The sequence below is a fragment of the Scyliorhinus canicula genome, chromosome 21, assembly GCF_902713615.1.
Source record: "Scyliorhinus canicula chromosome 21, sScyCan1.1, whole genome shotgun sequence".
NCBI lineage: Eukaryota > Metazoa > Chordata > Chondrichthyes > Carcharhiniformes > Scyliorhinidae > Scyliorhinus > Scyliorhinus canicula.
In genome coordinates this window covers 9,322,425-9,394,513 of record NC_052166.1, presented here as the reverse complement: position 1 = coordinate 9,394,513, position 72,089 = coordinate 9,322,425, and positions in this window count along the sequence as shown.

Sequence of the window (72,089 nt, the reverse complement as noted above, 5' to 3'; positions counted from 1 at the left end):
AATTGAACTGGCACAAAATTATTTGGGATAGCCGCCATGTTAGGGGCTTAGATGGTGAGGAGTTCATAACGTTTATACAGGAGAACATTTGTCTCAATATGTAGAGGATCTAACGAGTGATGGTACAGTACTAGACCTCATTCTGTAGAAAGACGCCCCAAAGGTGGTTGATGTATTGGTGGGGGTGTTGAGGGGGGGGGGGGCATTTTAATGAAAGCAGCCACCACATGGTTCAATTTAATTTTGTTATGGACAAAGAAGTAAAAGTTTTGCGATTGGGGCAGAGTAGATTTTAAATAAATCAGGCAGAATCTGGGCAAGGCAGACTATGAGGAGGTACTTGTGGGAAAACGTACAGAAGAGCAGTGAGGGATGGCCAAAGGGGAAATTGGGAGAATACAGGCCCAATATGTTCCCTCTCGGGTAATAAGAAGGTATAACAAATCAAGAGGGCACCACGGTAGCATTGTGGATAGCACAATTGCTTCACAGATCCAGGGTCCCAGGTTCGATTCCGGCTTGGATCACTGTCTGTGCGGAGTCTGCACATCCTCTCCGTGTGTGCCTGGGTTTCTTCCGGGTGCTCCGGTTTCCTCCCACAGTCCAAAGATGTGCAGGTTAGGTGGATTGGCCATGCTAAATTGCCCTTAGTGTTGCGTGGGGTTGCTGGGTTATTGGGATAGGGTGCAGGTGTGGACCTTGGGTAGGATGCTCTTTCCAAGAGCCGGTGCAGACTCGATTGGCCGAATGGCCTCCTTCTGCACTGTAAATTCTATGCCTATGTCTAAGAGAACCATGGCTAACCATATATATTGAGTACACGATAAGAAGGAAAAGAAAGGCTTTTACCAAGTATAAGGTGATCGGGTCTGCAGAGGCATTACTGGAGTACAGAATGTTCAGAGTGGAGTTTCAGAAATCAATTAGGAGAGGAAAGAGGGGAAATGACAAATATCTAGCTCGTAAGAGTAGCGAAAATCCCAAGACATTCTATAAGTGTATCAATGGGAAGAGGTAACCTGGGAAAGGGTAAGACCCATTAAGGACAAAGGTGGAAATCTGTAGGTGGAGCCAAAGGACATTAGCAGGGTGTTGAATGAATATGTTACATCTGTATTCGCCCTAGAACATGTAGAGGTAGTTATGGAACTCGGGGTTAGAGATAAGAAGGGTATTTAGTCAATGGGCATAGGGGCTGACAATGCATTCTATGTGTTGGCGAGCTCAAATGTTGGGAAACCTCCAGGTCTAGATGGATTGTGTGCCAGGCTGCTTTGATGGCGATTGAGGAGATTGTCAGGGCTCTGACTGAAATTCCTAATTCCTCTCTTGCCACGGTGGCGGGGCCATAGGCCTGGACAACAGCTAACACTGTTTAAGAAATGATGTAAATTAAATCTAGTAATCCACAGACGAGTGAGGCTCACGCCAGCGATTGGAATCAACTACATAAAATTCTGATGGAGACAATCTATCTCCACCTGGACAGGCAAGGTTTTACCATTGATAATCAGCATTGTTTTGTGAGACGGTGGTCATGTGATTGAATTTTGTTTCATAAATTTACTGCACCCAATAAATGTTTACAATTAGGGGTAATTCAACATGGCCAATCCACCTACCCTGCACATTGTAAGTTGTTGGAGCGAACACCACGCAACATGGGGAGAATGTGCAAACGCCATACAGACAGAGGCCCAGGGCCTGGATCGAACCTGGGACGTCGGTGACGTGATTCAGCAGTGCAAATCACTGCACCACCGTGCTGCCCTGATTGAATTTTTTGAGCATGTAACCAATTATGTAGTTAAGAGCCTGCAGTTGATGTAGATTACATTGATTTCAACAAAGTCATTGACAAGGTCCCACATAAGAGATTTATTAAGAAGGCCAATGCACATGGGATACAGGGTGATTTGATAACTTGGACGCTTTAGTGGCTTTGCTGCAGGAGCCAGTGTGTGATGGTAGACGGCTGCTTTCGTGACTGGAAGGCATTGACCAGTGGCGTACCACAGTGCTCCATGCTTGGGACCCTATTATTTGTCATTTATAAAAGTTGCACAGATGACTCGGTGGGGGTAGGCTGTCTTAGCTGGGTGAGTAACAGTCAGGTTGAGTATCTTGAGTAACAGGGATGGGATGGGATGGTCAAAGTGGCGGATAAGTGCAGATTGAATTTTTCCCTGAAAAGTGTGAGTGCTGTCATGGGAATGTCATTGGAAGATAACCTTTGTCTTCTCAAGTGACTGCAGTGATGTCATTGCGCTAGTGGAGCTGGGCTCTGGCTTTGCTTTTTGGAAGCTGTTTTGCAGCTGAGATTTTGGTTTCGTTTTCAGATGGAGAGTTGCATTCAAGCCAAGGAGGTGTATTTTGGTGTCTCTCTCTGCATGCTAAAGAATGTCTACAGTTGATTTCGAAGTAGTACCTGTTTCTGTAAGGCATGCAAACCTACTGTCTTTGTTAAAAAGGGTCTTTGACTTATGGATGTTGTTTGGAAATTTACGAAGGGTTACCTACAGAGTACTGTGGAGGTTTGGATTGTTTTTTACTAGAGCAGAGAAGACTGAGGGGTGATTTCATTGAGGTAGACAAGGTTATTAGAAGCATGGGCAGCGTGTATATGGAGCAGCTTTTCCCCATTGTTCAAGGATGAGTTACGAGGGATTATTATTTAGATGATAACATATTAAAGCATGCTGCTGTGCAGAGAGACCTGGGTGTGCTAGTGCATGAGTCACAGAAAGTTGGTTTACAGGTATAACAGGTGATTAAGAACGCTAATGGAATTTTGTCCTTCATTGCTAGGGGCATGGAGTTTAAGACTAGGGAGGTTATGCTGCAATTGTATAAGGTGTTAGTGAGGCCATAACAGGAGTGTTGTGTTCAGTTTTGGTCTCCTTACTTGTGAAAGGACGTACTGGCACTGGAGGATGTGCAGAGGATATTCACTAGGTTAATCCCAGAGCTGAAGGGGTTGGATTAAGAGGAGAGGTTGAGTCGACTGGGGGTGTACTCGTTGGAATTTAGAAGGATGAGGGGGGATCTTATGGAAACATATAAAATTATGAAGGGAATAGATTGGATAGATGCGAGCAGGTTGTTTCCACTGGCAGGTGAAAGCAGAACCTGGGGGCACAGCCTCAAAATAAGGGGAAGTAGATTTAGGACTGAGTGTAGGAGGAACTTCTTCATCCAAAGGGTTGTGAATCTATGGAATTCCTTCCCCAGTGAAGCAGTTGAAACTCCTTCATTAAATGTTTTTAAGGTAGATAGTTTTTTGAAGAATAAATGGATTATTAAGGGATATGGTGTTCGGGCCGGAATGTGGAGCTGAGTCCGCAAAAGATCAGCCATGATCTCATTGAATGGTGGAGCAGGCTCGCGGGGCAATTTAGCAAGGTCTTGCCACCTGCTGTGCACATTTTTGGACTGTGGGAGGAAACCGGAGCACCCGGAGGGACCCCAGACAGACACGGGGAGAAAGTGCGAACTCCACACAGATAGTTACGCGAAGTCGGAATTGAACCTGGGGCTCTGGAGGCAGCAATACTAACCTCTGTGCCATCGTTACGCCCAGTAGGTTCCAGGCTACAACGCTTTAGGCATATGTCCTGCTACATTTCAACAGAGTTGGCTGTTACTTAACTCTGGTGAAAACACAGCAGATAACGAAGCAAATAAAACTTGGGAAACAAAAGAGTGTTATAGTTCGAAGGGAGACGAAGCTTTCATGGAAACTATCAAGTGAGATCGGTCAGTTCATCAGCCGTAAGCGGGAAAACAGCCAGAGATTAATTTCGTCCAAAATAGGCAACATCCACCCAACCTCCGATGTGAATTGTGGCAGAAATAAAGCCAGCAAGGAATAATTTCCTTGGAGTTGGAGATTGGGACCAGCAGCGTGTGTGTGTGTGGGGGGGGGGGGGGGGGGGGGTGAGTGGGTGCGTTTTGCTTCTGTCCCTGTTTTACTAGCTTCCAACTTCCTGCATCGGTTCCCATCACCCTGCCACATTAGTTTGAACCCTCCCCAACAGCTCTAGAAGACATCCCCCCCTCGGACATCGGTTCCAGTCCTGCCCAGGTGCAGACCTTCCGGTTTGTACTGGTCCCACCTCCTCTCGAACCGGTCACAATGCCCCAGGAATTTGAATCCCTCCCTCTTGCACCATCTCTCGAGCCACGCATTCATCCTAGCGATCCTGACATTCCTACTCTGACTAGCTCGTGGCACTGGTAGCAATCCTGAGATTACTACCTTTGTGGTCCTACTTTTTCGTTTAACTCCTAACCCTGAATTCCGCTTGTGGGACCTCATCCCGTTTTTTACCTATATCGTTGGTGCCTATGTGCACCACGACAGCTGGCTGTTCACCCTCCCCCCCCCCAGAATGTCCTGCAGCCGCTCCGAGCCATCCTTGACCCTTGCACCAGGGAGGCAACATACCATCCTGGAGTGTCGATTGCATCCACAGAACCGCCTGTCTATTCCCCATACGATCGAGTCCCCTATCACTATAGCTCTGCCATTTTTCTTCCTGCCCTGCTGTGCAGCAGAGCCAGCCACGGTGCCATAAACCTTGCCGCTGCCTTCCCCTGGTGAGCCATTTCCCTCAACAGTATCCAAAGCGTTATACCTGTTTTGCTGGGAGATGGCCGCAGGGGACACCTGCCCTGCCTTCCTACTCTTGCTCTTTCTTTTGGTCACCTTTTTTCTATCTCCCTCATTAATTTTCACCTGCGGTGTGACCAACTCACTAAACGTGCTATCCACGACCTCCTCAGCATCGTGGATGCTCCAAAGTGAGTCCATCCGTAGCTCCAGAGCCGTCAAGCGGTCTAACAGGAGCTGCAACTGAACACACTTCTTGCACGTGAAAGAGTCTGGTGCAGTGGGCATGTCCCTGAGCTCCGACATCACACACGAGGAGCATGACATGGGTCTGGGATCTCCTGCCATGTCTTAAACCTTGACAAAGCTTGTTAAATCCTTCTCACAATTAATTTCAGTCAAAGCGACTAATGCTCTCTTCACGAAAATTAAATGTACTTTTTAAGGTGATCGACATCGATCATATGTATTATATCACTATGTTCGGAAATAAAATACCTAAGGCTTTTACAGAGCTCAGGAAATAAAAGGCAGAGTGTTACACCCTCAAGAAATTACGTTAAACCGATTTTCAATTTACACCAAGAGACTCACCACCCCCCCCCCCCCCCCCCACGTACACATTTATAACGATAATGGTTGTTCTTCCGTTACGCTGTGATGAAAATGATCCAGTGAAGTGATACAGAATCAAGGAGAAAGTGCTTGGATAAGTGCAAACGTTCGTCAGTCACAGGAATAAATGCGTGAATGTGTCGGTAATTGAATGAACTGATAACGGGATGAAGTGGTAATGATAATGCGGTACCAGGGTGGGAGTGAATAATTATAAGGTTCACATGGCAATGGTTGTGGGATATGTGAAGTCTTTAAATGCCTACTATTCATTTTTCGTCTGACGTGAGCGTGACAGAAAGTGAGGAAGGTACAAAGCTCGGTGGGAAGATAAGCTGTGAGGAGGATACAGCGATCCTTCAATTCGATTTGGACAAGTTGAGTGAGTGGGCAAATGCATTACAGAAGCAGTATTATGTGGATAAATATGAGGCTATCCACATTTGTGGCAAACACGAGAAAACAAATCAATAACCCTTGGTTTATTAACCCGACCTTAGACTCGACCTTGGTATCTTCGAACTGAATCTATGCATGCAGGTACAGCATTAAAAAGACAATTGGAATGTTGACCTTAGTAGAGAGAGGATTCAAGTACCAGAGCAGTAACGTCTTGTTGTAATTATATTGCACTTAGCCGAGGCCGCAGCTGGAACATTTAGGGCGGTTCTGGTCTCGAACCTGAGGAAGGATGTTTTCTCTATAGAGGCACTGCAGAGAAGTGTTATCAGATTTTTTTCACTGGATGGAAGGACATAATTATGAGGAGAGATTGACTTGGAGAGGATTTTCTTGGATGGAGTTCAGAAAAATAGTGGGAGATGTCACAGAAACGTGTAAATTTCTAACAGCACATCATGGTGGATGAAAGAAGGATGTCCGATATGGGAGAGATTGAGGTGGTGTCCCGAAACAAAGGTAACATTCTTCCAAAATGGTAGAGAATTTAGGGCTGTGATCAGGATAATTTTCTTTACCCAGCGAGTGGCTGGGTCGCGTAATTCACCAACCACAGAAAGTAGTAAAAGGCACAACACAATAGTTTCAAATAGCAGTTCGAAATAGCACCTGGGGCGAATCGGATCAAAAGCTGTAGGGGTACACAACATAATGCTATCGAGTTGAATGATCAGCTATGAACATAAGGAATGGCACCGGAGCACCCGCAGGAAACTCACGCAGACATGGGGAGAACGTGCAGACTCCGCACAGACAGTGACTCAGCTGGAAATCGAACCTGGGACCTTGGCCCTGTGAACCCACGGTGCTAGCCACTTGTGCTACCATGCTGCCAAATAGTGTGTCAATTTGTTTGGGCGTTACTTTACAGAAGAAATGTAGCATATTGTTGTCTTATTCCTTGTGTCCATTGGAAGCTGTGGAACATTTTTTAAAAATCTTTGTGGTTCCGGTAAGGTGTCCAATGTGTTAAAACATGACAATCATACGTGTCAGAAAGTTTGAACTTCTTAGCCTGCAGGAAGTTAAGTTCTAAACAGTAACCTATATCGAGACTTAAACTTCTGCAGCACATCAAGTTCTTGCTGCCAAATAGATGGACTTCAGTTGACTTTCTTTGATAAGATCCATGGGCGGGATTCTATATTTATCCACCCCGAAATGGCAAAACTCGATTGGGTGGAGAATCGGTTCTGATGCCAAAATAGCCGCAGGTGCTGGTTTCACCCCAAATCACAATTCTCTGTCACCTTGACAGCAGCGCCAATGCCTTCCACAACGTATGTACAGTAAACACTCTTTCCATGTCACTAGTTGGACTGACTCGGTACTCTCACGGGCCTCCGCGAGTCTCCTCCTTCAATAGACTGAGTTCCCGACGACGCATTCCCCGTGCGTTTTTAAGAATCATGAAAGCAGCACGCTAGCTGGTGAGGCAGAGAAAGGGAGTGCGAAATTGTCCAAAATCGCCATAGTATGCTGACAGGTGTGGTGTTCGCCGGGGTGCTTTTGCCAAGGCTGGGCGGGGTAGTGGGGGATGGCCAGTAGATTGTGAGGTCGGGGTGGACGGTCATGGAACACCATTTCCGGCTGAAGTAAAAAGCTCATCACTCTATGGTAGCAGACCTGGATAGCACTGCGGCTGCACAGCGCCAGGTCTTAGGTTTGATTCCCCACAGGGTCACTGTCTGTGCAGAATCTGTCCTTTCTCCCCGTGTCTACGTGGGTTTCCTCCGGGTGCTGCCGTTTCCTCACACAGTCCAAATGCATGCAGTTTCGGTGGATTGGCCATACTAAATTGCCCTTTGTGTACAAAAAGGTTGGGAAGGGTTATTGGGTTACGGGGATAGGGTGGAAGTCAGGGCTTAAGTGGGTTGGTGCAGACCTGATGGGCCGACTGGCCTTCTTCTGGGCTGTATGTTCTATTTTCCATGTTCATAAATTAGAATTCCACCTAGACGAAAATACGACATTTTGAATGGTGAACAGGAATTTTCACTCCCTGACTCCTGTGCAGACTTACATGGCTGATATTCGGTCATTCTATAATTTCATGTTTTCCACCGGTATAACCCATATCTTCAAAGAAGTTTTCATCTGATTACCACTTAATAGCATCGATCCTGGATCCCATGTGAAATGAAATGAAATGAAAATTGCTTATTGTCACGAGTAGGCTTCAAATGAAGTTACTGTGAAAAGCCACTAGTCGCCACATTCCGGCGCCTGTTCGGGGAGGCTGTTACGGGAATCGAACCGTGCTGCTGGCCTGCTTGGTCTGCTGCCAAAGCCAGCGATTTAGCCCTGTGCTAAACAGCCCTTAGTAGGTGAAGTAGATTTCGTAATAACTACTATTTTAGATTAAAACCAAGTTATTTTACTGTTATATTTGTTCTTTTAATTGATGCAATCACTGTCTTTAGAGAAACGTAAAATTATCTTACTTTTGGATTCTGCTGGTTAGCTGTTAGACCTTCAGGCCTACATTGACAAGCTTTTTCCTTTATCTTTCGATTTTCTCCTGATGGATTCGCTGTTCAGCTCGGTGTCTGTGTTATATCCTTCCCATGACGACGTCTGCTATTAGAGCTGGCTCTGCTAGCTATTACCGATTCAGGGATCATATTTCCCTTACCACAGTTCTGAAGTTTATATGATATTATCGTAAAGTAACTTTGTTTTTCTCTTGATTGTTCAAGGTACCTTTACTCTTAACAACTTCTAACACGACTATATATTCATGTTGAGCATGAGTGCAGCTCATCGAACTCTGATAGCATTTTGTTCCTTTGTAATGTTCAAAAGTTCTTTGATCCGAGAGCAGTTCTGGTTCCTGTCACTTTTAAAGTTGCTTTATTCTCAAATAGTGCCCTTAGCGTGTCAGAACTCTGACTCTGATTTGGGGTTAACCTGTGTTCTCGTGGTCACGTTGTCTCCAGTTTCCCATATTCAACCGGTGTCAGTAGAATTTCACACCTGAATTTCACACATAAAACATTTGTCACGCAATTCAACTGAAGATCTGGCAATTCGTTTTTGGCTGCTTACTAAAATAATTAACTTCAAAGATGGTGCGAAACGTTGCTTTTTATGTCACTAAAAGTTCAATCTGCTTTGAGTGGAAAAATATGCATCAGTTTTACAGTTTCAACAGTCACAAGCTGTTTTCTTAACGCCTGCTTGATAAAGGCTACCTGCATTAAACAACCTTCTTTTGCAGCTGCTGTTAACTCTTTGTGGGATTGTTCCCTACATTTTCTCATGTACCCTCAGGTCAGGATTGCTAGACATCCATGTTTCAATGACATATTTTCTCATCTTTACTTTACACGGCATGGCAGCCATGCAGCAGCAAATGCCGCTGACAGTCCATTGTGAATCATGGCCACGGGTCATATAATTGTCCTCCCCTCCCCCCACACGGGTCTCCTCTGGCCCCAGCCGAGCCATCAGTTGTATGGATGCGCTGGTTTAAGTGTCGGCTGGGTTACGTTTCTTTGGGGATTATAATGTATATGTGCAGTTGCAGCTTGTTTGCCTGCCGAATATAAATCACGGTCCTAGCGAATCGCGCATGACTTTTCATTGGAATTAATTGTGTTCCACATGAAGCCGGTGCTAACCCCCTACAGTAATGGAAGATGTCAAGATGAGGCACCACATTTTATATCAGATAAGTCCACGAATTGGACATTGGCGTCAACACAGGCGGCGGAATCCTGTGGTATCCGACATTAAAATTACATTAGCCGATGGGCCGGAGAATCTATGTTGGCACTGAAATCTGGTAGGGCATCCCTTTTGTGATGCTCTGTCCCGTCCAAAATGGCATACTGTACGAGTATGCCGCACGTCATCGGGACGGCCTCATATTGTTATGTGAGGCCCTCCCCCAGATGCTGCCCTCCCGATGGGCCGACATGCCAACCGCATCAATCACATGTGGTTTTTTTTCGCGAACTTGGCGTGCCGGCTGCAGACTGAGTCCAGCGCCGGCATCGTCGGGTAAAGTTTGGGAGCAGATCACGGCCAGGGGACGCTTTGGCATGGCTGGTGCACTGGGGGTGGCGTGCCTGGTCAAAGGGGTGCGCTCTTTAACAATCCGGCTCTGCGCACGGCAATGCCATGTTACCCGGCGAGGCTGCTGCAGGCCGTCGCCTTGCGCATGCTCGGCGTCAGACTCGGCAATTTTCCATTGGTATTTGCAGCTGGAGCCGAAGGTTCGACGCTGCGTTCCTGCTGGATCCCCACCCCTCGGAGGATGGCCGCTTTGCGCCATGTCATCAGTTATAAAATACCACCGTTCCCATGCTGGCGTCAGCATTTAGTGTCAGAAATAGAAAACCCTGACCCATACGTTTGACGCTGGAATTGGGAAACACCATTGGGTGGAGAATATGTTTTATCGCTGACATTTTGGCGGGCTGCGGTTTCATGCCAAATCGCAATTCTCCAGTGCCTCCATAGCAGTGGCAATACGTTCCGTTCCAAATGTACAGTAATCAATGTTGTCCTATTATTAGTTGGCCGGACCCAGTATTCTCTGGGGCCACTGCCATTCTCTGCCTCCACCAGGCTGAATTCCGAATGGCGAGGTTCACTTCTCTTCAAAATCGTGCAACCCGCACAGTGGTTGCTCAGTAAGTGAGATGGGGTAAGGAAAGTGTCCAACATCGCCCTGATTTTCAGACAGCCAGCGGGCGTCTGCTAAGTTCCGAGAGAGGATGGAATGGCTAAGAGGTGGAATCTGACATGTGGGTGGACGGCAAGAACACCATTGCCGCATCCTGCAAGCCAGCCATACAGTTGCGAATGCTGGCCCACTGTGGACTCAGGGCCAGAGGCAGTGCGGATGTCCCCGAGCACCCCTCGACCACCCCCCACCCCCACCCCGCCCCGCCCCGGTGTCGTCTGGCCTCAACCGAACCGTCAGCAGCGTGGGCGTGTTTCCCCACAACCAGTGTAATCTTGTTGGCTGGGATGAGTGCATGTGGTGAGTGAAGCTCATCTATTCGGCTGCAGCCTGTCAGCCTATTTCGTGAATCCGGACAGTCCTGCGCCGTTTCTCATTATCATCGATTGTGTTCTGCGTTCCGGTAGTGAGCACTATCATGGAGGAGGAATTGTTATTCATCTTTACTGTTTGTGTTATATGCGTCAGGACGGCAAAAATTCAGTTGCCGACTAAGGAGCCAAGTCGTAGGTTTTGGAACGTTGATATGAGTTTGGCAAGGAAAAGGGTTTTGAAAGTGGAGCTACAGTCAATAAATAGGAGTGTGAAGTAGAAGGTCTTGTTCTCGAAATGTTCCAGGGATCATTGTCGAGCTAGAAAGATGGTGCCTGCTGCTGGCCAGTTGCAGGAGTATTTGAATTGCAATGGATCTAGGCCCTTTGGCATACGGAGTTGACGTGCTTCATGACCAACGTCTCAAAGCACTTCATTGCGATCGATGTCAATGCCATCGGACGATTGTTATTGATTCACTTTGCCTGACCATTCTTTGGTATGTATGATGTTGGTCTTGTTGAAGCAGATGGGGATCTCGGAACGGTGAAGGAAGAGGTTGAAGATGTCTGCAAACGCATCTGCAATCTAAATTTAGAGGAAATTGAATATTTCCAGTTCCAATATGCAGTAGATGTGCAAAGCTCTCAACTTGTTCAAGTCGATCGTTAAAATGTCATGTTCGCAACAAACTATTTTTGTTCTAATTTACACTAAAGTTGCGATTTACTCTGATTTACTTGATACTCTTGTCTTATTTCTTCTTACATAGAACATAGAACATAATGCAGAACAGTACAGATACTTCGGCCCAGGATGTTGTGCCGACCATTTATCCTAATTTAAGATCAAACTAATCTCCACCCCTTCAATTTCCCAGTCCATGTGCCTGTCCGGGAGTCGCTTACATGTCCCAAATGACTCTGACTTCAACACTTCTGCTGACAGTGCATTCCACGCACCCACCACTCTCTGTCTGAAGAGCCTACCCTTCACATCTCCCCTTACCTTCCTCCAATCACCTTAAAAGTATTTGTTTTTACACATTTAGATTACCCAATTATTTCTTCCAATTAAGGGGCAATTTAGTGTGGCCAATCCAACTACTCTGCACATTTTTAGGTGGTTGGAGAGAAACTCAAGCAAACACGGGGAGAATGTGCAAATGCCACACGGTCAGACCCAGAGCCAGGATCGAATGTGGGAGCTCAGCGCCGTGAGGCAGCTGTGCTAACCAATAGGCCACCGTGCTGCCCACCTTAAAATTATTTCCCCTCGTGACAGCCATTTCCGCCCTGAGGAAAAGTAACTAGCTGTCCTCTCTATCCGTGCCTCTCATCACCTTGCAGAATTAGATGAAGTCACCTCACTTCCTTCTTCACTACAGTGATAATCACCCTAGCTCCCTCAACCTTTCTTCATAAGACATGCCCTAGAGCCCAGGCAGCATCGTGGCCAAGCTCGCCTGCACACCGTCCAAAGCATTTACATCGTTCCTGTATTGAGTCGACCAAAACCGGACACACTATTCCAACAGTGATCTAACCAGGGTTTAATGAAGCTCCAGAAAAACTTTGTGGCTCTTAAACTCACTCCCCCGTTAATGAATTCCAACACACCATCCGCCTTCTTAACAACCCTATCATCCTGGGTGTCAACTTTGAGGGATCTATGTACATGGACACCAAGATCCCTCTGCTCCTCTTAATTTCCAAGAATACTGACTTTATCGCTGTATTCAACATTCAAATTCGACCTTTCCAAAATTAATCACTTCACATTTATCTAGGTTGAACTCCATCTGTTATTTCTCAGCGCAGCTGTTACCTATTGTAACCTACAATAGCTCTCGTCGCAATCCACATCTCCTCCAAACTTTATGTCAGCGGCAAACTTGCTAACGCACCCTTCCACTTCCTCATCCAAGACATTTATAAAAAAAACACAAAGAGCAGAGGTTCCAGATCCCTGCTGGACACCATTGGTCACCAATCTCCAGGAGGAATACTTTCCATCCACTCGCTGTCTTCGTGCGGCCTGCCAATTCTGTATCCAGACAACCAAATTGGTAATTCCCAGGGATTTCCCTATTCCCATTCTTGAACAGGGGGGCAACTTTCGCCTCCCAAGACTCATTTGGAGTACTCCAATGGAGAATGAGGACATAGCTATCATCGCCAACCGCGCAGGAATCTCCTCCCTCGATTCCCGTAGAAACCTTGGGCATATCCAATCAGGCCCAAAGGCTTTATATACCCTGATGACTTTCAAATATGAAGCACATCCTCCTTCCTAATATCAACCTGTTCAAATCTATTAACCTGGTGCACGCTGTTCTCCTGAGCAACAAGGTCCCTCTCTCCCCTGAATACCGAAGCAACATATTAATTTAGGGCGTCGCCTATCTCCGCAGACTCTAGGTACAAGTTCCCTCCACTATTCTTGATCGGCTTACTCTCACTCTGATCAAGCTCTTATTTGTCACATAAGTGTACAACGCCTTGCTGTTTTCCCAAATCCTCCCCGCCGTGGATTATTCATGCCCCTTTCCATCTCAAGGCCATTTTTGAGTTCCGTCCTGGTTACCTTGTAACCCTTTAGAGCTGTGCCAGATCCTTGCTTCCTCGATCTTACGTCAGCTAACTTCTTCCTTTTCACTAGAAGCTCCACTTCTCTTGTCGTCCATGCTCCTTCACCTTACCAATCCCTCGTTTCAGTGGGACAAAACCACCCAGCACCCACAGCAGGTGCTCCTTAAACAACCCCCATGGTACTGTTGTCCATTTCCCGAAGAACAACTGTTCCAACTTTATGCTCTTCAGCTCCTGTCTAATAGCAGTATAACCTCCCCGCCCCCAATTAAATACGTTCCCATACTGTATGTTCCTATCCCCCTCCGTGACTATCGTGAAGGTCAAGGAGTAGTGGTCATTGTCACGTAAATGCTCTCCCACTGAGACATCGGACACCTGGCGTGGTTCGTTGCCAAACACCAAACCCAATATGGCTCCTCCCTATTCTACTATCTGTATATTGAGTCAGGAATATTTCCTGCAAACACCTGAGAAAACCTGCTCCATCCAAACCATTTGCAGTAGGGAGCGTGCAATCACGTTACGTTAGACGGAAAATGATTTGAGCTGACTGAAATTGCATCATGTTCTAAATTAATTTTAAATAATTATGATGTACACGTAAAAGCCCCTGTTGTTTTTGATTGAATGCATTTATTTGCAGTGGGAAATAACGTGTTGCATGTATTAACATAGTGATTTTCAAAGTGGGAGTCGAAGGATGGTGTACAATGGTCGTCAAAATGTCACCTAAAATGATCCACAAAGATAGCCCGACCATTTCTTCCATTTTCTCTTTGGGTTCATTTTCACTGCATTACAGTGTATGACAACACAAGGCTGATGTAAAGGCTGGTGCCCTGCACTTTCTTACCTCTCTGGGCTACAGTGTAGATGGGCAGTTAATAGTCAGTGTTGTGTAAAATGTTCTTTGGATGGCATTTCCTGCCGCTCTGTTCAGCAAGAGGATCTGTATTATCTTGTGAGTTCAGTGTGTCACTAACAATACCCGCGCACTTTTTATTATCATTCTCCAAGTTAACATGGGCATTCAAACAAAGTTAATTGATGAGGGAAGGGCTGTAGATGTCATATACATGGACATCAGTAAAGCATTTGATAAAGTTTCCCATGGAAGACAGGGGGTAATTTGAAAATGGTTCTATATTTTGCAGCATAATTATTTAAAATGTTTGAGACTATTCGACCGCCACAGCTGGATAGCCAGAATATCCAGCTCGTGTTGTTGGTGCAGACGGATCGATTTGGTTCTCTCTTATATCCTCTTGGATTACCTTCTGAAGAAATAGCAACCGATACCTGTTCTATTGCCATTTAGCCACCTCCATTTTGTGATGGGTAATGTTTAAAATAATTAAGGTACTTCTACAACGTGTATGTGATTAAATATTGACTGTTACAAAATTATAGGGTAATTAATTATCGTTGTTTATATTATTGTTTTTCCTAATGGCTATTTTACATAGCGCCATTGAAAGACTGAGACCTGTCCCACAGTGACGATGCACTTGAGTATTTGTCACTTTATTACCCCGACGGAGGTTACATTTTAATCTCGATTCCTCAGATGAATCAATTTCTGTTACATTATGGAAGGCCCTGATATTTGATACCCTGCAGGTATCCTGCAGGTAACATAACCCACCTTTGCAATTCGTCACAAACATGTGAAGCCCTTGGTGGGTGACAAAGCTTAAATAATGCATCTGCATCTATACAGGATCTTAGTGAAGCCTCATTTGAAATATTATGTAAATATCTGGTCGCCAACCAATTAGCAGGAGATGGATGCTTTGGGGGAGTCAGAATCCGTTTGCTACGATGTTGCCTGGTAGTTAGGGCATTGCCTATAAGGACAGGTTAGCAAAATTCTAACTGGAACGACGGAGGTTGAGAGGACACCTGAGAGAGGCCCACAAGATTATGAGGCGCATGGACATAGTCATATGTCGTTTCCTCGGGTGGGAAAGCCAAGTTCTAAGGGACATAGGGGAACATTTTAGAATTGATGTGCGAGGTAGGTTGTTAACACAGAGGGCAGTACATATATGGAACACGATGCTTGGGGACATGGTGGGATCAGGTACGATCGGGGCATTTAAGGGGCATCTGGAAAAATATATGAATAGGCTGAGAATGGAAGGATACAGACTCCGTGCTGTATTTTTCTTTGTTCTTCGTTCTTTAAAAGTTGTTTATGGTGCTGATTGACCGGCAGGCTTTGCAAAATGACCCAACAGCGCCGACAATTTTAAATACATAATTAATTGCCTTGGAAAGGACTTGGGAGAGGATCCTGAAATGAAAGTTCTTGATGGTGCATCTGTACCCTGCAGGAATGCCGACAGCACTGACACTCTGATGAATCAACAGGTTTCGCGGAATGTGGAGGAAACAGTTTGAATAATACTTGATAAGGTTTTGACTGCAGAGTTCTCTCTATCTCTCTGCCTCTGACTCGCCATATTCTGTCAAGTGAGAAGCAGAGTAAGAGAGAAGTGTCAGACACTAAATCTTGAACACATTTTTCAAATGTGGGGGGTTTCTAAGAAAGTTCTGGTTGTTCTCGAGTGTGGAGTGTCATTCGGGTGAGATGGGATGTCTATGCGATCCTGTTATGTACTGCAACTATAAACATTCATGTAGTGACTTTCAAATAGAACAGTAGAACATAGAACAGTACAGCACAGAACAGGCCCTTCGGCCCTCAATGTTGTGCCGAACAATGATCACCCTACTCAAACCCACGTATCCACCCTATACCCGTAAACCAACAACCCCCCCCCCCCCCCAACCTTTACTTTTTAGGACACTACGGGCTATGCTAAATTTAGCATAGCCAATCCACCTAACCCGCACATCTTTGGACTGTGGGAGGAAACCGGAGCACCCGGAGGAAACCCACGCACACACAGGGAGGACGTAAATGTTCCATAAATGTTCCTCATATCTTGGGATCTATTTTTTAAATGTCACACTGTGTAAAGGAATATTATAATCTTTGAATATCTGCAGTACTGAAGCCCTAATGAGGAATTGAGCGAGTTCAATTCCATATGTTGATCGTTGGGGGAGTGGTAGGGCCATGAAATTCAACTCGACCAGCTTCTTGAATTCTTAATCAAGATTTATCATGTGATCACTTCCACTGCTCCATCCACATCTTTCCAGTTTTATACAGAAAGTTTTTTTTTTCAGAGTTTGGCACGGTCGGGCGGGCGCAGTTTACCTACCTCACAACACTTTGCCTTTGGTGTCCTGCTGTGTATAGTTTGCTTGATGCATTTCCCGCACCGCAACCGTGCCCCCAAATTAGTGAAATGTCCCATGATGGCATCGCCGTTAGCACTGCTGCCTTACACCGTCAGCAACCCGGTACTATTCGGCCTTGGTTGTCTGTCTCTGTTTTTTATTAACGTTCTACCGTGTCTCCGTGTCTTTCTTCCTTATTTTCTAGTTTCCTCCCGCAGGCTAAGTTTCGGCAGATTATGAGCAGTTACAGAGATAGGACAAGTGACTGGATGTCTGAATGTTGTTCTTTCTTTGATTTGATTTGATTTATTATTGTTTATTATTTATTTATTTATTATTTATTATTGTCACATGTATTAGCAAACAGTGAAAAGTATTGTTTCTTGCATACCGCACAGAGGGAAGGAAGGAAATACTGCAGAATGTAATGTTACACATATCAACGTGTCGGGAAACGATCAACTTAATACGAGGTAGGTCGTTTCAAAAGTCTGATGGCAGTAGGGACAAAGCTGTTCTTGAGTCGGTTGGTACGTGACCTCAAAATTTGGTATCGTTTTCCTGACGGAAAAAGGTGGAAGAGAGTATCTCCTGGGTGCGTGGGGTTCTTAACATTCCTGGATGCCTTTCTGAGGCAGCTGGGATTATGGATAGAGTCAGTGGACGGGCGTTTGGTTTGCATGATGGACTGGCCGACATTCGTGACATTTTGTAGTTTTCTGCGGTCTTGGGCAGATCAGGCTCCATACCAAGCTGTGATACAATCAAAATAAATGCTTTTTATTGTGCATATTAATAGAGAAATACAGCACAGAACAGGGCCTTCGGCCCACGATGTTATGCCGAACTTTTGTCCGAGGTTAATCATAGATTATGATAGAATTTTGGACACTAAGGGAAATTCATCATGGCCAATCCACCCAACCTGTACATCTTTGGACTGTGGGAGGAAACCGGAGCACCCGGAGAAAACCCACGCACATAGGGGAGGATGTGCAAGACTCCACACAGACAGTGAACAAAGTCTGGATTTCATAATCTGGAATCGAACCTGGGACCCAGGTGCTGTGAAGGTATTGTGCTACCACAATGCTACCGTGCTGCCCTTAAGAACAAATTTATCTACACTCCATTATTCTACCCTAATCCATGTACCTATCCAATAGCTGTTTGAAGGTCCCGAACGTTCCCGACTCAACTACTTCCAGAGGCAGTGCATTCCATGCCCTGACTACTCTCTGGGTAAAGGAACTACCTCTGACATCCCCCCTATATCTTCCACCATTTACCATAAATGTATGTCCCCTTGTAATGGTTTGTTGCAGTCGGGGAAAAAGTCTCTGACTGTCGACACTATCTATTCCCCTGATCATCTTTTAGGCGTCTATCACGTCGCCCTTCATCATTCTCCGTTCTAATGAGACAAAGCCTAGTACCCTCGACCTTTCCTCGTAAGACCTACTCTCCATTCCAGGCAACATCCTGGTAAATCTCTTTTGCACCTTTTCCAAAGCTTCCACATCGTTCCTAAAATGAGGTGACCAGAACTGCACACAGTACTCCAAATGTGGCCTTACCAATGTTCACCTCACGGCTCTTAAATTCAATCCCTCTGCTAATGAACACTAGCACACCATAGGCCTTCTTCACAGCTCTATCCACATGAGTGGCAACATTGAAAGATCTATGAACATAGACCCCAATATCTCTCTGCTCCTCTACATTGCCAAGAACCCTACTGTTAACCCTGTATTCCGCATTCTTATTTGTCCTTCCAAAATGGACAACATCACACTTGTGAGGGTAAGACTCAATTTGCCACTTCTCAGCCGAGCTCTGTATCCTATCTATGTCGCCTTGCAGACGGCAACAGCCCTCCTCACTATCCACAACTCCACCAACCTTCGTATCATATGTCAATAGACTGACCCACACTGCAACTCCCTCATCCAAGCCATTAATGAAAATCACAAACAGCAGAGGACCCATAACCTATCCCTGCGGTATGGCACTGGTAACTGGGCTCCAGGCTGAATATTTGCCATCCACCACAACTTTCTGACGTCAATCGGTTAGTCAGTTCGTTATCCAACTGGCCAAATTTCCCAATATCCCATGCCTCCTTTCTTTCTGCATACGCCTACCATGGGGAACCTTATCAAATGTCGTACTAAAATCCATGTGCACTACATCCACTGCTTTACCTTCATCCACATGCTTGGTCACCTCCTGAAAGAAGTCAATAAGACTCGAAAGACAAGACGTACCCCACACAAATCAGCACGACTATCCCTAATCAAGCAGTGTTCCAGAAGTTGGTGAGGGTCGTAGCTGACATGCCAGGTTTCCTGAGTCTTCTGAGAAAGTCGAGTCGTTGGTAGGCATTATTAATTATAGTGTCGGCATGGGGAGACTAGGACAGGCTGTTGGCGATCTGTACACATAAAAACTTTAACACGACCCTTTCTAATTCGTTCCCATTGATGTAGACAGGGGCATGTTCTCCACTTCGCTTTCCGAAGTCGATGACAATCTCCTTTATTTTGTTGACATTGAGGGAGAGAATACTGTCGTCGCACAGAGTTCACCAGATTCTCCATCTCATTTCTGTACTCTGTCTCGTCATTGTTTGAAATCCGACCGACTACGGTGGTGCCGTCAGCAAATCTGAAAATCGGGTTGGAGGGGAATTTGGTCATCCAGTCACAGGCGTCTCAGGAGGGGGCTGAGAACTCATCCTTGTGGGACACCGGTGTTGAGAATGATCGTGGAGGAAGGGCTGTTGCCGATCTTTACTGATTGTGCCTGTGCGTTAGAAAGTTAAGGATCCAGTCGCAGAAGGAGAAGCCGAGGACAAGGCCACGGAGTTTAGAAATGAGTTTCGTAGGAATGGTGGTGTTCAAGGCTGAGCTGCAGTCGATAAATAAGAGTCTGACATAGATGTCTTGTTATCTAGGTGTTCTAGGGTAGAGCGCAGAGCCATGGAGATGGTGTCTGCTGTGGACCTGCTGCAGCGGTAGGCGAACTGTAGTGGATCAAGGTAATCCAGGAGGCCCGAGTTCATTCATGCCATGACGAATCTTTCGAAGCACTTCATGATGATGGATGTCAGAGCGACTGGACGACAGCCATTAATGCACGCTTTTTGACTTTTTTTAGTACGGAGATGATGGTCGTCTTCTTGAAGCAGATAGGGACCTCAGATTGTAGTACAAAGAGGTTGAAGATGTCTGTGAATACCCCATCAGCTGATCCGCACAAGACCTGAGTGCTCGTCCGGGTACCCCAACCAGGCCAGTTTCTTTCCGTGGGTTGACCTTCGAGAACGCAGCTCTGAAGTCTGCAGTGGTGCTCTCAGATACATGTTCATCTGCGGCTTTTGGCGTGGAGGGCATGCTCTCGCTGCCCTCTTGCTCAAAGCGGGCATAGCGTTGTGCTCATGAGGGAGGGGTGCGTTGGAGCCGACGATTTTACATGCCTCAATCTTGTAGCCCGTTATGTCTTCAGAAGGACACACAGACTCGGTGGGCCGAAGGGCGTCGTCCTGCAGAGATTGAAGTATTCTGTGGTTTGAAACCTAAACCCTGCCCATTGCGAAGCATGATCATTGATTAACAGATAATGCGGCCCGCAGCTCGCCATTATTTGGAAAAGTCAGACAGAAACTTATCAGAGAACGCATTTCAATGCAAATTCTTCTGAAAGTAAAGAATCAGAGTTGAGGTCTTGACAGATTATCGAGATTAAAGGGGAGGGTAGCAGAAATATGGCACTGAGCAGTTACAGAGATTGCGAAATAGAGTGAGAAAGGGGAGAGGAGCAGATGGATGGTGGCGGGCAGGGGAAGAGGGATGAGGCACTGAGCGAGCGGGGTGGGCAGAGGGCAGAGATACAGATAGTGTAAAAGGGCAAAGCAGTCGGAAAAAAAACGGAGTGAGGCAAACTGAGAAAGGGGAAATTAGCAGCGAGCTTGAGAGAAATAGAGATGTAGAGAAAAATTGGGAATCTGGGAGAGGAGCATGGGGTTAGAAAGCCAACGAGATAGGTAAATGTGACTAACAGAAGTGGGAACATATTTGTTACAACTGAATATGTGAACAGCCCCAATCCTACGGTGTGCAGGGGGCGAGGTGAGGTGGCAGCTTGGGCAGTGAATGGGGAGGGGGAATTTGGAGGACAATGATCAGTGTTGGTGTAGTTTTTACATTAAGTCAGAAAACAGCAAGAGGTGAGATTTGAAACACAATGGGAGAGAGACAGCTGTTGGCATCGATGGCTGTTTGCAGCCCTTGTTCAGTGACCAGCCTCTGGGGTAATGTCTCCTCACCAAACACCCAAACCACCCCCCACCGCAAGCCGACACCCCCACTCCACTGATGCTTCGAATGTTTGACAAATATTAATACTGGAAGAATCACGATGCATTTGCACAGGAGAATGTTTAGATCCAGGGGAATTAGTTATTTTAATATTAATGCTTAAAGAGGGTAACCGTTTCCAAATCCAACAAGACGATGCGATTAGGCATGAATTGGGGAGGATAAGATGCAAACAGGAACCGTCAGAGATAGGCACAATTGAGATGTGGAGCGTCTTCAAGGAGAAAATACTGCGCTTGATTGATTTGTATGTCCCTGTCAGACAGGGAGGAAATGGCCAAGTGAGGGAACCATGGTTTACAGAAGAGGTTGAATGTATTGGCAAGAGGAAGAAGGGGGCTAATGTAAGGATGAGAAAACAAGGTTCAGTTCGCACACTTGAGGGATACAAGCTAGCTGGGAAGGAGCTCAAGAAAGCGCTCCGGAGAGCTACGAGGGGGCATGAGAAGTCGTTGGCAGGTAGAATCAAGGAAAACCCCAAGGCATTTTACACTTATGTTTAAACTAATGTGGCGGAGGGACGGAAACCAGATTAGGAAGTTAGAGGTCAGTAAGGAAGCAGCAACTAAAGCCATAAGGTACTGGATAATAAACTCAGTGTAACTAAGGGGAAGAGTAGACAGGGAAGAGATGATGATCGCAAAGGGACAGGTGGTCTGACGTGCATTTGTTTTAATGCGATAAGTGTAGCAGGTAAAGCAGATGAACTTAGGGCTTGGATTTGTACCTCGGAATGTGATGTTATTGGTATTACTGAGACGTGGTTGAGGGATGGGCAAGACTGGCAACTAAATATTCCAGGGTATAGATGCTGCAGGAGAAAAAGAGAGGGAGGTACAAGTGGTGAAGGAGTTGTATTACTTGTCAGAGATGATATCACAGCTGTGATTGAGGACACGATGGAGGATTCGAGCACTCAGGCAATATGGATAGAGCTAAGAAATAGGAAGGGTGCAGTAACATTTTTGGTCCTTTACTATAGGCCTCCCAAAAGCGAGCGTGAAGTAGAGGGACTAATATGTAGACAGATTATAGAACAATGTGGGAGCAATAGGGTGGCTGTGATGGGAGATTTTAACTTCCCCAACATTGAATGGGACTCATGTAGTGTTGGAGGCGTTGATGGAGCAGAATTTGTAAAGAGCATCCAGGAGAGTTTTTTAGAGCAGGATGTAAATAGTCCAACTCGGGAAGGGGCCATACTGGACCTGGTATTGGGGAATGATCCCGGCCAGGTGGTTGACGTTTCAGTCGGCGAGTACTTTGGGAATGGCGATCACAATTCCATAAGTTTTAGAATACACATGGAAAAAGACGAGAGTGGTCCGAAAGGAAAAGTGCTAAATTGGGGAAAGGCCAACTATAACAAAATTTGGCAGGAGCTCGGGAATGTGAATTGGGAGCAGTTGTTTAAGGGTAAATCCACATTTGAAATGTGGGAGTCTTTTAAGGACAGGTTGATTGGTGTGCAGGACAGAGTTGTTCCTCTGAAAATGAGAAATAGAAATGGCAAGATTAGGGAACCATGGATGACGGGTGGAATAGTGAGATTAGCTCAGATGAAAAAGGAAGCAGACGTAAGATCGAGGCGACTCAAAACTGATGAAGCTTTGGAGGAATATCGGGAAAGTAGGACAAATCTCAAACGCGCAATAAAGAGGGCTAAAAGAAGTCATGAAATATATTTGGTTAACAGGGTTAAGGAAAATCCCAAAGCCTTTTATTCGTACATAATGAGAAAGAGGGTAACTAGAGAAACCATTGGCCCACTCAAAGACAAAAGAGGGCATTTATGCGTGGAGTCAGAGGAAATAAGTGAGATTCTTAACGAGTACTTTGCATCGGTGTTCACCAAGGAGACGGACATGATGAACGTTGAGGCGAGGGATGGATGTTTAAATGCTCTAGGTCTGCAGAGGGCAGAAGAGCAGAGCTTCTGATTGGCTGTTCTGGGGAGATTTGCATACGTGCAGTGCGGTCAGCGTAAGTTGAAGGTGAACCTGCGCAAGTGACACGAGGAGTTCGAGTGACGGCAAGCATCCAGTAGAATTACCTTTTGTTTAACTCGAGATGCTTGTGTGGGCTCCCTTTTATAACCCGTAAACAGCATTTGTAGTTATGTCATGTTATGGTCACTATTGCCAAGTTGACACTTATTTTTGGTGGTCTTGATTAATCCCTCCTCGCTACACAATTCCAAATCCACAATTGCCTGCAGACTGTTTTTTTTTCCAATATGCATTGCTCCAAGCCACACTCACTAACACATTCAATTACATTCCCCTTGGGCGACTCATGCCAGTTTGATTAACCCAGTCAAAGTGCATATTTAGATTTCCCGTGAGTAGTGTTATGCCTTTATTACTGACATAGAAAATACAGCACCGAATAGGCCCTTCGGCCCACTATGCTGTACCGACATTTTGTTTCGGATTCAGAACAAATCAATCTACACCTCAGCATTCTGCCGTAATGCATATACCTATCCAATAGCCGTTTGAAGGTCCATAATGGTTCCGACTCAACTACTTCCACTGGCAGTGCATTCCATGCCCCACTACTCTCTGGGTAAAGAACGTACCTCTGACACCCCCTATATCTTCCATCATTCACCTTAAATGTATGTACCCTTGTAATGGTTTGTTCCACCTGGGGAAAATTCTCTGACTCTCTACTCTACCTATTCCTCTGATCATCTTCTAAACCTCTGTCTTGCCGTCCCTCATCCTTCTCCGTTCTAATGAGAAAAGACTGAGCGCCCTCAAACTTTCCTCGTAAGACCTACTCTCCATTCCAGACAACACCTCCTTTGCACCTTTTCCAAAACTTCCACGTCTTTTCTAAAATAAGGCGACCAGAATGGCACACAGTACTCCAAATGTGGCCTTATCAAGGTTTTGTACAGCTGCATCACCACCTCACGGCTCTTAAATTCAATTCCTCTGCTAATGAACGGGAGCAGACCATAGGCCTTCTGCACAGCTCTATCCACTTGAGTGGAAAATTTCAAAGATCTATGAACGTAGACACACGATATCTCTGTTCCTTCACATTGCCAAGAACCCTACCGTTATCCATGTATTCCACATTCATATTTGTCCTTCCGAAATGGACAACCTCACACTTTTCAGGGTGAAACTGCATCTGCCACTCCTCAGCCCGGCTCTGCATCCTATCTATGCCTCATTGCAGCCGACAACAGTCCTCCTCACTATCCACAACTCCACCAATCTTCGTATCGTCTTCACATTTACTGAACCACCCTTGAACTCCCTCATCGAAGTCATTAATGAAAATCACAAACAGCAAAGGACACAGATTTGATCACTACGGTACGCCACTGGTAACTGGGCTCCAGGCTGAATATTTGCCATCTACCACCACCCTTTGACTTCTATCGGTTAGCCACTTCGTTATCCAACAGGCCAAATTCCCCAATGTCCCATGCCTCCTTACTTTCTGCATAGGTCTACCATGGGAACCTTATCAAATGTCTTACTAAAATCCATGTACACTGCATCCACTACTGTACCTTCATCCACGTGATTGGTCACCTCATCAAAGAGTTCAATAAGTCTTGTGAAATAAGGCCACCCCCTCACAAATCCGTTCTAACTGACCCTGATCAAGCAGTGTCTTTCCAGATGCTAAAAAATCCTATCCCTCAGTACCCTTTCCATTACTTTGCCGACCACCGAAGTAAGGCTAACTGGCCTGGAATTCCCAGAGTTATCCTATGTCACAGCCCTCTGGCCATTTCTAGGACTGGTTGGCTTCTGTAGAAACCACATCGACGGTTTGCCACTGAGGCAGTGCTCCTATCCGAACTTCTCAAGAAGCAAGCAGCTTGTCTGTGCCGTGGATGCATTCAAAAGAGCCCTCAGCACAGCCTCCGCGTTCCAGGTCCCAGATCCACTCTCCCCGTATGCAATTGAAGTTGCTACACCGACCGAACCCTTTCGGCCGTGCTCCACCAAGAACGCCATGATTGATTATGCCCCGTGGAATATGCCGCACGAGTATTAGATCCAGTCGAGCTAGGATTTTCTGCCTGCGAAAGGCAGTACAATACTTTTACTACATTACAGGACTCAACCCCATCACTGTTTTAACTGAGCACACCCCAGCACAACTCCTACTTGATGGTAGACTTAAGGACGGCACAGTCGGCAAGATGTGTGCTGTCCGTTGGACCCTTGTTCTACAAGGACGGGTCATTATTGTGAAGAGGACAAAATCCCATACTTTCCTCGCTGATAATTTACACTATGCAGGTGCCCCACATGAACGTGTAAGAATAAACACTAGACACAATAGAGGACTCTGTAGCCAGGCTCATGGCACCGTGGCTGGCTCTGCTGCACAGAAGGGCGGGGAAAAGACTGGCAGGGCTATAGTCATAGGGGATTCAATTATAAGAGGACTAGACAGGCGTTTCTGTGGTCGAAAACGAGACTCCCGAATGGTATGATGCCTCCCGGATGCTCGGGTCAGGGATGTCTCCGTTCGGCTGCAGGACATACTGAAGGGGGAGGGTGAACAGCCAGTTGTCGTGGTGCATATAGGCACCAACGATATAGGTAACAAAAGGGATGAGGTCCTACAATCTGAATTGACGGAGTTAGGCGATAAGTTAAAATGTAGGACCTCAGAGGTAGTAATCTCAGGATTGCTACCAGTGTCACGGGACAGTCAGAGTAGAAATTCAAAAATTGTCAGAATGAATACCTGAGAGATGGTGCAGGAGGGAGGGGTTCAGATTTTTGGGACATTGAAACCGGTTCTGGGGCGGTGGGACCATTACAAAGCGGATGGTCTACACCTGGGCAGGACTGGAACCAATGTCCTAGGGGGTGCTTTTGCTAACACTGTTGGGGATGTTTTATACTAATGTGGCAGGGGGATGGGAACCAGACTAGGAAGTTAGAGGTCAGTAAAGAAGCAGCAACTAACGCCAGTATGGTACGAGATAATAAACTCAATGTGACTAGGGGGAAGAGTTGATAGCGAAGAGTTGATGAACGCAAAGGGACAGGTTGTCTCAGGTGCATTTGTTTTAATGCGAGAAGTGTAGCAGGTAAGGCAGATGAACTTAGGGCTTGGATCAGTACCTGGGAATATGATGTTATTGGTATTACTGAGACTTGGTTGAGGGAAGGGCAGGACTGGCAACTGAATATCCATGGGTATAGATGCTTCAGGAGGGATACGGAGGGAGGTAGAAGGAGGGAGGAGTTGCATTACTCTTAAGAGATGATATCACAACTGTGATTAAGGAGGGCACGATGGAGGATGCGAGCACTGAGGCAATATGGGTGGAGCTAAGAAATAGGTAGGGTGCAGCAACATTGTTGGGATTTTACTACAGGCCTCCCAAAAGCGAGCATGAAGTAGAGGTACAAATATGCAGAAAGATTATTGAGAAATGTTGGAGCAATAGGGTGGTTGTGATGGGAGATTTTAACTTCCCCAACATTGAATGGGATTCGTGTAGTATTGGAGGTGTAAATGGAACAGTGTTTATTATGAGGATCCAGGAGAGTTTTTTGAGCATTATGTAAATTGTCCAACTCGGGAGGGGGCCATACTGGACCTGGTATTGGGGAATGATCCCGGCCAGATGGTTGATGTTTCAGTCGGTGATTAGTTTGGGAATAGCGATCACAATTCCGTAAGTTTTTGAGTACTCATGGAAAAGGACAACAGTGGTCCGAAAGGAAGAGTGCTAAATTGGAGAAAGGCAGAGTATAACAAAATTCGGCAGGAGCTAGGGAATGTGGATTGGGAGCAGCTGTTTTAGGGAAAATCCACATTTGAAATGTGGGACATGTCCCTGTGAAAATAAGAGATAGCAATTACAAGATTAGGAAAGCATGGATGACGGGTGAAATTGTGAGACTAGCTAAGATGAAAAAGGAGGCAACGCAAAACGCATGAAGCTTTGGAGGAATATCGGGAAAGTAGGATGAATCTCAAGCGCACAATAAAGGGGTCATGAAATGTCTTTGGCTATCAGGGTTAAGGAAAATCCCAAAGCATTTTATTCGTATGTAAGGAGCAAGAGGATAACTAGAGAAAGGATTGGCCCACTCAAAGACAAAAGAGGGAATTTATGCGTGGACTCAGAGGAAATGGGTGAGATGCGTAATGAGTACTTTGCATCGGTATTCACAAAGGAGAGGGACAAGACGGATGTTGAGACGAGGGATGGATGATTAAATACTCTAGGTCAAGTTGCCATACGGAAGGGGGAAATTTTGGACGATTGGAAGATCGCTGTTGTAACCTCCTTGTTCAAGAAAGGATCAAGACAAAAGATGGAAAATTATAGGCCAATTAGCCTAACCTCGGTTGTTGGTAAAATTCTAGAATCGATCGTTAAGGATGAGATTTCTAAATTCTGGGAAGAGCAGAGTCGGATGAGAACAAGTCAACATGGATTTAGTAAGGGGAGGTCGTGCCTGACGAACCTGTTAGAATTCTTTGAGGAGGTGACAAGTAGGTTAGACCAGGGAAACCCAGTGGATGTGGTCTATCTGGATTTCCAAAAGGCATTTGATAATATGCCACACAGGAGGCTGCTGAGTAAGGTGAGGCCCCATGGTGTTCGAGGTGAGCTACTGGCATGGTTTGAGGATTGGCTGTCTGACAGAAGGCTGAGAGTTGGGATAAAAGGTTCTTTTTCGGAATGGCAGCCGGTGACCAGCGGTGTCCCACAGGGTTCAGTGTTGGGGCCGCAGCTGTTCACCGTATATATTAATGATCTGGATGGAGGGACTGGGGGCATTCTAGCGAAGTCTGCCGATGATGCGAAGTTAGGTGGTTAGGCAGGTAGTGCTGAGGAAGTGGGGAGGCTGCAGAAGGATCTAGACAGTTTGGGAGAGTGGTGCAGGAAATGGCTGATGCAATTCAACGTGAGAAAATGTGAGGTCTTGCACTTTGGAAAAAAGAATCCAAGCATAGGCTACTTTCTTAACGGTGAGAACATTAATAATGCCAAAGTACAAAGGGATCTGGGAGTGCAAGTCGAGGATTCCCTAAATGTAAACATGCAGGTTGAATCCGTGATTAAGAAAGCGAATGCAATGTTGTCATTTATCTCAAGAGGGTTGGAATATAAACGCAGCGATGTGCTACTGAGCCTTTATAAGGCTCTGGTTAGGCCCCATTTGGAGTACTGTGTCCAGTTTTGGGCCCCACATCTCAGGAAGGACATACTGGCACTGGAGCGTGTCCAGCGGAGATTCACACGGATGATCCCTGGAATGGTGGGTCTAACATATGAGGGATGGCTGAGATCCTGGGATTCTATTAATTGGAGTTTAGAAGGTTAAGGGGAGATTTAATAGAAACCTACAAGATAATACATGGCTTAGAATGTGTGGACGCAAAGAAACTGTTTCCGTTAGGCGAGGAGACGAGGACCCGTGGGCACAGCCTTAGAATTAGAGGGGGTAAATTCAGAACAGAAATGAAGAGACATTTCTTCAGCCAGAGAGTGGTGGGCCTGTGGAATGAATTGCCGCGGAGTGCAGTGGAGGCCGGGACGCTAAATGGCTTCAAGGCAGAGATAGATAAATTCTTGATGTCGCGAGGAATTAAGGGCTATGGGGAGAATACTGGTAGGTGGAGTTGAAATGCCCATCAGCCATGATTCAATGGGGGAGAGGACTCGATGGGCCGAATGACCTTACTTCCACTCCTATGTCTTATGGTCTTATGGTCTTATGGAGCTTGACGTCAGAGGTAGGCAAACTGTTGGAGAAGATACTGAGGGATAGGATCTATTCATATATGGAAGAAAATAGACTTATCAGTGAAAGACAGCATGGTTTTGTGCAGGGAAGGTTATGCCTTACAAACCTAATAGAATTATTTGAGGAAGTGACAGTTAATTGATGAGGAAAGGGCTGTAGATGTCATATACAGGGATATATAAGGCGTTTGATAAGGTTTCCCATGGCAGGTTGATGGAAAAACTAAAGTCGTATGCGGTTAAGGGTGTGCCAGCTGGATGGATAAAGAACTGGCTGGGTAACAGGAGACAGAGAGTAGTGGTGGAAGTGTCTCAAAATGGAGAAGGGTGACTAGTGGTGTTCCACAGGGATCCGTGCTCTGACCACTTTTGTTTGTGATCTACATAAATTACCTGGAAGAAGGTATGATTAGCAAGTTTGCAGATGATAGAATGATTGGTGGAGTTGCAGATAGCGAGAAGGACTGTCAGAGAATACAACAAAATATATATAGATTGGAGATTTGGGCCGAGAAATGGCAGATGGAGTTCAATCCAGGCAAATGCGAGATTCATTTTGGAAGAGCAAATTCAAGAGCGGACTATATGGTCAAGGTGGAAGCGTCCTGGGGAAAATTGATGTACAGAGAGATCTGGGAGTTCAGGTCCATTGTACGCTGAAGGTGGCAACGCAGGTTGATAGAGTGGTCAAGGATGCATACAGCATGCTTGCCTTCATCGGACGGGGTAGTGAGTACAAGAGTCGGCAGGTCATGTTACAGATGCATAGGACTTTGGTTAGGCCATATTTGGAATACTGCGTGCAGTTCTGGTCGCCATATTACCAGAAGGATGTGAGGCATTGGAGTGGGTGCAGAGGACATTCACCAGGATGTTGCCTGGTATGGAGGGGGCTAGATTTGAAGAAAGGTTGAGTAGATTAGGATTGTATTAATTGGAAAGACGGAGGTTGAGGGGGGGACCTGATTGAGGTCTACAGAATTATGAGAGTTATGGACAGGGTAGATAGAAACAAGCTTTTTCCAAGATTCAGGGTGTCAGTTACAAGGGGTCACGATGTCCAAGTGAGAGGGGGAAAGTTTAAGGGAGATGTGCGTGGAAAGTGTTCTGCGCAGAGGGTGCTGGGTGCCTGGAATGCTTTACCAGCGGAGGTGGTAGAGGCGGGCACTATAGCATCATTTGAGACGGGTCTCGACGGGTATATGAACGGGCAGGAACAGCGGGAAGTAGACCTTGGAAAATAGGAGACAGGTTTAGGAAAAGGATGTGCATCGGCGAAGGTTGGGAGGGCAGAAGGGCCTGTTCCTGTGCGGTAATTTTCTTTCTCTGTTCTTTGTTCTTTGTACGAGAGTCAGCTCTCCTGAAACCAGGTGCTACACCCCAGAGACCCCAGCCCACAGACATAGGCGTACCCCTTAGAATCTATGTGGATGGCTCCTCCACAACTTTAAACAGAGAAGAGATTACTGGCTGTATTTATGTAGAGGACGCGCAGGGACGCACGCGAGAAGACATTTTGTTGAAATTTACAGGACATTTACGCCTTTAGGCAGCAGAGGTAGCAGCCGTAGCTTACATTGTATAACACGCCGACTCGTACACGACCACAGCCGACATGTATTCTGTTTATATATCTGCAACAGTTTGACCGAATTCCTACCCCTCTGGGAATCTAGAGGATTAGTTTCCGCAGACGGAAACTACCCCATTACTGCAGCATATCCTAAAAACTGCCATAAGATCGGAAAAGAGGCATCATTAAAGTTCGTAAACACCATCGTTCTTCCACCCCCCCACCCCACCGCCCGCGGTTACGTTAAGGCAGACGCCCTAGCAAAGGCAGGTTCCAGGCATGGAACCCTCCCGAATGTGCCCCAGGACACGCGGTTCAGGTTTCACTGACCAACGTTCAGGATTTAACAAAGTCCCAAAAAGAAGGGGCCTCACGGTAGCATGGTGGTTAGCATCAATGCTTCACAGCTCCAGGGTCCCAGGTTCGATTCCCGGCTGGGTCACTGTCTGTGTGGAGTCTGCACGTCCTCCCCGTGTGTGCGTGGGTTTCCTCCGGGTGCTCTGGTTTCCTCCCACAGTCCAAAGATGTGCGGGTTAGGTGGATTGGCCATGCTAAATTGCCCATAGTGTAAGGTTAATGGGGGGATTGTTGGGTTACGGGTATATGGGTTACGTGGGTTTAAGTAGGGTGATCATTGTTCGGCACAACATCGAGGGCCGAAGGGCCTGTTCTGTGCTGTACTGTTCTATGTTCTATGTTCTAAGACACACAGCACAGGGGAGTTTTAAAAGGCAACCTCCCAGCCCCCTATGATAAATAAAAAAACGCGTTGACAACACATGACGGTATTACTTTTAAAGGCGGAATTTATGTAGGCTCCAGCCAGGACAGGAATCAAATTATTTGCCAATTCCCTGACAACCATGGACATCAAGGCCTAGAAGCCACACTAGCCCACTTCAGACCTCTCTGCTGGTGGCCCGATTTAATAGCCAATGTAACACACCAGATTGAGAACTGTTTGATCTGTGCCCAGAACAATCCGCACAGATACGCAAAGAACGGTCAGCTGAGTCAAACCTGGTTAATAGCCCCTGGGCGAACTTGCAAATTGATGGCAGAGATCCCCTACACACCAGTAGGAATGGTTTTAAGATGTGTTCGTGGTCATCAACACCTTCACAAAATGGGTGGAAGCATTTCCATTCCGAACAAACACAGCTACAACGGCAGCCAAAATCCTCACTCAGCACATTTGTACCAGATGGGGACTTCGACGCAGGATAGAGTCCGACCAAGGCTCCCATTTTACAGGACGAGTGATGAAAAACGTACTTACAGTTTTCGAAATCAAACAAAAATTTCACATTGCATACCACCCCCAATCGAGCGGCAGAGCATAACGAACGAACATAACTTTAAAACAAAAATGGCGCAACAACACAACAGCACCTGGGACACAGTTTTCCGCTTTGCACTCATGTTCATAAGAAACACGGTATCCACGTCGACAGGATATACCCCCACATCCTCATGACCGGACGCCCCATGAAAGGGAGAGAATATTTGTTACGATTGGATTTGGCCATCCCCGCAGTCACCGCACTCACTCATGAGGAAGCAGTTCAACAGTTTTTAGAAAATTTAAAAGCAGCCCAGCTAGCAGCAGCTGTTAGACTTGGGACACGCAAGAAGCAAAGCAAAGTTTGCTTTGATAAGACAGTATACGTCACAGAGTTTGTAGTAGGGAGCATGTCATGCTATCCCTATACAATACCAGTTCATTCATTTTCCCCACATTTGCCGGACCATACTCCATCTCTGACAATGTCAGCCCCACAGTATATAAAATCACATATCCTAATGGCAAGTATGCGTGGTTTCACATACACCAGCTCAAGGCTTATGGCTCGCAAAACAACCATTAACACCACATCTCGCTTGCAGCAGCAGATGATTACTCCCCGCTCACGAGCGATATATTTCTACCCTCCCCAGCCAGTCCAGCCCTTCCTCAGACATGACCGACTCCACCACCAGAGGCACGGCTCCGCCTCTCCCTTACTACGACCAGCAACGACAGCGACAGCAATAGCGATAGCGACAGCCCCAGCACACCACGCTACGATTACACCAGGCCCCACTCCCAGCGACTCCCAACATGATTCTAGCGACCCCTTTGAAATAATATATATTAAATCCCCTGATCCAGACCCACCACCCGACGATTACGGATTGTCCCCTAGCAGTTCCAACCTCTACACGAAACACTGGCACCGAGACAATTCGGTCAGACTCATGCAGAATAATGAGATGGACCCCAATTGGCCACAAGCAGCTTTGTGACAACTACTCCAATCACGAGTATGGCAACCGGGAGAAGATGATGACTTCGAGTCTGACTCCCAACACACGAATCCTTTTGTGACTGTTCGCTTTAGAGCAGTGAGGTGTCCAGATGATGGTAAAAAGGAACCGATGGAGCTTTATGGTGTCCTTTCTGATGGAACCTGCACGATTTTTGTTATGTTTGTGTGTTACGTAAAATGCTTGTCACAGTAAATGTTAAATGTTGTTTGTGCACTTGAAGTTTATTCATCACCCCGCACCATCACTCTTGTGACGCCCACTGGCAGTTAAATGAACTAGTTTGTCGGCAGACAACCGATCATAACTACTCTCCTGATTTGAACGTAGCCAAGAAGGCAACACCAACGAAATTCACAAATTCCTACCGTTCTTGTCTGGACAATCAGGCAGTGGAGTAACGGCACTGGTCCCTCCCTGACTGAGGACCCCCATCTGATCAGCTACGCTCGGGGAGAGCACAGACAGCACTGGTCGCCGTCCTGCCCGGGGATTCCAAACATTCTTACCCGCCGTGGCCCATACGCCCCTCATTTGGAACTTTTGGTTCAAAACTCTTTTGTTTGTTTCCCGGCGACCCTTAGGTTGCTTTCCATATGCTATTTACATCCTGAAACATTGGGATGGTACATACACCGCATCGTACGCATAGGCTGCGAGACTGCTCGCGCTGTGTCAGTATTTGTTTCTCCGATGTCTTGTCCCAAATATTTGTTTTAAAGAAAAATGTGGGAGTCACATATGGTGACCAATTATAATGAGTAATTTGCAATAAAAAGACAAACAGACATATGAAATCTTAAACAAGATAATAACAGATATTGTGTCCACAGAAATCCACAACCACAGAAGCTTCAGGAAGACTACAGAAGAAAGAGAAGAACATGAAGACAACCATCATGGTCTACATTTGGATCTTCACGGGATCCCGACAGTTGGCGCAGACGTGACCCCTATTAACCCCTTCCACACAGGCCGTTGATGTTTCCCACCCCTGTCATACACTGTACCCAGAGATAGCAACCGATACACCAGCCTGGTGTCACAAGTTCGTTACTTGATATTCCCTGTCCTACGTTGTAGAAGCACTATTTGTACTTTCAAAACTCTGCAGTGTCGTTCAGACGCAAAGGCTCAGGAAATGGCGGAGGAAAGCCTCCTGCACTCTGGTACACATATTTAGATCCGCTATTTTCGGACTTCAACAAACCCCCCACCCTCTTTAAGTGAATTAAAGTGCATCAGATTTTTGTGTTTGTTTGTTCCAATAAAAGAGAAGTAAATCTCTGTGCCTGACTGCCAATCCAGCGAGACCTGTGTTGCTGCTAATGTATAGTTCAAAATGTTGTACATGTTTTCCTTGATTAAGGATACTTTAGTTAAGGACAGTTAGAGGTTACAGTTTTTAGTTTTATTTTGTGATCCATGCCTGAATGTCATAGCACCCCGTAGAATTTTATAAGGATGTGTGCACATGAATTAATTTAGGTTTAGCTCCAGTCCATAGGACAGAGTAGCGTAGAGCCTACCCTTGCTTATGGATGCCCGACTTAGGAGGAGAACGAAGAAGATTGAGTAATTTGATCCTTCACGCTTCACGTTGAGGATCACAAGCAGGGAGTGCAGCCATCTGGGATGGTCACTTGCAGAATACAAAATTAATGCTCGCAATGAATGTAGGGAACTATGGACAATTTTCGGAAAGAAAGCAGACACAGAACCTGTGTGGGTACTGCGAGGGTAGCTCCCAGACGGGTCTAAAACAAAGGGAAGACACTCAAGCAACCGATCATAGAATCATAGAATTTACAGTGCAGACTGATGCCATTCCGTCCATCGAGTCTGCACCGGCTCTGGGAAAGAGCACCCTACCCAAGGTCAACAACTCCACCCTATCCCCATAACCCAGTAACCCCACCCAACACTAAGGGACATTTTGGACTCTGAGGGCAATGTATCACGGCCAATCCACCTAACATGCACATCTTTGGACTGTGGGAGCAAACAGGAGCACCGGAGGAAACCCACTCACACACGGGGAGAATGTGCAGACTCCGCACAGACAGTGACCCAAGCCGGAATCGAACCTGGGACCCTGGAGCTGTGAAGGGATTGTGCTATCCACAATGCTACCGTGCTGCCCGATATTACTCCAGACATCCCGGCGCCATTTCCCCATCCGAAAGTGCAAACAAAGCAAGATCAACGACCACCAAAGACACGCCCAGCCATCAGGGCACCCGCCTGGGTATCAGGGCATCAAGATCAATACCAGTGATCAAGCTGCGACCCAATTAATTGGGGACAAGTCTAGAGCACGCCCAAAACGGCGTGAAGCTCCTCCGGGTAGAAGAAGAAACCACCGAAAGAGAATCGCTCTCTTGGACTTGGTTCTCAAAGCGTAGAGACCGCACCACAAGCTGCACCGGAAGCAATAAGTCCAAGATCAACGTTCGCTACCAGACAGACAACCATAGCGGTTCTCTTGTACCTCTTCGAACCCAAGAACCTCAGATCTGAACAACTGCCATTGTTCCTCTGACTGAGTGGGCACCGGAAGCTAAGTATAGGCGTTAGCGTTAGAGGTAGTTGAGTTTGTAGTACTTTGTGCACGAGCAGATATTACTGTGTGTGTAAATAAATAGTTTTGACTTTGAATTGACTGACTGTTGTATTGGCTCTTTGGTCAGTATTCGGGTTTGAAACTTTTGGCGGTAGCGAGAGATACCTGGCGACTCTGAAGCAAACATAATTTGGATTAAGGAAGGCGACCATCTTGACCGCTTTATTTACAAACAGATAAACAGAGCAACACTGCACCATGTGAGAGGCCGGGAACATTTCGGTGGCTCGAGCCAGCATGTGTGCAGGAAGTGTCTACAGGTTCTGGAATCCCAGGATTTGGATCTGTCGCGGCGGCTGCAGGAACTGTAAAGCATTTGCGAGGTGCAATTGACATGAACAGCACGAACAGAGAGCAGGTCATACTGCTCAGAATACATAGACAAGAAGGGAATAAGTGACCACCAGGAAGATCAAGAGAGCTAGGCAGGCTGTGCAGGAAAATCCTGTGGCCATTCCCCTTCAAAACAGGTAGACGGTTTTGAATAGCATTGAGGAAAATAAGCCATCAGCGGATATCAGCATAATCTAAATGTGTTGCCCCATGTTGGATTTTACTGCAGAGGGGAGGAGCACTAATTGTGGAAATGCAATAGTTGTACGGGATTTTTTTTGTATGATCAATAGTAATGAGTTTCTGTGTCTGCGACGGAACTCCAGGTTGTTATGTTGCCGTCCTGCTTCGAGGGTCAAGGATGTCTCAGAGCAGGTCCAGGACATTCTGCACGTGGAGTGGATGGGCTGAACTACAAGTGGTCCAGTTATATTTCGGGACCAACGACATATAGAACATAGAACATAGAGAAATGCAGCACAGAACAGGCCCGTCAGCCCACGGTGTTGTGCCGAACTTTTGTCCTAAGTTAATCATAGATCATAGAACTTTGGACACTAAGGGCAATTTATCATGGCCAATCCACCCAACCTGGTCATCTTTGGATTCTGGGTGGAAACCGGTGCACACACGGGGAGGATGTGCCGAGTCCACACAGACGGTGCTCCAAGCCGAAATCGAACCTGGGTCACTGGAGCTTTGAAGCAATTGTTCTATACACAATGCTATCATACTTTCCTTCAGAACAAATTAATCTACACTCCATTATTCTACCAATATGTATGTACATATACAATAGCCGCTTGAAGGTTCCTAACGTTTCCGACTCAACTACTTCCACAGGCAGTGCATTGCAAGCCCCCACTACTCTCTGGGTAAAAAACATCCTCTGACATCCTCCCTATACCTTCCACCATTTACCTTAAATTCATGTCCCCTTGTAATGGTTTGTTCCACACGGGGAAAACGTCTCTGACTGTCTACTCTATCTATTCCCCTGATCATCTTAAAAACCTCAATCAAGTCGCCCATCATCCTTCTCCGTTCTAATGAGAAAAGGCCTAGCACCCTCAACCTTTCCTCGAAAGACCAACTCTCCATTCCAGGAAACATCCTGGTAAATCTCCTTTGCATCTTTTCCAAAGCTTCCACATCCTTCCTAAAAATGATGTGACCAGTACTGCACACAGTACTCCAAATGTGGCCTTACCAAGATTTTGTACAGCTGCATCATCACCTCACGGTAAAAATGGGATGATGTCCTGAAAGCAGAATTTAAGAAGTCAGGGAAAAAGTTGAAAATTTGGACCTCAAAGTTAGTGATCGCAGGATTTCAAAAACTACCACTTGCTGGTCAGAGTAGAAAAAGTAGGAAGAATCAGATGAACAGCTGCCTGAAGAGCCAGTGTACGTGGAAGTGTTCCAGGTTTCTGGGTGTTTCAGAACGGTTCAGATGGACGCGGGACATGTAGAAATTGGAATTGTTTCCCCTGGGCAGGCCCGGGACTGATATCCTTGAGTGGTTACATGCTATAGTGGTTTGGGAGGTCGTAAACTAATATGGGAATGAGCTCGGAACCGAAATTCGGATTCAAAGCAGTGGCAACTTTACAGAGAGTGCCCCTGACTGGGAGCAGAGTCGAGGGTGGAGTTCCAATTGGTTCACAGGGCAGCTACATTCTGTAAGGTAAGAGTTGTGTATTTTTTTTGTTCTCTTTTTTGGGGTAAGCAAGGTACCTTTGTATCATTTAGCAGGATCAACAATTTTAGTAGATTCACTTGAGAGTGTTGCAGCTGTATGTATACATATACATTTGTTTTAAGGGACTGACGGGTGTTTAAACTTTTCTTTTCTGTTTAAATCTTTTTGGGAATTCTGATCAGAGGGGATGGAAGCTGGGTCAGTTGCATGCTCCTCCTTTAGGGTGTTGGTGGTGAGGGACATCACTGGTGCCCCCACTGACGACACATGCGGGGAATGCACGTCTCGGAGTCCAGCTCCCCCGAGACCACGTTAGGGAACTGGAGCAGGAGCTGGATGAACGTCGGATCATCTGGGAGGCAGAAGCAGTGATAGAGAGGAGTTACAGGGAGATATGAACCCCCAAGGTTCAGGAGGAGTAGCTGGGTTACAGTCAGGGGAAGGAAAAAGTACGGGCAGACAGTGCAGGAAACCAACGTGGTCGTTCCCCTTCACAGCAAGTATATCGTTTTGGATGTTGTTGGTGAGGGGGTCATCTAGCAGGCGAAGGCCGAAGCTGGCACTTCTCTGACACTGGCCCTGTCTTTGTACCTCAGAAGGGAAGGGGGAGAATAGAAAAGTAATAGTGATAGGGGACTAAATGATTAGAGGAACAGATAGGAGATTATGTGGTCGTGCACGAGACTCCCGGAAGTTATGTTGCTTCCCGGGTGCAAGGATCAGGGATGTCTCGGATCGAGTCTACAGGAGTCTTTAGGGAGAGGGTGAGCAACATCAGTCATGTTATACATAATCAACAACGACACAGCTAAGAAAGGGGATGAGGATCATTAACAGGAGTATTGAGTTTAAAAGCCGTGAGGTTTTGCTGCAACCTTATAAAACCGTAGTTCAACCACACTTGGAATACTGTGTCCAGTTCTGGTTGCCTCATGATAGGAAGGATCTGGATACTTTGGTGATGGTATAGAGGAGATTTGCCAGGATGCTGCCTGGACTGGAGGGCATGTCTTTTGAAGAAAGATTGAGGGAGCTAGGACATTTCTCACTGAGAGAAGAAAGAAGAGTGGTGACTTGATGGAGGTGAACAAGGTAATAAGAGCCACGGATATAGTAGATAGCCACGGACTCTTATCCATGGCGGGAATGGCTTTTCTCACTGGAGCGAAGAAGCCAGCGCGATGACGTGATAGAGGTGAACAAGGTGATGCGAGGCATGGATAGAGTGGATAGCCCAGAGACGTTCCTCAGTGTGGAAATGGCTGCCACGAGGATACATAATGGTAAGGTGATTGAACAAGGTATGGGGGAGATGTCAGAGGTAGATTCTTTGCACATAGAGTTGTGGGTGTATGGAATGCTCTGCAGCAGATGTGGTGGAGTCACCGTCATTAGGGACATTTAAGCGACAATTAGACAGACACATGGACAGCATTAAATTGAAGGGGTGTCCGTTCGTTTGATCTTAGATAAGGACAAACGTTCGGCACAACATCGTGTGCTGAAGGGCCTCTGCTGTTCTGTACTGTTCTATGGTCTACGTTCTAAAGAGCAGGACAAGCAGAGTAGTAATCTCAGGATTGCTACGGGTGTCACAGGCAAGGAACAGCAAGCGAGTGCAGCCGAACACGAGCTGGTGCAGAAGGTAAGGCTTCTGACATGTGGATCATTGGGATAAATTCTGGAGAAGGTGCTCCCTGGACATGAAGGCCGGAATGCAGCTAAGCTGGAGTGGCACCAATATTCTGGGTAGGGCGTTTTCTAGAGCTCTTCGGGAGTGTTTAACCTAGTTGGGCAGACGGGTAGGAACTAGAGCTGTGGATCAGAAGATGGGGGAGCTGTTGAAGAGGCAGAAATGCAGTGTCTGGGAGGAACGATAGACAGTTGATAGGGCAAAGTTGCACTCAGTGGAATGGGTTAAAGTATTTCAATGTAAGGTGTGTCAGGAATAAGGGAGATGAACTTAGATCATGGATCAGTACTTGGAATTACGATGTTCTGGCCGTTGCGGAGACTTGGATACCACCGGGGCCGGAATATTTGTCAGATGTTCCGTGGTTTAGATGTTTTAAGAATAATAGAGATGGAGGTAAAAGAGGACGGGGAGTGGCACTGTTAATTATCACAGCTGCAGAAAATTAGGTCGTCGAGGAGGGTTGTCTTCTGAGTCAGTATGGGTGGAAATCAGAAACAAGAAAGGAGCAGTCACTTCATTGGGAGTTTTCTATTGACCCCGTCCACCATAGAGATGGAGGAAAATATTGGGCAGCAGATCGTGGAAAGGTGCAAAATAACTGAGTTGATGTCATGGGTGACTTCAACTTCCCTATCATTGACTGGAGCCTCCTCACTGCAAATGGCTTGGATGGAGCAGATTTTGTCAGGTGTGTACAGGAATGATTCCTGACTCAATAGGCCGACTAGGGTGAGGCCATATTGGATTTGGCGTTTGGCAAACAATCAGGCCACGTGACACATGTCTCGGTAGGAGAGTATTTCGGTGACAGTTACCACACTCCTTGTTCTTTACCATAGTTATGGAGAGGGATAGGAACAGACAGCATGGGGCGGTGCTTAATTGGCGCAGGGAAACCAAACCTGAAGAGTGATTGGTCGTGCGGGTGCTTGATCCGGAGATGTTCCAATGCGAAACGTGAGATGAACGAGAGAGGATTCTGATCCAGAAGGTGTTTGAACCTGTTGCTGTCTGATTCCAGGGATGGTGCCTCAATCTGGTGTCGTGGAGTTACGGGGATAGGGTGGAGGAGTGAGCCCAGATTAAGGTGCTCTTTGGAGGCTCGATGCAGAGTTGATGGGCTGAATGGCAGGTTTCTGAAATGTAAGGATTCTATGATTTTTTTTAGTATGGGCCAATCCTGATGGGTTTCTGTTGTACTGGGAGGCGGCCAATGAGGCGATTTTGTAAACACTAAAAAGCTTCATTAAATAGAAGGCCACCATACACATGTGGTTGCACTACAGGTGGATAGGCCGTGTTTACCAGACTGCCCTGCTTCTCTGCATCAGGTCCCCTAGCACTCGGATAGGTAAATAAAGCGATGGTAGGCAGCCCTTCGCCTGCTAAGCCTCCTTTGACTCCAGACCAATCACGGGTCCACGAAGTATCAAAGGGGTGACACACAGTCCTCTCTCCTTAAGTTCCTTTAAACGCCACCACCACAAAATGAACATACTTAACTAGTATGTACGGTTATTTACAAAGAGTTTCAGGAAAGGAGCATACAACTCATTTCTGAATTTAAGTCTGTCATCCGCCTTCCTCAGTCTTGTCAAACATTTTACAATTGACACTGGCTCTTCCAGCGTAGGAACGCCTGAGTCCCCAACAACCATAGGCGAGACACTAGCGTTCAGAACACGCTTTTGACTGGGTGATTTGCGGCCTCCTCGGTGGTCCTTGCAGTTGCCTCCAAATTAACCCACGGAGCTTTCACCTCCAGCACGCAAATCGTGTACTGTCTACTGAAATTACTTCTAGCTGTTTCCAAGGCCGATATCGCACGCTGTTCTCCTGAACGTGCTTTCAAGACTCAGACCTTGTACGTCAATAATATAGGATACCGGCCCGTCTTTGTACAGCCCTTCCAGCCCTCGATAAAGAGCCCCTCCAAAGTACATTACATCTACTAAGCTGCTAACAAAAAACGGACTGTCCCTTTTGGTTAAATCATGGTGGGCTTTCCACGAGGCTTGTTTAGGCTCCATCACCCCCAGAAAATCTGTAAATGTAAGATGGAGCCGTGCCCTGGAACGCCTGTCCATTGCAACTCAGTACGGGTAATCCCCGTGGCAGTGAGTGGGGCTGGATTTCACGACAGCAAGAAGTCCGCCAAGCGAACCATGAGGGGTCTGTGAGATTGTTACTTCATTGCCACATTGAACATCTGGACGGCTCTTCGTGCATGCTCGTTCGAGACGAGGTGGTACGAAACTGTCAAAATATGCTTGGTCACGGTGGATTTAATCGAATACAGTAATTAGGAAGCTTTGAAAGACGGACTATTGTCCACGAAATCACCTAAGATAAGTCTTGAATGATAAAACATTTTCGCTGATTGTCTGTTGCAGCTACTGATGTGGTCGGACACATCAGTTGAACGGCTAAACGCTTCGAGTGTGCATCCACTACGACATATCGATGAAGTGGCCCGGCAAATTTTATGTTGATTCTCGTCCAAGGGCTCTCTGGCCACTCCCATGTGAGTCAGTTTTCTGCAATTGAATGTTGCGTTGAGAGTGCGTGCAGCTTTTTCGCTTACATTCGATGTCCTTGTCATGTTATGGGCCAGGGCTTAGAAATTCGAAAGTGTATTATGAAGTTCACCTGATCGATAACTTTTGTGTTAAATTTCGCTGGGATGAACACAAGAGCCTTCACTTGAGGTATGATTCATCAGACTTAGGCGCTTTTAATCAAAACAAGTCTTATTCTAAGAATGTAGTTAACATATGCATATAAACAAGGCAAGGTTTTGGTATCGCTCACAAACATCAAGAAAACACAACAGCTACAGTAGCCTGTGGATGCAACTCTTAATTAATCCCCCTTAACTGTTTCAATTCAATAACAAAATCCAATAAACCAAACAAAATAAATTTAATTGGCGTGGCCCAGCAAACTGTATTCTCATTTGAATGGGACTGGTCCTTTCCCAGAAATTCTCATCCAGTTCCAACCAGCAGATTGAAACACGTTCCGGAAAACAATTGTACCTTTAATGTTACCAAGATAAATTTCCACACACAAACCGAAACCGAAACTCTCTCTCACCTCACAGTCACTGCCTAGCTCCACCCACAAAATGACACAACAGAAACCATGCTCCAAGTCATTGTGTAAGAGCAAACCTTTCTTAAAGGGACCTCCCATGGCAGTGAAACACTAATAAACAAACATAACAACTCGCCCGTGCTCACATTTCTTGCCTCGATGGCCACTAATTCTTTTAGAATGGCCATCCGCTCTGGGCGGCACAATGAATCTACAACCCAACAGAAGAATCAAGTCCACGCAAGTAATTTTGTTTTCCCATTGGAATAGGGTTTTTTCTGTTCCATGTTAACCCGAAACACTTTCTCAGTGTTTCCCTTACTGCCCCCTTCTCTAACTAAAAAGAAACAACCGCGGTTGTCGGGAAGCTAAGTTTATCTCTTTAAAAACTTACCTTGAAGGGTGACATCACAGCAAAGCAGGGACCTGATTGGCTGGCCAGGGAAGTGCTCCAGTTAGCCGTTGCTGGGAGAAATGTAACTCTTCGTGTGTTGGTGAGTATTGTGATTGGTAAGTAAAATCTTTATTCCTTTCACTTATTAATTATTTGATACTATATTTGTAATCTGTTATAGTAAAGGGTAAACATGTCAGGAGATTCCCGACCCGTATTATGCTACTCGTGCGCAATGTGGAAGTTCAGGGACGCGGCCGATGCCCCTGACTCCTTCATGTCCGGGAGGTGTGTCCAGCTGCAGCTGCTGTCAGACCCCATGGCGGCTCTAGAGCTGCGGATGGACTCACTTTCCGGCATTCGCGATGCTGAGGAGGTCGTGGATCGCACATTTAGTGAGTTGGTCACACCGCAGATTAGAATTGGTGATGGAGAGAGGGAATGGGTGACCAAAAGGCAGAGGAAGAGAAGGAAGGGGGTGTAGGTGTCCCCAGCGGCCATCTCCCTCCAAAACAGGCATACCGTTTTGGATACTGTTGGGGGAGATGACTCACCAGGGGAAGGCAGTAGTAGCCAGGCTCATGGCACCGTGGCTGGTTCTGCTGCACGGAAGGGCTGGAAAAAAACTGGCAGGGCGATGGTCATAGGGGATTCAATTGTAAGGGGAGTAGACAGGCGTTTCTGTGGTCGAAAACGAGACTCCCGAATGGCATGTTGCCTCACAGGTGCTTCGGTCAGGGATGTCTGCAATCGGCTGCAGGACATACTAAAGGGGGAGGGTGAACAGCCAGTTGTCGCGGTGCATATAGGCACCAACGATATAGGTAAAAAAGGGAAGAGTTCCTACAATCACAATTTAGGGAGTTAGGAGATAAATTCAAAAATTGGACCTCACAGGTAGTAATCTCAGGATTGCTACCAGTGCCCGGGGAAAGTCAGAGTAGAAATTCAAGAATAGTCAGAATGAATACGTGGCTAGAGAGATGGTGCAGGAGGGAGGGGTTTAGATTTTTGGGACAATGGAACCGCTTCTGGGGGCGGTGGGGCCATTACAACTGGATGGCCTACACCTGGGCCGATTGGAACAAATGTCCTTGTTAGTGCTTTTGCTAACACTGTTGGGGAAGTTTTAAACTAACATGGCAGGGGGATGGGAACCAGATTAGCAAATTAGAGGTCAGTAAAGAGGCAGCAACTAAAGCCAGTAAGGTACTAAATAATAAACTCAATGTGACTAAGGGGAAGAGAAGACAGGGAAGAGCTGATAAACGCAAAGGGTCAGGTGGTCTGAGGTGCATTTATTTGAATGCGAGCAGTGCAGCAGGTAAGGCAGATAAATTCTGGGCTTAGATTAGTACCTGGGAATATGATGTTATTGGTATTACTGAGACTTGGTTGAGGGAAGGGCAGAACTGGAAACATAATATCCCAGGGTATAGGTGCTTCAGGAGGGATAGAGAGGGAGGTAGAAGGGGTGGAGGAGTTGCATTACTCGTCAGAGATGATATCACAGCTGTGATTAAGGAGGGCACGATGGAGGATTCGAGCACTGAGGCAATATGGGTGAAGCTGAGAAATAGGAAGGGTGCAGTAAAATTGTTGGGACTTTACTACAGACCTCCCAAAAGCGAGCATGAAGTAGAGTCACAAATATGCAGACAGATTATAGAAAAATGTAGGAGCAATAGGGTGGTTGTGATGGGAGATTTTAACTTCCCCAACATTGAATGGGATTCGTGTAGCGTTGGAGGCGTAGATGGAGCAGAGTTTGTCAGTAGCATCCAGGAGAGTTTTTTTTAGAGCAGAATGTAAATAGTCCAACTCGGGAAGAGGCCATACTGGACCTGGTATTGGGGAATGATCCCGGCAAGGTGGTTGATGTTTCAAACCGTGATTACCTTGGGAATAGTGATCACAATTACGTAATTTTTAGAATACTAATGGACAAGGACAAGAGTGGTCCGAAAGGAAGAGTGCTAAATTGGGTAAAGGCCAGCTATAACAAAATTCGGCAGGAGCTAGCGGATGTAGATTGGGAGCAGCTGTTTCAGAGTGAATCCACATTTGAAGTGTGGGCGTTTTTTAAGGAAAGGTTGATTAGAGTGCAGGACAGAGATGTTCCTGTGAAAATGAAAGATAGAAATGGCAAAATTAGGGAACCATGGATGACGGGTGAAATTGTGAGACTACCTAAGATGAAAAAGGAAGCATTCATAGGTTCGAGGCAACTCAAAACTGATGAAGCTTTGGAGGAATATCGGGAAAGTAGGACGAATCTCAAACGCGCAATAAAGAGGGCTAAAAGGGGTCATGAAATATCTTTGGCTAACAGGGTTAAGGAAAATCCCAAAGCATTTTATTCGTATGTAAGGAGCAAGAGAGCAACTAGAGAAAGGATTGGCCAACTCGAAGACAAAAAAGGGAATTTATGCATGGGCCCAGAGGAAATGGGTGAGATTCTTAATGAGTACTTTGCATCGGTATTCACAAAGGAGAGGGACAAGACGGATGTTGAGGCGAGGGATGGATGTTTAAACACTCTAGGTCAAGTTGGCACACGGAAGGTGGAGGTTTTGGGTACTCTAAAAGACAGTAAGGTGGAAACGTAACCAGGATGGGATGGGATCTATCCCAGGTTACTGAGGGAAGCTAGGGTTGAAATAGCTGGGGCCTTAACAGACATCTTTGCAGCATCCTTGAGCACGGGTGAGGTCCCGGAGGACTGAAGAATTGCTAATGTTGTCCCTTTGTTTAAGAAGGGTAGCAGGGATAATCCAGGGAATGATAGATCTGTGAGCTTGACGTCAGTGGTAGGCACAATGCTGGAGAAGATACTGAGGGATAGGATCTATTCACATCTGGAAGAAAATAGACTTAACAGTGATAGGCAGCATGGTTTTGTGCAGGGATGGACATGTTTTACAGACCCAATAGAATTCTTTGAGGAAGTGACAAAGTTAATTGACGAGGGAAGGGCTGTAGATGTCATATACATGGACTTTAGTAAGGCGTTTGATAAGGTTTCCCATGGCAGATTGATGGAAAACGTGAAGTCTTATGGGGTTCAGGATGTACTAGCTAGATGAATAAAGAACTGGCTGGGAAACAGGAGACAGAGAGTAGTGGTGGAAGGGAGTGTCTCAAAATGGGGAAGGGTGACTAGTGGTGTTCCACAGGGATCCGTGCTGCGACCACTGCTGTTTGTGATCTATATAGATGACCCGGAGGAAGGTATATATGGTCTGATTAGCAAGTTTGCAGATGATACTAAGATTGGTGGAGTTGCAGATAGCGAGGAGGACTGTCAGAGAATACAACAAAATATAGATAGATTGGAGAGTTGTGCAGAGAAATGGCAGATGGAGTTCAATCCAGGCAAATGCGAGGTGATGCATTTTGGAAGATCAAATTCAAGAGCGGACTATATGGTAAATGGAAGGGTCTTGGGGAAAATTGATGTACAGTGAGAACTGGGAGTTCAGGTCCATTGTACCCTGACGGTGGAAACGCAGGTTGATAGAGTGGTCAAGAAGGCATACGGCATGTTTGCCTTCATTGGACGGGGTTTTGGGTACAAGAGTTGGCAGGTCATGTTACAGTTGTATAGGACCATGGTTCGGCCACATTTGGAATACTGCGTGCAGTTCTGGTCGCTACATTACCAGACGGATGTGGATGCTTTGGAGAGGGAGCAGAGGAGGTTCACCAGGATGTTGCCTGGTATGGGGGGTGCTAGCTATGTAGAAAGGTTGAGTAGATTAGGATTGTTTTCGTTGGAAAGACGGAGGTTGAGGGGGTACCTGATGGAGGTCTACAAAATTCTGAGAGATATGGACAGGGAGGATAGCAACAAGCTTTTCCCAAGAGTGGGGGTGTCAGTTGGAAGGGGGCACGATTCCAAGATTAGAGTGGGAAAGTTTAAGGGAGATGTGCGTGGAACATTTTTACACAGAGGTTGGTGGGTGCCTAGAACGCTTTACCAGCGGATGTGGTAGAGGCGGCCACGATAGCATAATTTACTTTTTTTTAATAAATTTATATTACCCAATTATTTTTCCCAATTAAGGGGCAATTTTGCGTGGCCAATCCACCTACTCTGCACATTGTTTTTGTGTTGTGGGGGCGAAACCCACGCAGACACGGGGAGAATGTGCAAACTCCACACTGACAGTGACCCAGAGCCGGGATCGAACCGGGGACCTCAGCGCAATGAGGCGGTTGTGCTAACCACTAGGCCACTGTGCTGCCATAATAGCATCATTTACGAGGCATCTAGACAGGTATATGAACGGGCGGGAACAGAGGGAAGTAGACCTTGGAAAATAGGAGACAGGTTTAGATAAAGGATCTGGATTGGTGCAGGCTGGGAGGGCCGAAGGTCCTGTTGCTGTGCTGTAATTTTCTTTGTTGTTTGTTCTTTGTATTCTCGAACTGCCACCCCTTCAATTTATTTACCTATCTCGCCTTTACACTTCGTTCAGCAATTTCTGAATTATTCCTTCTGCATTGCACCAGTTGTGTCTGGGATACCGATTTGGATCTGACCGATTGAACCCTGGGCCAATCCAACACTGGATTGCCCTTAAGCATTTCAAATCTCCCAACTTGCAATGAACCCAATCAAATTAATATTATCTTATCCTTAAATGTGTGAATTTGTATCCAAATGAAAATTCCGGGTGTTTATCAAAAATACCCTTGAATAATCGGTAAGCATGGCTCTTGGTTGATATCTTTTGAAAAGAAGTATTCGTTAAATACATTTCCTTTTGATAGCTGTTTGCATCAAACCACGTAAAGTCCATTATATCAAAATCACACGCCGAGAAAGTGGAACCTAGCACTTCAGTGCTTTGATAAAAATTAGTTACGTAAAAGTCCTTGTGGTTTCCGTTAAATAAAAAACTCAAGGTCACTTCTCCAGAAAGATAAAATTAGCAAATATACGGTAGCACAGTGGTTATCTCAGTTTCTTCACAGCTTCAGGATCCCAGGATCGATTCCTGACTTGGGTTAATGTCTGCGCAGAGTCGGCATGTTCTCCCCGTGTCTGCATGGGTTTCCTCCGGGCGCTCCGGTTTCTTCCCACTGTCCAAAGATGTGCTGGTGAGGTGGATTGGCCATGATAAATTGTCCTTAGTGTACAAAAAGGTGAGGTGGGGTTACGAGGATAGGTTGGATGTATGAGCTTAAGTAGGGTGCTGTTTCCAAGAGCCGGTGAACAATCGATCGTCCGAATGGATCACAATCCTTCTGCGTTGTAAATTCTATGCTTCTATGATGCAGACAAGCACATAAAACAAATGAAACAAACGGATTCTCACAGCTCGCAAATATACCGTTTACCCTTCATTTGTGGCTAGAGATTCTTAAAGAGACAGAGCAATTTCACAATCGCTTAATTGAAAGACTAAACAATATTTATTAGCACAATTTCATTCCATTTCTGTCAATTTCCAATGATTGATCTTATCGGCAGCAGCTATTCTTCGTGGAATTCAAACCAATTGCTTCCAGACCATTTTTAAAATTTTCACATTAACTAGCCTTGTTGAGCCCCCATAAATTCATAATTAAAGCCACATAAATTGATCATAGAGAAGTTATTTTTGGGCAGCAATTTAGAACAAATAAACTGTCTGCTTAAATGGTTAATTTTCGTCCAGAATTGGAAGGGCAGGAGAGTGGTCGGAGAAACTTGGAACCCACTCTGTCCCTTTACGTAATATAAAAACGTATATTGCTCGAATACGCTTCATGTGCTCGGATTTATTGCCTTTACACTGATTTCAACTCCTGAGCTTGAAAGAAACCTTACTCGGTTATTTTTAACTCGAATTTTTGAGAAGTTCAAATTCAAGAACTTTCCTTCCCAGAAATACCAGTACCAAAGAAGAACAAGGTGAGAATATTAAGCAAGGGTTAATAGCTAGAACCATCCAGAATTAATAGGCCACATTAGTGGAAAGTTACTAATTAGGGAGTTATTATTGAATTTGTGAGCCGACTCATGACTGTAAGCCAAATAGCCTTGAGAAACAAGGAAGATGGCTGGATGACGCAAGATGAAATGTGGGAGCCATTGATATCGTGGCTGGACACCTGGTGTTTTGCTAAAATTGCTATATGCTCATATGCCAATAGATAACCTCAATATCTGTAAAATCATGTATTGAAAATATTGCAATAACAAATTAATCATGTTCTAAATCTTTGGTAAAAACAAGCTATAATCTGTACTGGAGGCAAGCTCAAGTGAATGTAAGGGACAGCCCCTTAAAAAAATATATAAAGATAGGATGTTTTGGGCAAAACTTGGGCACTCTCCCACAGGTGTTTCTTTGGAATACCTAGAGGGCTGCCCAATAAAGAATATTCCAAAGTACGAACGTGTTCGAGACTGTTTCTTCCGGACTGATAGATAAGTGAATTAAAGACACATTCACATTTTGGTGGCAGCGGTGGGATTTCAAAGAGTCTCCGCTGGAACAGGCGGCATAAACGACTGATCGAGTTCGGGAGCGAAGGAGGAATTGGGCCCCCACGGTGAGTACAATTTTTGCCACTTTGGTATTCCCCTCCGCTGTGCCATACACGATTCAGCCCCGCTGTCAGCGCTCAGGACGCTCCTACGAAATCCAGGTCAGTCCGGCGAACCCGTTTAAGGGAGGGAGTGTGACCCCTACAGTAATCGTCACTAGGCATAGTCAGGGACTAGTGCTTTAAGGGAGGGAGTTTGACCCCTACATTAATCGTCACCGGGCATATTCGGGGACTAGTGCTTTAAAGGAAGGGAGTGTAGCCCCTACAGTAATTAGCTACAGAAGAGGTTTCGGCATCATTATGATCCTTGCTTTTGTTTAAAAGTGCCCCAGCGATATGAGGCTTTAGAAGGGTGCGTGATCAACCCTAAGTGAAAAATTTAACAAGGGCGTTATAACCTTGCAGTTAGATAGGCTTGCAGGCACGGATGAGCCTGCCTGAATTGGGCAACGGAGCAGGATAACTCCGTTTAAATTCATGATTGAATAAAGTGGTCCAGGACCATTTCGCTAAATAAACAATAATCGCAATGATAATTAACTGCCAATAGTGTAAAAGATGGGTAACACGTAAGATCCAACCTCTGATAGTGGAAGCGCGCTTCAAACCTTGTGTGAGCAAAATCCGGAATATTCCAAGCAGCTAAGACAATTGTCGGGGGAATTACATAAAAACCTAGGTCAGGGAAAATGGCCCTTGGGGGGTCCAAAGGATTTACCAATTGTGGTTGAGGCACAGCAGGTTATCTGGCGAAATAATCGGGGATCCACTGCTGAGAAATTGATTCCCTTGTGGCGAGAAAATTGCCAGAAATTGAAATACGCCACTCTATTGGCCAGCTGGGAAGTAAATGCTGTAAAATTGGGGATTGAATTACAGAAGGAGGGGTGGTTAAAACAGCAGATGTCATCAAAAAGGAATGCCAGAATTATAAATCCACCCCTGCTAAGCCAACACCACCCGCTGCGACTAATGTGAAGCAAGGTTGGGATGACGGAGATGATGGGGATGAGGAACACCTTTTTCCCTGCCACGATCGACGTGGCAGGGAGCACCAGCAACAGCCCCTACCAGTATCGCAGGCACCACCCTTACTACCCCCAGAGCAGCAGCCTAACCCACCGCCTTATGCTCCACCACTTCCGATACCTCCGCCACCTGCCCAGGGACCAGCGTATGGGACTAGATCTAAATTACCGGAAGGAGGGCCAACGGGGTTCATTATCAGGAAGAAGATTTCACACCACCTCCTCCACCTTACCCATTTGTACCTGGCCAGTTCCCCATGAGGGAGGTCCCCAATCCTGGGTACGACTCAGCTGTCCAACCCCCCAACCCGAATGTTCAACAGACGATGCAGGTGTTTGTCCCCTGGAAGCCTAACGAGATTATGGCAATGTTAGCCGAGATTCCAGACCGCAAGCAGTCTCCAGCTGCGTTTGTAGATTTCCTCCGCACCACCTGACAGGTGTATAACGCCGAATCCAGGGATCTTTGGGCACTGGTCCAACAGATTTTAAGACCTGACGAACATACCCGGTTCCGTAATAACCGCCACCTGCATAACCATAACCTCCTGGTTCCCGTCACCTTAGCCGGGCTAATCATCCAGCATAACAATCAGCAACAGCAACAGGACGCAATTTACCAGGTGCTCACTACTACCTTACAGAAACCAGTCGATATCACTAAGGTCTTGGAAACAAAGCCTAAAAAGGGCGAAGGCGCTGATGAATTCTTAGAACGATTTGAGGAAAATTATAAAAATCAGTCGGTCGATGTTAATCACTGTAACGGCGCTAACAGCCCCCAATAGTGCGCTATGCTCCTTAGCTGTCTCCTGACGCAGGTCTCTGATGCTATCAAAACTAACAATATGGACTGGTCTGACAATAGCCCCACTCAAATGGCACGGGCTTTTAAATATTATTGGAAAGATGGGAGCGCTGAAGGGTCCTCTAAGGTACAGCCTAAGGTTGAGGCTGAATATGTTGTGATGAAAGATGAGCAGACTCCAGCCCCTGATAATACCGGCTATCAGATGGAGCACCGATTTTGTGTCCCAGGTTGGGTGACCCCACAGGGTCAAGGGTGCGTGACCCACCCTAATGGTCCCTGAGCTCCTTCGACACCCCGACAGGACCCTACAGTATGCCGACGGGCCCTTTCCAACATCCGCCCCAGTACGGCCCCCAGACTGTACCCCACCCCTATCCTCAGCAGTCCCCACCTCAGACCGCCCTTTGTTATAACTGCGGCAAGCCTGGCCCCTATTCCCGTAACTGTTTTTTGAACAGAGGGGGTGGCCGAGGTGGAAGGGGACGCGGACGCGGTCGAGGGTCGGGGGGGGGGGGAGGTACCACACACTTTTCCCAGAATAACCCCTTCCAGCAGGACTGAGCTGCCTTGCCGTCTTGGGAATCCGGAGACTGAGCCTCTGATCCCCCTGACCGTCCAAGGGAGCACTTATTCCTTTTTAGTTGATTCTGGGGCTACCATGTCCTCTGTCCAGTCTTCCCTCAAGCTCCCCTTTTCCACTAAAACACAGCAGTTTTTAGGATTCAGACTGCAGAGTATCCCATTTCTGTTCCTGTTCCCGTTAGTCTCTATGAGGTCACTCTCCAGCATAGTTTTGTGGTTACCTCTAGTTTGGATTGCAACCTCCTTGCCCGCGACCTATGTGTCTTCGGCGTTCGAATTGAATACGGCGAAAACGGTGTCACTGCCCATCCCTCACCAGTCCCGCGGCAGTTTTTCTCCACCTGTACCCCACAATGGTGGGTTTTGTGCCTTCAATCCGACCCAGAGCTGCATGTTACCCTTGGCAATGATCCAACTGGCATGGATAGGCAGCTGTCCGAATTTTTGTCAGCCAGACCTCGGTAAGACATTCACAGTTTAGCTTACTGCGGTTGTCAAGGGCCCGCAAGGCATAGCTGAGGCGGCTCATCTTCCGTCTTGGCTATGGAAGCAAACTGTATACACTGCTCCCCACGTTACCCGCCACGTTAATCCCCCATTTCATACGAAAGAATTGGGCCCTATTGTCCGGCAGGCACTGGATGCCTCCGGTCCTGCTATCCGAAATTTAATATGGTATTGTCGAATGGAAGGGTATCGAGCACCCTGGAGAAGGGGGATAGTGATGGGCGGTGTATGAACTAAACCCACTTCATACTGCTATCCGATGTATGGAGCAGCAGCTCCCTGGGGGCCTCCGGATCACGTATTTCTCGGTCCCTCTTTCTCACCCTTTGGTGGTTTGCCACCATCATGGACGCTGTTCCCCGTGTTTGGACGACTACTCAGTATGAAGTGGGTTTAGTTCATACACCGCCCATCACTATCCCCCTTCTCCAGGGTGCTCGATACCCTTCCATTCGACAATACCATATTAAATTTCAAGCACGGCCCTCCATCGATTGCCTCATTACACAGCTCACCCAGCATTGTAGTTCCTTGTCAGGCACCCTGTAACACTCCGATCCTTGCGGTTCCCAAACCTGGTAAGCCTGACCAGTATAGGCTTGTCCAAGATTTACGTGCTATTAATATTATTGTACAACCACTTCACGCCTTAGTCCCAAATCACGCTCATATCCTGGCTCAGGTGCCAGCTGACGCTCAATTGTTTTCCCTTGTTGATCTACAACATGCCTTTTTTGCCCTGCCTCTTGATCCTGCCAGTCAATACCTCTTTGCCTTCATGTACGGCGGCCAACAATATACCTGGACTAGACTACCACAGGGCTTTATTCACTCTCCCACCCTGTTTTCCCGTTGTCTCCAGAAGCAGCTCCAGCCCATCCACCTAGAGGGTAATTCCACTCTGGTCCAGTATGTTGATGATTTATTGGTGGCCAGCCCGACAGAGCAAGGCTGTACGGACGCAACCCGTCAGCTTTTAAATCATCTTTCCTCCCTTGGTTATGTTGTCTCCCCTAGTAATGTTATTATCGCGCAGCCTAATGTTAAATTCCTCGGTGTCCGCTTGTCAGCCACTTCCCGTTACCGTGACCCTGACCGGGTCCGCCCTATTTGTGATTTCCCCTCACCCTCAACTGCTGAACAGGTTCGCCAGTGGTTGGGTATGATTAACTATGTCGCCAGTGGATCCCGAATGTTACTCTTGACACTCCCACTTGACCCCTTACCCCAATCAGATGGGGGTCTTTTCGTTATCGCAAGAGGCTCAATCAGCTTTCGAGCGCCTTAACTCTGCCCTACTCAGCGCCCCTGCTCGAGGGCGTCCCCTATACGATCGGCCGTTTCAGCTGTATTGTACTCTGCTCTCTGACTGTGCAACGGCAGTACTCACGCAGAAACATGGTGATCGCCATCGCCCTGTTGCCTACTATTGCTCCAAACTCGATCCTGTGGCTCTTGGTCACCCCGCATGCACTCAGAAACGGGCAGCTATATATAATAGCCTCCAGTCAGCTTCTAATGTAACTCTCCAACAGGATATTACTGTCTACAGCTCCCATTCTGTCACAGCCCTATTAGGTCAGTTACAGACCCAGCATCTTACTATGGCCCGGCAAATGAATATGAAATTTCTCTTCTGAATAATCCTAAACTCCAGTTTTGTCACTGTACTACTATCAACCCAGCACATTTCCTCTCCAATCCACCCGTGGCTGAGAGCGCTCCCTCCCACGACTGCCAGCAACTTTTAAGAGAGGTCTCTGTTGTTAGGGACGACCTGACAGACGCCCCTTTGATTGTGGCAGATTGTACATTTTTCACTGATGGAAGTGCGTCCATCGGCGACAAGGGGTAGAGACTATCAGGATATGCAATAGTTAACCAGGATGGGGAAACAGTAGAAGCGGCAGCAGTTGAGACTCCATTTTCAGCACAACAAGCAGAATTGTTTGCACTAATATGCGCATGCGCATTAGCAGCAGACAAAAAAGTAAATATTTATACAGACTCCAGATATGCTTTTGGAGTTGTACATAATTTTGTACAATTATGGAAGAACAGATCATTTTGAACATCCGCTGGCACCCCAATTTCCCATCAGCAGCTAGTAACCCAGTTACTCCAAGCTCTTATGCTCAGAGAAAAGGTAGCAGTGATAAAGTGTACTGCCCATACGAAAGGAAAAACTCCAGTAGATGAAGGACATACCAACTACTTGGCCGACTACCAAGCAAAAGAAGCCTCTAAGTCAAAAGCAATGGTAGTGCCCAAAATGATGAGCCAGACTACAAGCTCAAAGAGCAAGTCTCCCTCTGAAAAACCTATGCCGACCATTACTGATGTAATCCAGCTATAGGAGGACGCTCCTGCTAGCAATAAAAATTTATGGGAATAATTGGGATGTACATATGATAAAGAAAATAAGTTGTGGGTCACCCAGCAGGGCAGACATGTATGCCCGATGCTTTGCCAGCCTGGGTTGCCGAATGTGTACACTTTGCAACTCACTGTGGTACTCGCGCTACAGGTGATATATTGTTAAAAACCTTGTGGCATCCCAGACTGCAGGAGATAGCCAACGAATTAGCAATCGCTGCTTGATATGTCAGCAGTATAACCCTGGGAAGGCTGTCCCCTGCGAGCAGGGGAAGACACCATTGCCCGAGGGTCCCTTTGAGACCCTGCAACTGGACTACATTGAGTTTCAAAGAAGCCAGTGTTATCAGCATGTATTAGTGATTGTTGATGTGTTAGTAAATTGATAGAGGCCTATCATACTGTAGATAATAAGGGTTCAACTGTAGTAAAGGTTCTTATGCGTGGAATTGAACCAAGATGTGGAATTCCCTATCGTTTAAGCTCTGATAATGGACTTCACTTTGTGGGACAGATCAATAAAGAATTCTGCACTCAACTGGGAATTAACAGCAGTTACACTGCGTCTACAGACTCCAGGCAGCTGGGATAGTGGAAAGAGCTAACAGGCTCTGAAAACCAAACTTGCTAAGCTACAAGCAGAGACTGGTTCAAACTTTCAACTGTTGCACTTTTCCAGATCAGAACCACCCCTGCGGGAAAGACTCGATTGAGCCCCGCTGAAATCTTGTACGGAAGACCCCTTCGCACCCCCTGGGACGGTCATACATCCCGAGACATTCAGTTCCACCATATGAGTACAGAAATGGCTAATTATATAATAGCCCTCACTAAAGTCTTAAAGAGTCTCCACTTGCGAGTACGTGCCACGCAAGAGGAAGTGCCACCCTTAGCTAGCTCCGATATTGTACAACCGGGAGATCATGTGATGATCCGCAATTAGACACGGAAGGGGTTGGAACCGCGTTGGGAGGGACCATTCCAAGTTCTCCTAACCACCCCCACAGCAGTTAAAGTTGAAGGACGTAATGCATTGATCAGCATGCACCATTGTAAACTAATAAAATTTGCATGATCATAACTTTCGTTTTCAAGTTCTAGGTACATGTTGCTGATCGTTCGACTACAGGATGAGGCTGCCTTTTGTACTCGCGATCCTCGCCAGCACACTACTGTGTGCGACTACTCGAGACCGGCGATGTAGACCCGGAGGACAAATACTGCACCTTTGTCATGATGACACTTTTAGCTGTGCCAACAGCACCACAGATGAGACCTTATGGACAGCAACCCCAGTGGATACTTGTACACCATCATTCATCAAGACGAGCAGAAGCCTCGGTCCCTGACTACCCGCGGATCCCTGACCTCCGATCGCTACGCATGCCGGTGGGACTACCGGTGTACGAGGAAAGACAGGCCAAGAGTTCCTGCATGTAAGACTATCCATACTGACCCGCCCACCAGGAGGAAGCGGGCAACGCACCATGTGACTGCAAATTCATTCCTGTTATGTCTTATACTTATGCAAAGAAATTGAATGTCTCTTGTTGGGTATGTACGCATGTTCCTAGCCATGCCCATGGGGGTATTCCTTTGGCCCCTCTTTCCTATTTGATCGAGGAGGTCGCAGAATGGGCTCTGGCACTAATCGTACCGACCCTGATAATGATACACAACATATGATAGATTGGTGATCGGCCGGGTTCAATATGAGCAGATTTAAAGGATGGTGGTGGCCAAAATTTACTGCAACCCGTACAGCCGCCCGACCTGATCCTTCCCAAGTATGCTAAATTTCCAAAAGGTAGTATTGTTTTAAAAAGGATCATGCCAATGGGACCCACCCGGTAGGTACCAGCCAATGTAACCAGACCTTGATTTGGCAACCACGCCACAACTAATCTTACACAAAAAGGCTTGTTCACCTTTAATTGGTCAGCAATATAAAACCATACAAGTGGTAGCCCCTGGAGGGGAGAGCCGACTAGAATCATGATGACGGACGCCAAGGGGAACTTGACCTCATACAATGATACCTATTTTATATGCGGACTGATTGCCGGAAAATTGGTCAGGTTCTTGCTATATGGGCTTTGTAGTCCCTGGCATCACCCATTATACAGATCTAGCCAAACATCCCCATTCCCTGAACCACTAGGTCCCTTGTACCTTGGGAGGTAATAGCTACTGTCCTTTGACCGCAGTTCGGCAGTATTAGATCTCTCCGAAAAAGTCAACAAGCTCCGGGATATATTGGAGCAGGTGGCTAATGATACCGCAGAATGAATCAGTGAGCTCAACACAGAGTTAGTAGCTGTTCGGACGCTTGCCTTACCGAACCGCATGGCTCTCGACTGCCTCCTCGCCAGCGAGGGAGGTACATGTGCTGTAGTGGGTTCTGAGTGCTGTACTTATATCCCTGATAGCTTCAGAGAACATTACTCACCTAGTGGACCACATTAGGGACGGAGTAAAGAGACTCCGCCAGCTCTCCTCAGACGACTGGTGGGGAGGACTGTGGTCTAGTTCCTGGACCAACTATCTGTTTCATGGATTTATTATCTTTATCGCTATTTGCCTTTTGCTATGTATCATTATAACCTGTGCTAAATGCTTTTGTAATTATTTAGGCGCCTCTGTGATGCCACAGATGCTGCAGCGGCTTTCCCAGTTAGACAAGCAGGATTTAGTAGATGCCGGAAATGTGTATAAGGACATTGGACCAAAGGATGATTTCCCGCAGGAATTCCTCAGACTCTCAAGGATAAGTCCCTGAGGGCTGTGATCATGGAATGATCACAGGGGGGAATGAGAATGTGAAGCAAGGTTTAATAGCTAGAACCATCCAGAATTAATGGGACACATTAGTGGAAAGTTACTAATAAGGGAGTTATTATTTTATTCGTGAGCCGACTCATGACTGTAAGCCAAATAGCCTTGAGAAACAAGTAAGATGGCTGGATGACGGATATGAAATGTGGGAGCCATTGATATCGTGGCTGGACACCTGGTGTTTTGCTAAAATTGCTATATGCTCATATGTCCAATAGATAACCTCAATGTCTGTAAATCATGTATTGAAAATATGGCAATAACAAATTAATCATTTACTAAATCTTTGGTAAAAACAAGCTATACTCTGTACTGGAGGCAAGCTGAAGTGAATGTAAGGGATAGCCCCTTAAAAAAATATAAAGATAGAATGTTTTGAGCAAAACTTGGGCACTCTCCCACAGGTGATTCTTTGGAATACCTAGAGGGTGGCCAATATAGAATATTCTAAAGTACGAACTGTGTTCGAGACTGTTTATTCCGGACTGATAGATAAGTGAATTAAATACGCATTCACAAAGGTAGCTGCATCAACGACTACTGAACGGTGGCCCTGACTTCTGTTATCTTGAGATGCTTAGTCCAGCCTGCCAGACGGTCTCGAATCACTGCAGTTTGCCTGTCACCGCAACAGGTCCACAGTAGATGCTATGTCCCTGGCTCTAATATCAACAATCGAAATTTCGACAACAAGGGCACTATGTACAACTGCTGTTCCTCGACTGCAGCTCCGCCTTCAACACCATTATTCCGACGATTAATACGCAAACTCTGGAAGCTTTGACTTGACCCCTCCCTGTGCAGTTGGATCCTTGACTTCCTCACCAACACCAACACCGCAATCTGTCAGGACAAGCAACAGCACCTCATCAGGCAGAATGTACGGCAGTCTGAAGACCCACACATCCAGACATAGGAACAGCTTCTTCCCCACAGCTACATGGCTCCTCAAATACACCCCCTCGAACTGATCTGCTCCCTGTAAGAACACTATTCACGATGCCATATGCTGCTCTTGTGTATGCATTTGCTTTGAATAGCCCTTATTCCGCACTGGAACCAATCACTGTGTATGATGTACCATTTGCCAATATTCTCTGTTGATTATTCTAGTTGTTTACTATGTATGTACTGTATACGTTCCCTCGGCCACAGAAAATACTTTTCACTGTACTTCGGTACATATGACAATAAATTAAATCAAATTGTGAGTACGCTTATTGAACATTTTCAGTCACCTTTGCTGGAAGTATGTAATGAAATCCACAATGCTTTCACATTTTATCAATTGTGGTGCAATATATCTGCACGAGGAGAAGAGACATTGGACATTTCCCTCCAATTTTCACTTAACCTGAGGTCTGCGTGCTTGGATTTAGCTTTATTTATTATTCTTTTTGACGTCTCTTTCATATAAATGGTAATTGAACCTCGAAACATAATGCGAATTGTGGCATTCCCCTCGCAAGTAATCTTGCCGCTCAGTAAAGTTCAAATCGGATAGAATTATCTTATCGATACGTGTTTGTTCTAATTGCCAAATGGCACATGAGGGACTATGCCTGTTCATATTTCAGTTGTTTATTTTTACTGGCCTGGCTTCTGTAGGATTAGAAACCGTTAGAAATCTGCTCTCAGAGGTCAATGTTAACTCCAGCGTTACTTGTCATCTCTTGGCAAACTGTCGGGTCACAAGTCTGTCACAATTTCTTACAAAAAGCTTATTGTACAATTCTTAAATACTTTAAGCAACGCCCGAAAACGCCTCTGTCTATTAACGACCTACCTACTAGGTCAAAGTTACGGGTATCGGGTGGATATGTGGGTTTGAGTAGGGTGATCCTTGCTCGGCACAACAGCGAGGGCCGAAGGGCCTGTTCTGTACTGTTCTATGTTCCAGCACTCATGAGTAAATATTATCATCTGGTACTCAGATGGTATTAACCGAATGCCGAATCTTTGACGACTGTGGCAGAGTGTGAGTGTGAATGAATCCGAAAGAAACATTCAAAATACCTATGTCAAACATTTTATTGAAGTTATGCAAGTCTCTTCTGGACGAGGCAGATATGCCTCCACCGAACATAGAAATTCATCAATGGTTTTACGATTCGAACCAATTGCTCAGCCCATCCCGGCTGGCCACAATTATTTTTAAGGTTTTCTATTTGTTAATGCTTCCTATTTTCTGTATTTGGTAGTATATGAGAGGTGGTTAGTTCCTGGCTATTTGGTCAATGTAGTGAGCAGTTTTAGTATTTGGTTTGGTCAATTTAATAATGTTGCTTTATTTTATGCGTGTTTTTTCAGTTTATTAATGCTGCTTACACTTATGCTCGTCAGGTCAGTTTGTTGATACATGCTTTGTTGCTGGGTGTTTAGTCAGTTAATTAATGTTGCTTTTAATGCAGTCTACTTGGCCTTCTTTATTAGTACTGCTTTGGATGAGGGCAGCACGGTGGCCTAGTGGCCCACGCTGCTTCACGGCGCTGAGGTCCCAGGTTCGATCCCGGCTCTGGGTCACTGATCGTGTGGAGTTTGCGCATTCTGCCCGCGTCTGCGTGGGTTTCGCCCCCACAACCCAAAAAATGAGCAGAGCAGGTGGATTGGACACGCTGAATTGCCCCTTAATTGGAAAAAAATTGGGTAATCTAAATCTTTTAAAAAAAAATTTCAATGCTGCTTTGGTTTCAGTTTGTTTCGGCAGCTAATTATTGCAGATTACGTTTATGCGTGTTCACTAAGTTTATTAATGCTGGATAGTTTGTCTGTGCTCGACCACATTATAAGTGCTCCTCGACTTCCAGTGTGTTTGATCGTTTATTAATGCTGTTTCAGTTGTTTTTTTCGTTCAGATTTTTAATGCTTCTTTTTTTCTGTGTATTTTTTCAGTTTATTAATGCTTGTTAATTATTGTGTGGGTGGTCATTTTATTAATGCAGCTTTAATGTCTGAGTGTTTGGTCAATTTATTATGCAGCTTTGTTTTCTGTATGTTTGTCAGTTTGGTAATGCTGATTTGATGTCTGTGGTTTAGGTCAGTTTACTAATGATCTTTTAATGGCTGTGTGATTAGTCAGTGCTGTTATGCTGCAATAGATTCAGTCTGTTTGATCAGTTTATTAATGCTGTCATGTAAGAGATCCTTTAAGAACTAGATGTTTGATTAATACTATCGTGGATGTGCCGTTAAGAAATGGGTGTTCATCAAATAGATGCAGTTATGTCAGAGTGTGCGTTGAGCTAGGCTGTCTGTCTTTCACTTTCGTTTTTGAGCAGGCAGCTGCAGCGAGTGTTTAGTTTAGTTTTGCAGACTTGGACCTGCATTCAGCAAGACGAGGTGTGATTCTGACTTACTTCTGTCCGAAAGGATTGTCTTCATATAACATGCTAATTTAACAGTGGTACCTGTTCTATGTAGAGAACCTAAACCTGATCTCTGTGTTTAAAAAGGTATTTTGTCTTCTGGATGTTGCAAGGAAAGATACAGGTTTACTTATATAATATTGTATCTCTGGGGATTATTGGTGTTGATAGTTGTTACGGTGCAAACTGTGGGCTCATAAAGTGTTAACTGATTTCATAAATAAACATTATTTTAACTTAAAAGTAATTTTGATCTCCTATGCATCATATCTGTAAAGTGGGCCCCTGTGCTCCCCATAACCAAAATCTATTCAAAGTTATGGGTCAGCTGAACACCATTATACACTTTGGGGTTCTCTAAACACTGGCCCATAACAATGCTGCTAAAAGTTCAATGTGTTTGGTCAGCACATTAATGCTGATTTAGTGTATGTGTGTTTGCTAAGTTTATTAATCTTGGATTGCTCTTCTGTGCAAGGTCAGTTCATGTGTTCCTCCACTTGCTGTGTTTCCTTTAAATTGTGATATGTTTTCTGTGTATTTTATCAGTTTATTTATGCTGCGTTAGTACTGTGTATTTGGTCAGGTTGTTAATGCTCCTTTAGTTTTTGTTTGTATGGTCAGTTAATAATTGCTGCCTCATTCTGTCTCTTTGGTCAGTTCATTAATGTGGCATTAGTTGATGTGAGTTTAGTTAGTTTAATAATGCTGCTTTTGTTGCTATGTATTTGGTCAATTCATTAATGCTACATTATTTTATGTTTGTTTGGTCAGTTTATTTATGCTGCTTTAGTTTCTGTGTTTAGTGAGTTTATCAATGCTGCTTCATTGTCTGTGTGTTAGGTAAGTTGATCGACGTTGGCCTAGCATCTGTGTGTTTGGGCAGTTTATTAATGTAGTGTAGTTTCAGTCTGATCACTTTATGAATGTTTGCAGTAGTGTCTGCGTATTTGCTCAGTTTATTGCTGCTGCTTTAGTTTCAGTGTGTTTAATTAGTTTATTTATTCTGTTATAGGTTATGTTTGTTTGTTCAGTTTATTAATGCTGCATTAGCTTTCAACCGTCTGGTCAATATATTAATGTTGGTGTAATTTCTGGGTGTTAGGTCATGGGAGTGTCCCTTTAAGCAATGTTTTTATCTTGTCACATTGGTTCAGTGATATCGTTGTGTGGGTGGAGCTGGGAAGTGGCTCTGCGAGTTTCACATTTGCTTTCAATTTTGGCTGCTGTGGACTCAGAAAACAGAAGTATTTCGGCCTGTCCCTCTATTTTCAGATTAAAGAGTTGCTCCGAGGAAGAAACCCACTGATTATAGCTCCCTGCTGTTTTGGTAAAAAAAAATGGGGGGCGGGGGGGGCTTTTTTGGGCCATCGGATGTTGTTTCTGAATTGGAACAGTTTTTGTTTTGATTTGATTGGACTTGATTTATTATTGTCACATCTATTAGTGTTCACTGAAAAGTACTGTTTCATGCATTCTATGCAGACCACGCATTACCATACATAGGGAAGCAAGCAGAGACTACAGAATGTAATGTTACACCCATAACTAGGGTGCAGAGAAAAAATCAACATAATCCGAGGTAAGTCCATTCAAAACTCATGGCAGCAGAAATAAGCAGTTCTTCATGTGACTTCAAACTTTTGTATCTTTTTCCGGATGGAGGAAGGTGGCAGAAAGTATGTCCAGGGTGTGTGAGGCCCTTAATTATGCTGACTGTTTTCATAGATATCATAGATATCATAGAGTTATAGAATTTACAGTGCAGAAGGAGGCCTTTCGGCCCACCGAATCTGCACCGGCTCTTGGAAAGAGCACCCTACCCAAGGTCAACACCACCTTATCCCCATAACCCAGTAACCCCACCCAACACTAAGGGCAATTTTTGACACTAAGGGCAATTTATCATTGCTAATCCACCTAACCTGCACATCATTGGACTGTGGAAAGAAACCGGAGGACCCGGAGGAAACACACGTACACACGGGGAGGATGTGCAGACTCCACACAGACAGTGACCGATTCCGGAATCGAACATGAGGGCCTGGAGCTGTGAAGCAATTGTGCTATCCACAAGGCGACCGTGCTTTTCCGTGGCCGTGGGAATTGTAGAGAGAATCAACGAATGGGAGGCTGGTTTGCCTGATGCACTGGGCTACAGTCAGGATCTTTTGGAGTTTCCTGTGGTCTTCGGCAGGGCATGAACCATACAAAGCTGTGATACAACCAGAAAGAATGATTTATGTGGTGCATCAAGACAAGTTGTTGAGAGTCGCACCTGACATGCCAAATTGTCTTTGTCTTCTTAGAAAGTAGAGTCATTAAAGGGTTTTCTGAACTATAGTGTCGGCATGGGGAACTAGGACAGGTTGTTGGGAATCTGGACACCTAAAAACTTGAAGCTCGCGACCGTGTCTACTTTGTTCCCATTGATGTAGACAGGGGCATGTTCTCCTCTACGCTACCTGAAGTCGATTATAATCTCCTTCATTTTGTTGACAATGAGGGTGAGATCATTGTCGTCGCGCCAATTCACCAGATTATCTCTCTAATTCCTGTACTCTGTCGTGTCATTGTTTGAAATCTAACCCACTATGGTGATGCCATCACCAAATTTGAAAATCGAGTTGGTGGAGAGTTTTGCCATGCAGTAATAGGTGTATGAGGAATATAGTAAGGGGCTGAGGACACAACCTTGTGTGGAACGAGTGTTGAGGATGATCGTGGAGGATGTGTTCTTGCCTGTAGTTACTTATTGTGGCCTGTGAGTTAGGACGTTCAGGATCTAGTCACAGAGGGAGACGCCGAGGCAGTCCCAGGCCGCGGAGTGTGGAGATGCATTTCGTAGGACAAATGGTGTTGAAAGCTGAGCTGTAGTCAATAAATAGGAGACTGACTTAGGTGTCTTTGTTATCTCGGTGTCCCAGTGATGAGTGCAGGGCCAGGGAGATGGCGCCTGCTGTGGACCTGTTGCAGCAGTAGGTGAACAGTCGAGGATCAAGGCAACCCGGGAGGCTGGAGTTGATTCGTGTCATGACTAACCTTTCGAAGGAGTTCATAATGATGAAAATCACAGCAACTGGACGATAGTCATTAAGGCACGCTGCTTGGCTTTTCTATTGTACAGGGATGATGGTCGTCTTCCTGAAGCACTTAGGGGCTTCAGATTGTTGTGAAGAGCGGTTGAGGATTTCTGAGACCAGGAGAATTCATTAAGGATTATACATGTATTGCTGTAGCTGTGTGCGGTCGACGTTTGTAATGGATAAAAATTCTTGTTTCTTTATGTATAAATGTTAACTCAGTTCTTCGAATAAAGCTCGTTTGTTTCATTCAAAGCGCCGAAGAAGTCTGTTGACTAACACCTGAAACGGGGTCTAATGTTCATCCTAGCCAAATTCAACAAAAAAATTAGATATCAGGTGAAGTCCATAATAAACTTTGGGGTTTTAAACCGCCGACCAATAACAGATGTCAGTTAATTAATGCTGATTTAGTTTCTGTCTGTATCGTCAGGATATTAATGTTGTTTCATTTGTTGTGCGTTTCGTTTGTTTACTAATCCTAGTTTAGTTATTTTCTGTTTGGTCAGATTATTCATACTGCATTAGTTGCTGTGTGGTTGGTCGGCTTATTGCGCTGTTTCAGTTGAAATGAAAAAATATGAAAATCACTCATTGTCACGAGTAGGCTTCAATGAAGTTACTGTGAAAAACCCCTAGTCGCCACATTCCGGCGCTGTCCGTGGAGGGTGGTACAGGACAAAGTTGCTCTGTAATTGGTCAGTTTACTAATGCTGGTTTACACAATGTATCCATTTGATCAATTTATTCATGCAGCTGATTTGCTGTATTTCATCAGTTTGTTAATGTTGCTTGAGTTTTCCTGACAACCAAGATTTGTACAGGGTAGGTGGCTTGGGAACGCTAAATTACCCCACAATTAGAAAACAAATGTTGCTCTAGTTTCTGTTTGTTTGTTCAGTTGATTAATTCTGCCTCGTTTTGTGCTTTGTGTTTTACTGCTTCGTTAGTTGCTGCGTATTTGATAAGTTTGTTCATGTTGCTTTCGATTGTATGTTGGTTCAGCTGACTAATGCTGCCTTACTTATGGTGTGTTTTCTCATTTATGTAATGCTGGAATGTTGCCTGTGTGTTTGCTGAGGTTTTTCATGCTTCTCTACTTGCTTTATGTTTGGCCACTTTATTAATGCTGTTTTAGTTGCTGTGCGTATGCTCAGTTTTCAATGCTGCCTTTGTGCCTAGAGACCTTGGCACCGTGAGGCAGCAGTACTAATCACTGCGCCATTGTGCTGCCCTTTGGTCGGTTTATTATTGCTGGTTTAGTTGCATTGCATTTGCTCCGTTATTAATGCTAGTGTATCTGTTGAGTGTTTATTAATACTAGTTTAGTTGATGTGTATTTGGTCAGGTTATTGATTATTTTTCGTCGTTGCGCGTTTGGACAGTTTCTTAAAGCTACTTCAATTTCTGTGATTCATGTTGCTTTTGTTTCAGATAATTCATCAGGGCATCAATGCAGGTTTATTTGCTGTCTGTTTCTTCAATTTATTAAAGTTGGCGTGTCTCTGTTTTCGGTAATTTATTCTGCTTTAGTTACTGTGTTTTGAGTTAGGTTATAAATGCTGCTTCAGTTGCCTTGTGTTTGTTCAGTTTAATAACACTGTTTCACGTTATGTGTGTTTCCTCAATTTATTAATGCTGATTTATCTATGTGCTTGGTCAGTTTATTCATATTGCTTTAGATTATTCGTGTTTAGTCAATTTGGTGATGCTGCTTTAGTTTGAGTGAAATTAGTCATTTTTTTAAAGCTGGCTTAGTTACGGTGCGGATGGCCATTTAATTAAAGCTGATTTATTGCCTGTGTATTTGATATGGTTATTAAAGCTGGCTTGTCTGTGATTTTGCTCAGATTATTAATGCTGCTTTAGTGTCTGTGTGTTTGGTCAATTTATGAAAGCAGGTTTGTCTGTGTGTTTGGTCAGTTTATTAATCCTGGTTTCGTTGCAGTGTACATGGTCAATTATTTAGGTGTATTTGGTTATTTTAATAATGCTTCTTTAACTGCTGTGTTTTGGTCAGTGTATTAATGCTGATTTTCGTGTGTATGTCATCGGTTTATTAATGCTGGTTTAGCTGTTCTGCATATCGTTCCTTTATTGATGCTGCTTTATAGTCTATGTGTATTGGCAGTCTTTTAACGCACGTTGAGATGCTGTGTTGTAGAGTTTATTAATGGTGCATTATTTTCTGTGTGTTCGGCCAGTGTATAAATGTTGTTTATTTTGTTTGAATTTGGTCAGTATCTTAATACTGTTTTAGTTGGTGTGAATTTAGTTACTTTATTAATTCTGATTTCGTTACTCTGGTGGGAGGCGTAGAATTTCAGCGACAATTGAATCTGGAGTTGGTGGCCCAATGTGCTGAATTCCAGAAAAGACTCAATGTGGACAATAAGCAGCAGGAAACCTGCAGTGCGCCTTCGTGCTCATCATAACTTGCTCGGCATCCATATTGTGCAGTCATGGGCGTCGTTTGGTGGCCAACTAGGGTTGCCATGGGAGATGGTCTGCGTCTATCTTGAGCTGCCAGGGGCAACATGATCAGTGAGGCGGTGCGCCACATGCTGCCAGCTGGGACAGAGACCCACATGTGCACATGCAGCTATATTTGAATATACAATTTAAAAAAATGATTATTAGCAGCACTGTAGCAAAGTGGTTAGCATAGTTGCTTCACAGTGCCAGGGTCCCAGGTTCGATTCCTAGCTGTGGCACTCGCTGTGGGGAGTCTGCACAGTCTCCCTGTGTTTGCGGGTTACCCCCAGGTGCTCCGGTTTACTCCCACAGTCCAAAGATCATCGACATGTTTACGACCGTTACACGTGGGAACACCATCCACCAGGTACGCGGCACATACTCGTGCGACTCGGCCAACGTTGTCTACTTCATACACTGCAGGAAAGGATGTCCCGAAGCGTGGAACATTGGCGAGAACATGCAGACGTTCTGACAACGAATGAACGGACATCGCGCGACAATCACCAGGCAGGAATGTTCCCTTCCAGTCGGTGAACACCTGCAGTCAAGGCCATTCAGTCTCTGATCTCTGGTAAGCGTTCTCCAATGTGGCCTTCAGGACGCGCGACAATGCAGATTCGCCGAGCAGAAACTTGTAGACAAGTTCCGCACACATGAGTTTGGCCTCAACCGGGACCTGGGATTAATTTCACATTACCCCACCATCTGGCCTGGTCTTGCGAAATCCCACCAACTGTGCTGGCTTGAGGCATTTCACACTACGTTAACCTGGGGTTACCCCTTTCATTGAATCTGCAAAGATTTAATTACCTGCAAATGCTCGCATTCAAAGCATTGCCTGGCATCTTTGAATTTGTCTATATATATGTTTCTGGAACATACCTCTTTATTCACCTGAGGAAGGAACAGTGCTCCAAAAGCTCGTGTTTGAAACAATCATGTTGGACTTTAATCTGGTGTTGTAAGACTTCATACTGTGCTCACTCCAGTCCAACGCCAGCATCGCCACATCATCAGCCCAAATATGGGCACGTTAGTTGGATGCGCCGTGCTGAATTGGCCTTAGAACCCCAAAAAAGTTAAGAGGGGCTTAATGGGTTACGGGGATGGGCTAATATGTAAGCTTGATTAGGGTGCTCTTGGTAAGGCAGGTGCAGATTCGAAGGGCCGAATGGCCTCCTTTTGCACTGTAAATTGTACGATTCTGAGATAGACTTTGATTCCACCATGATGACTCACATCGTCTCCTATCCAATGTCAGTCCTCTATATTTTGAAGTGCCGATTCTCCGTTATTCTGTTTTGCAATTTGATTTTTTTAAATTGAAGGCATGTACTGTCTCCTCTGATAGGCCATTGATTGTCTGCCAATGATCAGAGGGGGGGGGGGGGGGTCGATCAGCGACCAGTCGGGTTACTGGGAGGAGCAGCAGCAGGAGGTTGATAGCGACCTCTCTTGGCCACGAAGGAAACATTAGCAAGTTTGCAGTGAATGTGATATGTGGGCCACATCTGTCCTTGTGTGATTCTTTCCACTCTGTGGGTATTGTGTGTGATTCAGTGTGAATCACAAATACCTAGCTGATTAAATACAGGGGCATCACAGAGAGCCAGCAGGTTGGCACTGGAAAATCACTCACTACTAGTGCATTGGCTGTCAAGGAGACAAGACAATCATTTCTCTGGCTGCAGACCGGGCAGAAGGATGGTGTGTCACAACTCTGTTTCCCTAGTTAAATGGCACTGAAAGGTTGTAGGCAACTGGGTGGTGGGGGGGGGGGGGGGCTAAACATTTAGATGCCGTTGTTCACGTTGGTGTGAACGATCTTGATTTAATCAAGAGTGATGAGGTCATGCAACTATTCTGTCTTCCGAAACGAGAACACAAATAAGATCCCAGAAATATTGGAGAATGGAAGGTTTAGTGAGAGAGAAGAACTGAGGGAGATCAAAATTAGTAGAGAAATGGTGCTGGAAAAACTGTTGGGATTGAAGGTGGATAAATCCCCAGGGCCTGAGAAGCTGCAACATAGATAAGGAGGTGGCTCTGGGAATGGGGGATGGATTGGTGGTCATCTTCCGTGTACCTATAGACTCTGCAACTGCCCCTGCAGATTGCAGGGTTGCTCACGTCACTCAGATATTTAAAAAGTGAGGTAAACAAAAGGCAGGTAATTATAGACCAGTAAGCCTGACATTGGTAGTGGGGGAAATGCTTGAATCCATTATGAAGGACTTTATATCAGAACATTTAGAAAGCAGCAGCAGAATTAGTCAGAGCCAGCATGGATTTATGAAGGGAAAATCATGCTTGACAAATTTGTTGGAATTCTTTGAAGACGTAACCAGTACAGTTGACAAGGGAGAGACGGTCAATGTCGTATATTTCGACTTTTAGACCGTGTCTGACAAAGTCCCACAAAAGGGATTATTGTGCAAAGTTAAAACGCATGGGTTTGGGGGTAATGTATTGAGGCGAATAGAAAACCGGCTGGCAGAGAGGGAACAAAGAAAAGGGATTCATGCGTCCTTTTCAAATTGGCAGACTATAACTTGTGGAGTACAATAGCGATCGGTCCTGGGACCCCAGACATTCCCAATATATATTAATGATTCGAATGAAGAAACAAAATGTAACATCTCAAAGTTTCAAGATGACACCAAACTTGGAAGGAGTGTGAATTATGATGAGGATGCAGGAATCTTACAGCGAGATCTGACAGGTTGTGCAAGTGGGTAAATCAACGAGATGTAGTACAATTTGGATAAGTGTGAGATTATTCACGTTTGAAGCAAAAACAGGAAGGCAGTTTACTGCCTGAATAGTTGTAAATTGGGAGAGGGGAGTGTGCAGAAGGACCTGGGAGGCCTTGTGCACCATTCGCTGAACGTAACATGCAGGTGCAGCAGGTGGCAAAGAAGGTGAATGGTATGTTGACCTTCATTGCGAGGGGTTTCGCGCATAGAAGAAGGGATGTGTTGCTGCACTCGAACAGGGCCTTGGTGAGGCCAAATTGTGTCTACCTTCTCAGAGGAAGGATGTTCTTACTTTCGATGGAGTGCAGCGAAGGTTAACCAGACTTATTCCAGGGTGTTAAGTAATGGGTTAGGAGACATTGCAATTAGTTGTCTTATTTATGTTAAGTGTTCAATGATTGACACTGATATGTAAAGGGGCTTCAGGTGGCATCTGGATCTGGTGATGTATAGAGTTTTGTGCAGAGTCTGTTGGGAGAGATAAATGTGTGTTGGTGAACAAGGAACAGAACTTCTGTCTCTTCATTCCAAAGCATCGAATATGTCTAACAATTGGTAGCAGAAAATGGTTGCTGTGCAAGTGTGAAGGGTTGAAAGATACACTTTTTCCAGAGCAAACGAAGGAACGAGTGAAAAAAGGGGATATATGGCTGGACCCAGGATGAATATGGCTGGATATAACTATCCTCCCTTATTTTCTGAAAGGGAATGGTACGACCAATGGAGAAGTGCAGTAGTTATGTGGACTAAGGCAACTGCTTTGGGAAAGAGAAAACAAGGTTTGGCATTGGCTCTTTCTTTATCATATGACAGTAAAATTCGAAACAAAGTGCTTTCTGAGCTGGAATTAGAAGAGTTAGACTCAGAAGATGGTCTGGCGACTTTATTACATTATATGGATAAGAGTTATAAGAAAGATGACTTGTTAAGTGCGTATGAAGCATGGTCGGATTTTGATCAGTTCCGGAAAATGGAGGATTTATCCATGGATGACTATATAATGGAATTTGGCAGACTATATAAAAGGCTGCAGAAACACAACCTGGAATTTCCACAGTCTGCATTGGCCTTTAAATTACTTGACTGTGCTGGAGCGAGCAACATGGATAGTCTCCTGTTTTTGACAGGAGTTCAGGTTACGGATCAGGATACCTTATTCGAACAGATGACAAAAGCTTTACAAAAGTTTCAGGGGAAACATTCGATTTCGATGGCTCTGATGACCCAAATAGGTCAGCCTGCAATAAGGCAGAATATGGAAGATACACTACGAACAGGATGGCGAAATCGTATGGCTACGAACAGGCCTCAAGACTATAAAAGGTGACCGAGATAAGGAAATTATGAAGACAGAAACCCAATTATAACCTACAATAGGAAGATGAACCCCAGAAATGCATGGGGCATGATAAGTCGATGTTTTCGGTGTGACTATCAATACCATTGTGCTTTCAACTGTCGAACTCGTTATGATAGAGTGTTTGAAGCGACACATAACACGGAAGAGTCAGAAGAGGAGAAAGATATTGACCAGAAAGAAGGCATTGACCTATTAACAAGCGGTTTTACGCCAATAATGAGGGTGTTGGTTGCAGAATCGTTCAACTGTGCTGTATTGGACAGTGGCTGCACATCTACTGTGTGTGGGATTGACTGGTTAAAATGTTATCTGGACTTTTTGAATGCTGAAAATCGTAACAAGGTTAAGGAATTTAAAAGTTCCACAAGTTTTAGGTTTGGGGATGACAATACTGTGACGTCGCTGAAAAAAATGGTCATCCCTTGCAATATTGCTGGAGTGAATCATTTCATTAACACGGATGTTGTATCAAGTGAGATACCTTTGCTTCTGAGCAGACCGTCGGTGAAGAAAACACACATGAAGCTGGATATGGAACAGGATAGAGCAACAGTTTTTGGAAAGACTGTGGACTTACAATTTACACAGTCGGGACACTATTGTATTCCATTATTGACAAATAATATTTCAAATAGAGTGGTTGAGGATGTGTTAATAGCAGTTGAAAACGTGACTTTATCTGATAAAAAGCTTGTTGCAGTAAAACTGCATAGGCAATTTGCACATCCGTCTCCTTGGAGGCTGAAAAAAATGATTAAATGATGCAGGGGTAAGGGATGACGACTATACTAAACTGATCACTGTGAAGTTTGCAGGAAGTACAGAAGGACACCAGCACGACCGATAGTAACGTTACCTTGGGTCAGGGATTTTAATGCCTTTGTGGACATGGACCTTAAGATCTGGGATGAAGCAAATAATATATTTATTTAGCATTTTGTAGATTTAGCAACCAGATTTAGTCAATCAACGATTGTACTAAGTAAAGAAAAGAGAGTAATTCTGGATCAAATTGTGGAAAAATGGATCGGGACAGGAATGGGTCCACCAGCAAAATTCCTTACGGACAATGGGGGAGAATTTGCTAATGATGAGTTTAGGGATGTGCGTGAAAACATGAATATCAGAGTTATGAACACGGCTGCAGAAAACCCATTTAGTAATGGTTTCTGCGAAATAAATCATGCTGTTATCGATGACATGCTTCGGAAAATTTTGGGAGATCGTCCAAACTGCACGCTAAATTCTGCTTTAGCATGGACGGTACATGCAAAGAATTCATTGCATAAGGTTGGGGGCCATAGTCCTGATCAATTAGCGTTTGGTAGAAATTTTAAAATTCCCTCCATTTTGGATGACCAGCCACCAGCTTGGGAACGGACAACAATTAGCTCAGATTTTGCTGAACATTTAAACGCGGTATAAACAGTAGAAAAGCTTTTTTTGGAAGCAGAAGTCTCTGAAAGAATTCGCAGAGCTTTAAGACAAAATGTGCGGTTATCAGATGCCGTTTTTCAGCAAGTAGACATGGTATACTATAAATAGACAACTCTAATGAATGGAAAAGCCCAAGGAAGATCATCGGCATCGATGGCAAAACATTTATTTTGCAACATGGTATTAAAACTGGTTGGGTACATTCATCAAGGATAATGGGTACCGATTACAAATTTTCAAATTTAGACAGAGCAAACAGACATGACGAGGAACCAGAGTCATCCTGTAATGAAAATGAAATGAAAATCGCTAATTGTCACGAGTAGGCTTCAATGAAGTTACTGTGAAAAGCCCCTAGTCGCCACATTCCGGCGCCTGTCCGGGGAGGCTGGTACGCATGATGTACGCATGTGTTACAGAACTATGAGGACCAGTTAACTGATATAGACAGGGTTTCTGTAGAGGAACACAACACTTCTGATAAATTAGATCAGGCCATTTATCCAAAAGGGCAACTGCCATAGGTTGGTAG